This window comes from Apodemus sylvaticus, chromosome 1, assembly GCF_947179515.1.
Source record: "Apodemus sylvaticus chromosome 1, mApoSyl1.1, whole genome shotgun sequence".
Classification (NCBI taxonomy): Eukaryota; Metazoa; Chordata; class Mammalia; order Rodentia; family Muridae; genus Apodemus; species Apodemus sylvaticus.
Window position 1 is genome coordinate 121374544 of NC_067472.1, and position 72089 is coordinate 121446632.

At 36.1% G+C, this 72089-nt stretch overlaps 1 protein-coding gene across 1 annotated transcript; it reads right to left on the reverse strand.

Annotated features, from left to right (window-relative positions):
• Window positions 1–9920: 9920 nt before the first annotated feature.
• On the reverse strand, window positions 9921–36908 carry LOC127681510 (vomeronasal type-2 receptor 116-like). Its single transcript, XM_052177838.1, has 6 exons — window positions 36703–36908; window positions 31529–31808; window positions 30342–31145; window positions 25534–25761; window positions 24975–25098; window positions 9921–10840 (listed from the first exon to the last, which is right to left on the reverse strand). The coding sequence occupies exons 1-6, from the start codon at window positions 36906–36908 to the stop codon at window positions 9921–9923; spliced, it is 2562 nt and encodes an 853-aa protein (XP_052033798.1).
• Between the last annotated feature and the right edge of the window lie 35181 nt (window positions 36909–72089).

Sequence of the window (72089 nt, forward strand, 5' to 3'; positions counted from 1 at the left end):
ACAAACAACAATTGAAAGATACAATTACCAAGTCACCCACATAGCTTTCTACTAAAAATTCATCCTGTGGGTAAGAAACACAGAAATTAGGGATGGCCTGAGAGTATGGCCAAATAACTGGCCCAACTTGAGATCCATATCGTGGGAAAGTACCAGTCTCTGACACTACTAATCATACTCTGATATTCTTACAGACAGGAGTCTAACATAGTTCCCCTCAAAGAGGCTCTGCCTAGTTAGTAACTCAGATACATGCAGACACCCATAGCTAAACAGTGAATGGAGCTTAGAAGTATTGGGGAAGAATAGTAGGAATTATTGCAGGCCTCGTTGTGGATAGGTGGAAAAGAATTTTTGTATAAATGGAATATTACTAAAAACCTAATGTTTCATAGGTTTGGTAAAATATTGACGAGACAAATACAGTAATATTTCCAAATACTTTGTAACAGTATGGGTGCTTTGATAATAAGAAATAATATAAAATATAAATAAACACACTACGTATTCTCGGTGGTGGCATATGACAATTTTAAAAACCAAAACTTGATAGAATAAACTGATTAGTGCTAGGAGTTTATTACCTACCTGCAACTTGTTGATTATGGGAAAACATAAAACAATACAAAATACAAAAGCTATTACAGCTGGTGTTCCTTTTATGCCAGAAATAGATGGCAAAACCATTGTCAGGAATTATCATAGGAAAAACTAATAACAGGTGATCATCCTAGATGGTCTCCCTCACAGATAATCATACAAGACATATTTGTTGCTAGACAAAAGGCCCAGTTAAAAAATCATTTTAGTAAAGACTACAACTATTAATATTCTTTTCTTTATTATTATTAAACATGCATGACAATCACAAGGTATTTGCCCAATCTTTCGAGCAGGCCTCTGCAGAATTTTGAAGATGTACTTTCTTTAAGTGATGCTATATGTATAGATGTTGTCTCAATTCTTTGTGATGATCTTATAAAAATTCCTAAAATTATGTTAGTATTTATTAAGTTCTTTTACTCTTTGACTGATACTAAATTCTTTTCTGATAGTCAAAACTGCAATGAGAACTCTGCCAGTCTCCCAAGTACCACAAGTTAATTGCTTTTACATATCAACCAGACTTTCTCCTACTCAGATCACATTTCACAAGGTTTTAAAACAATTAAAGAAAGGTCATAAAAGGTAACTAGGATTAATTATAGGTGCTATGACAGAAGATAAAATATTGACTGGGCTTATCTACACAAAACTTCACTTATAACTTAGGTATGGTTTTAAACTTTCAATGAACTTGTGAAATCAAGTGATAGATGTTTAGCTAATTACTCCTAACGGATATGCATGTAAACATTCTCTGTTGTAAACTTGTATTTCAATTTATGGTTTGATTTTTGTGGGAACTTGTGATGAAATTTGTAACATGACCATGCATTCTGAAATATGTATAAGTACTGAGGAAAATGTGATGATTGATGAGGAGGATTAGAATAGAAATTTTTCCCTTCCCCAGTTAGAGTAGAATTTTTGCTTTTCCCCTCTTGGAAGAATTTTTCCCTTTCTCCACTTAGGATCTTTTTGCCTTTTCCCTTTAGATAGCTTTCATAGTAAAATTTCTACATCTTAGTATTAAACTCATTGACTACTCCTCTAAGTGTCCCATTTTTTTTTTCTCCCTGAGACTTCTGACTAGCTGAAATTTAGAGCCCAGCAGTTCCTCAGGAGACAGCACAAAGGCCATTTACCTAATCTTTAGCAAAGGAAGAACATGGCTTTGTGGAAGAGGTGCTAAATGCCAGAAACTGCAGTTTCTGGCCTCAGAGGATTATAGAAGACAGGTCAGCTACAGTGTCATAGTAACCTAGATTTAGATAAGTAATCTTTTTTATTATACAACAATCTTAAGTTTTCCATAAAACACAGTCTTACCTCTGCCTATGCTCTTCCCCTCTCTGCTGCCTCAAGAATAAACAAGAAGAAGACCTTGCAACTGGGGCTGTTCCAGGAAAGTATATCTAGGCAAAACTTCACAAATTAAATAGTTATGGTTTTTAACATTTGATGAGCCCGTGGAGCTGTGACAATTTAATGTTTAGCCAGATAAATACATTTAATAGCTACGCATGTAAATTTTTTTTCTGTTGTAAAATGTCTATTTAAATTTATGATTTTATTTTACTTAGAAACTTGTGATGACCCTTTTACCATGTGATAATAAATTCTGAAAGAGGTATAAGTGATGAAGACAAGGAGATGTGTCAAAACTGAGCTGAGGAGAACTTTTTGGATAGAACACTTTTTAGTCAGATCTGAACAGAATGTTTTTATTCTTTTTTTTTTTTTTTGAGACAGTTTTTCTCTGTGTAGCCCTTGTTGTCCTGGAACTCACTTTGTAGACCAAGCTGGCCTTGAACTCAGAAATCCTCCTGCCTCTGCCTCCCAAGTGCTGGGATTAAAGGTGTGTGCTACAACAGCCCAGCCAGAATGTTCTTATAACAGAACCAAGTATATATATATTAGTCAGGACACAAGAGAACAAGAGAACATTTTGCCACAGAACCGAACTCAAGACAAATGTAGAAATACAGGCATAGCATTGGGGGAAAAGGGCATTGTAAATAAGAGCTATATTGTGATATCAAACCATGAGGAGAAAGCAAGATCACAAGGAGAATGAAGAGTGGAATAAATGAGATACAATATGGTAACCTAAAAAGTAATAGAGCAATATGCAAATGTAGAGAAAATTGGAAGACAATAGAAGCTTCAGAGGGGGAAGAAAGGTCAGGCAAGCTTCTCCTTATCATGGGACAGAACAATTTTATTATTTTTTTGTTTTTGTTTTTGTCTTTTTAATAACAAGGCAAGCTTAGCCTTATTAAATGGAGCAAAACTTTCTTATTATGAACGACAGTATAACTCATTTAGAATTACAAGAGTAATTTTAATTTAGATAAGTAAACCTTTTTATTTTACTGCAACCTTAAGTTTTCCATAAGATAGAGTCTTACCTCTGCCTAAGCTCTTCCCCACTCTGCTGCCTCATGAAGAAACTTCTTTCTCTATGCAATGAAGACTGAAGTTCATTTTTAAGCAGAAAGAGTGAATTCTGCACACTTGTTTGATCTTAAGCCCCAAATGCATGTGTAAGTATTGATATGTGCAAATATGTTATTGTAAGATTGTATGCAAAGTCGACTGAAGTGGTTTGAATGAAATGCATATGTATGTATGAATCTGTATATGCATTTATGTAAAATTATACATATTGGCATATATAAAATTTTTTGCTCTGTCAGGGTTATTATCTTTTCCTGGTTCAATAGTAGTTTAATGTGGATGCCAACAAGTGCTTGCTGACAGGAGACTGATATAGCTGTCTCCTGATAGGCTCTGCCGATACCTGACAATACTGACATATGTGCTATTATCTCAGCATAGTACTGAGCACAAGGTCCTCAAATGAGGAGCTAGAGAAAGGACCTAAGGCGCTGAAGGAGCTTGCAGTTCCATAGGAGGAAAAACAATATAAACCAATCAATACCCCCAGAGCTCTCAGGGACTAAACTACCAATCATAAAGTACACATGGAGCAACCAATGGCTCCAGCTGCATATGTAGAAGAGGAAAGCTTTCTTGTACATCAGAGAGAGGATGGGCCCTTGGTCCTAAGACGGCTTGATGCCCCAGTATAGGAGAATGCCAGGACAGGGAAGCAGGAGTGGGTGGGTTGGAGAGCAGGATGAGGGGAGATGGGTTAGGGGGCTTTCCAAGCGAAACCAGGAAAGGGGGATAACATACGAAGTTTAAATTAAGAAAATATTTAATAAGAAAATATTGCTTTAAACGTCCTCCTAGCTTAACAAGCATGAATCATCTGGACAAAAGCTGAATGGCTTTAGCAATTAAAACTTTAATTATTCCTGCTGTTTTATAATGAGATGCTAAATATGAGAGACTAAAATATGTCCTCAAAGGAAATTAGAAAGCAGGTCAGCCACAGTAGCAAAGTACTTAGATAAGTGAACCTTCAATTATTGTTCAGCAACCCTAAATATTTACTAAGACAAAAGTCTTACCCTCTGCCTATGCTCTTTTCCATCTAATGCTTGAAGGAGAACCTCTAAGAAATAAGCTCTGACACCCATGGGCTGTTTCCCAGCAATTACACAGTTGGACTGTAAGACATTAATAACTTAATGGTGACTAGACTGAAAAAGATCATGCTGGATTGCTTTGACATTAGGAGAGGAGCACAAATGCTGATGGTGAACTCTCTCCAACATTCTTGCTTAAATAAGCCACTAAACTAAACTGCAATTATATGGCTTAGCATGGTTATGTACATGCTTATGCTTATTTGCCTGCTTGTGCAATAATTGGCCAGTTCATATGGATAAGCACAAAACTCTTCCAATAGAATTCAAGGCACATTGAGAATAAGGGAGATTTACTGTAAACAAGAGCAAAGGTCTGTGGCTATGGAAGCTATTTATGTTGTTTTTCTAGTTTTTATGTGATATCCCTATGAAACTGCTTTCACATATACTTGAGTGTCAGTGATTTTTAGTCTCAATTTATTACCATTGGTGTAGACCCTGAAACCAAGTGTTTGTTACTGGGTCATGGCAGTCTGTTTTTTAATGATTTATGGATATCTAAAATTATTCCATCCATGACTCAGGGAATATTGAAGAAGAGGGGGAATATGAAATGTGAGAGACATAGGAAGAGGTGGAATATTGTATAAGAGTTTAATTTGAGATTAAAATGAACCTACACACCAACGGTCACTTGATCTTCGACAAAGGAGCCAAAAACATCCAGTGGAAAAAAAGATAGCATTTTCAATAAATGGTGCTAGTTCAATTGGAGGTCAGCATGCAGAAGAATATGAATTGATCCATCCTTATCTCCATGTACTAAACTTCAATCCAAGTGGTTCAAGGACCTCCATGTAAAACCAGACACACTGAAACTAATAGAAAAGAAACTGGGGAAGACCCTAGAGAACATGGGCACAGGGGAAAAGTTCCTGAACAGATCACCAATAGCTTATGCTCTAAGATCAAGAATTGACAAATGGGACCTCATAAAATTACAAAGTTTCTGTAAGGCAAAGGACACTGTTAAAAGGAAAAAACAGCAACCATCAAATTGGGAAAGGATATTTACCAACCCTACATCTGATAGAGGGCTAATATCCAATATATACAAAGAACTCAAGAAGTTAGACCCCAGGGAACCAAATAACCCTATTAAAAAATGAGGTACAGATCTAAACAAAGAATTTTCACCTGAAGAAATTCGGATGGCTGAGAGGCCCTTTAAGAAGTGCTCAACATCATTAGTCATTAGGGAAATGCAAATCAAAACAACCCTGAGATTTCACCTTACACCAGTCAGAATGGCTAAGGTCAAAAACTCAGGAGACAGCAGGTGTTGGCAAGGATGTAGAGAAAGAGGAACACTCCTCCACTGCTGGTGAGGCTGTAAGATGGTACAACCACTTTGGAAATCACTCTGGCAGTTCCTCAGAAAACTGGACATGACACTTCCAGAGGACCCTGCTATACCTCTCCTGGGCATATACCCAAACAATTCCCCGTCATGCAATAAAGACACATGCTCTCTTATGTTCATAGCAGCCTTATTTATAATAGCCAGAAGCTGGAAAGAACCCAGATGCCCCTCAAAGGAGGAATGGATACAGAAAATGTGGTATATTTACACAATGGAATACTACTCAGCAATTAGAAACAATGAATTCACAAAATTTTTAGGCAAATGGTTTGATCTGGAAAATATCATCCTAAGTGATGTAACCCAGTCACAAAAGAATACACATGGAATGCAATATCTGATAAGTGGATATTAATTAGCCCAGAAGCCCTGAATACCCAAGGCACAAATCACATAACAAATGACTCCCATGAAGAATTATGAGAAGGTCCTGATCCTGGAAAGGATTGATCTAGCATTGGAGGGGAATATAAAGACAGAGGAAAAAAAGGAGGGAGGTCATTGGAGAATGGATGGAGACAAGAAAGTTTATGGGACATATGGGGAGGGGGGATCCGGGAAAGGGGAAATCATTTGGAATGTAAACAAAGAATATAGAAAATAAAAATATTAAAAAAAATCCTTCCACTCAGACAAAAGAATAACAAGTCAAAAAAGTCTTAGATGCAAGACACTTCTCAGTGAAGAAGAGGTGCAATGAAGACTAGGAAACCATGCCACATTCCAGGGAGGTGAAACATACAAAGCTGCCTAGAAAGTCTTTACATCAGAGGGTTTTTTGAATGAACACTTCATCTCTAACCTTGTCAAAATCCTGACACTTGTGCAGTAAGTATACTCCAGATCCCCAGCTTTGTGTTGTTTCACCCATTAAGGTCAGGGCTTAAGTGAATTATGTCTGTCCCTGTAAATATCTTCTCAACCATATTCTGGTAAATGACAAACAAACAAACAAACAAACAAAAACAAAACAAGAGAGCTGATAGTTTCACCAAATTACACTTAGATGATACCTGTACTTATTAATTTTTTGTGGGTTCCCTATCTCTGTATAATATACATTTATGTTGAATTTCCCTAAGGAAATTTTTGCAATTCAACAGAACTGAAGAGAATATGGAAGCAATTGAAAGGCCAAATCGGTATTCTTTACTTTATTCAATCTGTACTGCAATGTATGAGTCCTAAACATTTAGGCCTTTCTTATTATGTGTAATGAAGTCATACCTTGCACAAAAAGTTTTCTTAAACAATTATTATCTCCAACATGATATCATTATATCTGCAATTTCACAAATAATTATTTCCATCACAACTTACTTAAAGAAAACCCATTAGTTCCTTTAAAGGGATTTGTTCCTTTAAATTTTTAATTAAGAAAAGATTTGCCAGCTCTTCATAAATTGTAGATTATTCACCACTACATCCTTGCAATAATCCATGACCAACCCATATCTTGTCCAGTATAATGTCATAATAAGCTTATAGAATATTGGAGGTCTAGATATTTGTTAATGATATTATGGTTCCAGTCCACACCATAGTTTTAAACATCACAACTTCTTTTACAATATGACCAAATGTTATAGTGAGTTTAAAAAGTGACCTTTAGTTATCATTCCTTTTATTCTAACACTATTCTCAACTTCTGTGAACATCCATGTAGCAGAATCTCTTTCTCATCATAATTGAAAATATAGAATGTGGGAATTAAAGAATTCCTATTATATGCCCCATCATTTTAGCACAAAATGTCATAAAGCCACAGACCCTTAAAATTAATACTGAAAATAATCAACTTCAAAACATTGATGACAGAGCAATAACAGCTAGACAATATTTTAAACTACTATCTTTTTTATTGTTTCAACTATTATGAGTATAACACTATCATATAACCTATTCCTAGTTTGCACATTAAACGTGCTGGATTTCATGTCACCCTTTTCCAAACTTCGTGGCATTGGTCTTTGGAAACTCAGTATGTTCAGTTAGTACTACCAAATTTTGAATAGGTTTAGGAAAATTTACTAGAAAGGAGGATCTAACCCAAAACAAACAAACAAACAAACAAACAAAAAAAAAACGGCTGAAATATAATGAATTTTCCTCCCATGGGAAATTTATACTGCCTGTATCTTATAGTATGCTTGGGGGTCCCAAACAAGGACACCTGAGTGTATGCTAGGATTAGCATGTTTCAGTCTTTTATAGAGTTTGTTTCATTATCAGAACTTCAAGTTCATGCAGTATCATATTATAATGATAAGATTTCACAGTTCTCCTTGGTCACTGGCTATTAATTTCTTCTGCCTCCTATTCAAAGTATTTACCTAAGTCTTGATTGTAAGGGGATTTTTTAGCTATTCTATTTAAGTTGGATCATCTAGTCTGTTAAACTGAGTACAATAAGCCAATTTGCTTTCTCAATTGACTTTTCGTGCATCATATTAATGAGTTTTCACTAAGTGTAATAGATACCAAAGTCTCATACATAAGCTTAATTACATCGAAAGCATTATAGTACTACTAGCACATACCAAAAATTAAAAAAAAGACTGCTATATTACAAGCTCATTTGCATCTTCAGTAATGAGGTTTTAAAAAGCATGTCAATATAAGTCATAGAATTTCTTCAAGTAAGGAAGTCTTCATATTTAAACAGGAAAGAGTAATAATGACACAACATTAATCCTTTTCTCAAGAACATTCAAGTAAGTGATTTAGTGTATTATTATTACATAATGAGATTTAAAAAACACATAAAAACACTGTGATATGATATCTCGTTTTAAATGCAGGAATGTCTTTATTGGGTTTTCCTTCTTTGCATCAATTAAAATTTTCACAATGTTGACTTCCTGGGAATAAAAGTTCAAACAAATCATTCATTTTTCCATTAATAAAATCATTAAATTTATATCCTGTCCACAGCCTCCCCTCTGAATTCTCACCTCACTTGACTCCTCCCAATATGTACCTTCCCCTTCATTTCTGAGATGGTGAGAATACCCCCTGCACTGCCCCCCACACATACCCAGGGTACCAACTCACATTGAGATATCAAGTCACCGCAGGACTATGCACAACTTCTTCCAGTGAGGATAGAGAAGGTGACCAGTCAAGGAAGCAGGTTGCACAGGCAAGGAGCAGAGTCAGGAACAGCCCCTGCTCCAGGTGCTTCACACCCGAACAAGCAACATTTCTGCTACATTTGTGCAGGTATGTTAGGGCCAGCCCATGTATGATCAATAGTTGTGAGTTCATCTCTGGGAGCTTCCAAGGGTCCAGGCGATTAGTTGTTTTTTTGACTTCTGGAGGCCATGAATCATTTGGGTCTCACAATTCTTCCCACAATTCTTATAGAGGACATCCTGAGATGTGTCCAATGTTTAGCTGTTTCAGTCAGTTGCTGAGTGGAGAATCTCAGGGGATAATTATGCTAGGTTTCTGACTGCAAGCATAATATAGTACCTTATGCCATTTCAGGAACTGGTTCTTGCCCATGGGATGACTCTTAAAGGCACCCAGTCATTGGTTATCTATTTAATCAATCTCTACTCCATTATTGTTCTTGCACTTCAATGTGTTCTTCAACAAAATTTATAAGTTGAAGGATTTTTTAGTGGATGTCCACTTGGAGGCCTGCTTTAATAAAGGAAGATACCATTCCCAGCTTTTAACTACACACTGTCAGGATCTCAGCTATAATCCTTGTACTATACTCCTTGGAGACTTCCCCCAATCCCAGACCTCTGACACATCATTAACATGCATCCTCTGACCCCTACTGCCAGGTTTTGTTTACTGACCTGCCTCTCTCTCCCTATCTGTCTCTATATCTGAACTGTATAATTCCTACCCCATTCACTTTCCCAGCCAATTTACTCCTCCATCTACATCCAATGATTGTTCTGATTCTTAGTCTGAGTGAGATTCAAGCATCGTCCTTTGATCCTTCCTTATTATTCTTATCATTCCAATTCCAAGGATACCACCACACAAAGAACATTATTTAATTATGATGTATATATTTTCTTGCAATTCTAGATCAATATATAGGTTTGTCTCATTAAACATTATCTGTATATACAATCCACATTTTAATAATTTTTCTAGGAATCTAATGATAACACACAATTGCTACTGGACAATAAGTATCAAATGAAATAGCATGTACACACAAGTAACAATTTTCAGATTTAAGACTATTCAATGAAAAAAGCCTGATTATTTGGTATGAACCAATAGTCTGCTGTCCAAATCATATGTAACATCTTCCTTATACCATGTGTGTTCTACATTTTAATGGGAGAAATCCACATAATTATATAATACATAGTATGCAGTGGGGTGATAATTGAGATACATTTGGTGTACTAAAAAAATTGTATTCAATTAACATTTATCTCTTTAGCATGTATTTTCCTAAACTCATTAAAAGAATTTATTTGTGGTTGCAACAATATAATGTAGAACTTTGGCAAAAATATGCAAAGAAGCATCCCTGCACTGGAGGATAAGATACAGAAGACTTCCACAGCAACCATAGCCTTGCCCTTAAAGCTGTGGTAGACAGGGAGGAAGGTGATCCAGACACTGCAGAACACCAGCATGCTGAATGTCAGGAGCTTGGCTTCATTGAATGTGTCAGGTAGATTCCTGGCCAGAAAAGCTACAAAGAAACTTGCTAGTGCAAGAGAGCCCATGTATCCCAGGACACAGTAGAATGCAATCACTGAACCTTTGTTGCAAAAAATGATGATGTGTCCATGTTCCACGTGTAGATCAGCATCAACAAATGGAGGAGAAGTTCCCAGCCAGATTCCACAGAGAATCATTTGGATTAGGGTGCATATGGGAATGATGTAATTAGGTGCTCCTGAAAGCAGCAGCCACCTCAGTCTTCTGCCTGGAACAGTAATCTTAAATGCTAGTACTACAGTAATTGTCTTGGCTAAGACAGTTGAGGCAGCCACAGTGAACACAATGGCAAATGTGATCTGCTGCAGGATGCAGGTAGCCATACTCAGATGACCAATATAGAACAAGGAACAGATAAAACAAAATATGAGAGAGACGAGTAAGACATAGCTGAGAGTTTCATTATTGGCCTTGACTATGGGAGTGTCTCGGTGTTTCAAGAAGACACAGAGTACAACAGCAGTAAGAGCAGAGAAGCATAGAGCCAAGCCAGCCAGAGCAATTCCTAAAGGTTCTTCATAATCCAGAAATGTCACAAGTTTCTTGAGGCATTTGGTTTGATCTGTGTTGGCATACTCATCCTCTGGACACTTCACACATTGATCCATGTCTAGTATAGGAAGGGAAAGATTATTTTTTCTAGGATAATCACAAGATAAACTAACCCTAATTAAGCTTACATCTTGTGTAAGATTCAAACTAAAATATGGATGCATTATAAGATGTTATCTTAATTTCCAATTTTATCTGTCCACAGTCCTATGCCTTAAGTTGATCATTCAAAGAATCACACAATTTCCACCTATAATTGTGTATATTATACAAAAGAAGAACTTAGACAGAGATGTGTCTGAAAAAAGGGTGGTCATACACATAGTCTCAAGCACACATTTTAACATATATACTCTACCACACCATGTCTTAGAAAAGAACTCACAGCCAACATTTTACTAAACCATTATAATCCCAAACTCTTTTCTACAAATTTGTTCTTTCACATGCAAGTATTCAGTCTTTCACAATCATTATGGAAAATTACCTTTGAATCACACATCATTTGAGAAATTAATATTCAATAATCATTTAGAATTTGGTAGTTAAGTCCAATGAATACGACACAAACATATATACCTAGAATGCTTGATGTGTGACAAAGAAGCCAAAATATACAGTGGAAAAAATAAATCATCTTTAATAAGTGGTACTGGGCTAATTGCTGGTCTCTATATAAGGAATTAAAATCAAACTTTATTCATCATCTTGCCCATAGTTCAATCCCAAGTAAAACAAGTACCACAAACTAACACCAGACAAACTGAATTTAATAGAATAGAAAGTGGGAAATTGCCTTAAACACATTGGCCCAGGGAGAATTTCCTGAACCGAGTACATCAATGGCTCAGACCCTAATGCTAAGAATTGATAAATGGGATCTTATAAAGTTGTAAAGCTTTTGTAAAGCAAAGGATACAAGCAATAGGAAAAAACAGACAGGCTACTGATTGTGAAAATGTCTTTATTAACCCTACGACTGACAGAGGGCTAATGTCCCAAATATATAAAGAAATCAAGAAGCTAAACTCCAAAGAACCAAATAACCAAATTTTAAAACGGGGTCCAGAGCAGAGCAAACATTTCCCAACACAATAATCTTGAATGGTTTAAAAGCACTAACAGAAATGTTCAAAGTCCTTAGTCATCAGGGAAATGGAAATAAAAATGACCCTGAGATTCTACCTCACACTAATCAGAATGGTTAACATCAAAACCTCAAATGACAACAAATGCTGCCAAGAATGTGGAGAAAGAAACACACCTTGATTGCTGGTGAGATTGCAAACTGGTGCAACCACTGTGGAAATCTATCTGATGATTCCTCAGAAAATTAGAAAAAAATTCTACCTGAAGATCAAACTAAACCACTCTTGGACATTTACACAAAATATACCACACGCATTCTGCAGGGACATGTGCTCTGCAATGTTCAGAGCAGCCTTATTTGTAATAACCAGAAGCTGGAAACAACCCAGATGTCCCTCATAGAATGAATACAGAAAATGTGGTTAATTTAAACAAACAAATGCTATTTGTCTCTTAAGAAAGAGGACACCATGAATTTTGCCGACACATGGATCAAACTAGAACATATCATCCTGAGTAGGTAGGTCAGACTCAAAAGAGTATGCCTGATATGTACCTCAATGATAAGTGGATATTATACAAAATATAAAGACTACCTAGAAAACAACCTACAGGCCTTAAGAAGTTCAACAAGCAGAAAAGACCAAGTAAAGATATATCAATTAAACTTAGAAGGTAGAACAAAATAATCACAGCAGGTAGAGGGAAGGCATAGTGGTATAGAAGAGGGAGATCAAAAGGGGGAAACAGGAATAGATATAGGGGTTCAGTAGAGAAACACACATGACCAATAGAATGAACAGAAAATAGCAGTTTGGGAGTGTGAAAGGTAGATAATCCTCTAGAAAGTACTAAAGACCTGAAATGTTAGAAGACTCATGGGTGGTAACCTTACTAAAAATGCCCAACATTCGGGAGAGGGAACTCAAAGAGCATACCTTCAGTAGATAGGCAGGGCCTCAAATATAGGGACATGGTTACTGACCCACAGTCAAAATTTGTGAACTAATTTTTTTTGCTGTATAAAAGAACTGGAAGGACATTAATTGAGAAGAGACTGAAGGACAGCCAAACTTGGGAGTCATTTTATGGGAGAAGGGGTCACCATGGGCTGACAACATTATTGATGATGTAATGTACTTATAGACTGGAACCTGGATTGTCTGTCCTCTTAGAGGACTTATTATCAGCTGACAGAGCCAAAGACAGTTATATTCACAAGACTGTTGGACTGAAGTCAGGAACACCTATATTTGAATTAGGGGAAGGACTGAAGAAGCTGAAAGGGAGTATGACCCCATAGGAAGAAAAACAGGATAAATTTTCCGAGATTCCAAGAAGCTACCAGAGACCAAGCTACCAACCAGCAGCATACACAGTCTTGTTTGAGGCCTTGATCAAAAGGGGAATTATCTAGCAGGCATGGTGGAAAAGGAATGGAGTGAGGATCATGAACAATGGAACTGGGGAAACAATAACAACAACAAAATAATCAAGTATTATAAAAAATGTATTTTCAACATTGTATTGAATTCCTTGGAAAACAAAAACATACCCACAGCCTTTATACATTTAATACGCCATAACCAGCATAAGACCTGGGTAGCTGCCTCCACTTCCTGGTGTTAGAATCAATTTTCATGTCTAAAACCCTGAAATATTACACATCACTAACTACATTTCGTCCATGCTGCTCAGTAGACATGGGAGTAAGTCAAAGAATCAATCTGGAAAGAGTCTAGATGTACCTCAACGAGGAATGGATACAGAAAATGTGGTATATTTACTATATGGAATACTATTTCATTTGCTTTATTAATATTTTTAATTAGACAACTTTAATAAGACAGACACATTCACACAACTGTTGGATTGAAGTCCGGAACACCTATGTTTGAATTAGGGGAAGGACTGAAGATGCTTAAAGGGAATGTGACCCCTTAAATTAAAATTTCATTAGCTGAATATTCTTTTTTTTTATTTTTGAGACAGGGTTTCTCTGTGTAGCCCTGGCTGTCCTAGAACTCACTCTGTAGACCAGATTGGCCTCAAACTCAGAAATGTGCCTGCCTCTGCCTCCCAAGTGTGGTGATTAAAGGTGTTCACCACCACCACCTAGTTAGACCCCAGAAAAGCAAATAACCATGTTAAAAATGGGGTACAGAGCTAATCAAAAAATTTTACCTGAAGAACTTCAGATTGCTGAGAAACATCTTAAAAAATGTTCAACATCCTTAGTCATCAAGAGAATGCAAATCAAAACAACCCTGAGATTTCACCTCACACCAGTCAGAATAGCTAAAATCAAAAACTCAGGAGACAGCAGGTGTTGTCCAGAATGTGGAGAAAGAGGAATAATCCTCTACTGCTGGTGGAGTAGCAAGCTGGTACAACTACTCTGGAAATCAGTCTGGCGATTCCTCAGAAAACTTGGTAGATCACTTCTGGAGGACCCTGCTATACCACTCCTGGGCATATACCCAGAGGATTCCCCAGCATGTAATAAGGATGCATGCTCCACTATGTTCATAGCAGCCCTATTTATAAAAGCCAGAAGCTGGAAAACACCCAGATGTCCCTCAACAAATGAGTGGATACAAAATATTGTGGTATATATACACAATGGGGTACTATTCAGGCATTAGAAACAAAGAATTCATGAAATTCTTAGATAAATGGATGGAGCTGGAGAATATCATCCTAAGTGAGGTAACCCATGGTATGCACTCAGTGATAAGTGGATATTAACCTAGCACCTTGGAATACTCAAGACATAATCCACATATAAAATGATGTCCAAGAAGAATAGAGGAGTGGCCCCTGGTTCTGGAAAGGCTCAATTCAGCAGTGTAGGGCAATACTAGAACAGGGAAGTGGGAAGGGGTGTGTGGAGGAAACAGGGGAAGGGAAGAGGGCATATGGGACTTTCAGGGAGTGGGGAGTCATGAAAGGGAAAATCATTTGAAATGTAAATAAAAATATATCAAATAAAAAAATTTAATTAGCTGTCGGTCCAGTTATTAAAAACAATGAATTCATGAAATTCGTAGGCAAATGGGTGGAACTGGAAAATATCATCCTAAGTGAGGTAACCCAATCTTTAAACAACACACATGGTATGCATAAGTGAATATTAGCCCAGAAGCTTGGAATACCCAAGACACAATTCACATATCAAATAATGCCTAAAAAGAAGAAAGAACAAAGTGTGGATACTCTGGTCCTTCTTAGAATGGGGAACAAAATATTTCCAGAAAGAGATACAGAGAAAATGTGTGCAGCAAAGTCTGAGGGAAAGGCCATCCACCTAGTGATCCATCCCCTATACACTTCTAAAACCCAGACACTATTATCAATGCCCACAAGTACTTGCTGACTGTAGCAGGATATAGCTGTCACCTGGGAGGCTCTGCTAGTGCATGTCAAATACAGAGTGGGCACTCTCAGCCAGCCATTCAACTGAGCACAGGGTTTCCAATGGGTAAGCTAGAGAAAGGACCTTAGAAATTGAGGGGGTTTGCAGTGCCATAGGACAAACAAAGATATGAGCCACCCAGTACTCCTAGTGCTCGCAGGGACAAAAACAACAACCAGATAGTACACATGCTGTTACCCATGTCTCCAGGAACATAGGCAGCAGAGAATGACCCTGTTGGACATCAAAGAAAGATCAGGCCCTGGTCCTGGAAAGGCTCAGTACAGCACGGTAGGGGAATACAAGGACAGGGAAGCAGGCGAGGTTTCGTTGGGGAACAGGGGTAGAAGGGATAGCTTATGGGACTTCCCTGGGGGTGGTGGGGAACCAGGACAGGGAAAACAATTTGGTAATTTGAAATGTAAATAAAGAATATATCAAATAAAAAATAAAAAATATTAATAAAGGAATAACAATCACAAAAAAGCCTGAATTCCATGAAATTCTATAATCTATCTGTAATTGGTGACTTTTGAAATAGATACATGTTACTAATGTTAAATGAAGACGAGTGAAGGGTTTAAATACTCCTACAATTCCTAACTTAATAGAAGTTGTCAGTAAATGCTTCCCAAGAATATAAAGCCCAGTCTCAGATGGTTTTAGCACAGAAATCTACCAGATTTCATTGTATAGTAAATACCAATGTTCGTTGATGTATTCCATAAAGTTGAAATAAAAGAAATACTGCCACAGGGGAATATTTCCTGAACAGAGCATCAATGGCTTATGTGTTAAAATCAAGAATCCACAAATGGTACCTCATAAAATTGCAGAGACTCTGTAAGTGAAGAACACTGTCAAATCAAAAACCAACATTTTGGGGAAAGAATTTTACCAATCCTATATCCAATAGAGGGATAATATTTAATATATACAAAGAACTCAAAACTTTCTCTTCAGACAAACAAAAACCCTATTTTAGAAATGGAGAACAGAGCTAAACAGAGAATTCCCAACTGAGGAAACTGGAATGGCTAAGAAGCGCCTAAATATATGTTTAACATTTTAAGTCATTACATCAAAATGCAAATCCAAACAACTCTGAAATTACACATCACACCAGTCAGAATGGCTAAGATCAAATCCTCAGGTGGCACCAGATGCTTGTAAGAATGTGGAGAAAAAGGAATTGATGGTGGTATTTCAAGCTGCTACAACCACTTTGAAAATCAGTCTGATGTTTCCTCAAAATTGCACTACCTGAAGACCCAGCTATACTACTCCTTGGTATATACCCCGAAGATTCACCAACATGTGATAAGGACACAATCTTCACTATATTCATAGCAGCATTATTTGTAATATCCAGAAGCTTTCTTAAATGTCCCTCATCAGAGGAGTGGATACAGAAAATGTGGTTAATTTATGAATTGGAATACTATTCAGATATTAAAAACAATGACTTCATGAAATTTGCAGGAAAACAGATTTAACTTTAACTCACTCCCTGAGTGAGGCAACTCAGTTACAAAAGAAAACAATGAGAGTAACTCAGTGATAAGTGGATATTAGACTAAAATCTCAAGAATAGCCATGATAAAATTCATAGATCATGTAAAGCTCAATAAGTAGGAAGACCAATGTGTGGGTGCTTCAGTGCTTCACTGCTTCATAGATGGGGGACCAAAATATTCGCAGGAGGAATTGTAGAGGTAAAGTATGGAGCAGAAACAAGAGGAAAGGCCATCCAAAGACAGCACCACATAGGGATACATTCCACATACAGATGCCAAACTTGGATGCTATTGAAGATATCAGGAATTGCTTGCTGACAGGATACTGAGAGACTATGCCAGAGCCTGGCATATACAAAGGCATAAGCTAACAGCTAACCATTGCTGGGAGTGTGGGGTGCCTGATGAAGGAGAAAGAAATGGGACTGAATTAGCTGAGAGGGTTTGCAGCTCCATAGGGGGAACAACAGTATCAATTAGCCATAATCCATGGAGCTTCTTGGGACTAGACCACCAACCAAAGAACACACATGGAGGGACCCATGTTTCTTGCCAAATATAGAGAAAAAAGTGGCCTTTTTGGGCATAAGTAGGAGGAGCAGCCCTTTGGCCTTAGAGGGCTCAACGTCCCAGTATAAGGGAACTCAAGGGCAGGAAGGCAGGAGTGGTTTGTTGCTTGGGGCTGCACTCTCATAGAGGCAAGGGCAATGGGATAGGTTAGATGTTCCATGAGGAGATGCCTAGAAAGTGGATAACATTTGAAATGTAAATAAAGAAAAAGAAAAAAAAAGAAAATACCCAATAAAAAAGCAAAGAAAAAAATTAAACTGCCTAATTATTTTTATGAGGTCATAATAACCTGTTTAACTAAACTACATAAAAACTCATCAAGCAAAAAGAAATTCAGACCAATTTCTTATATGATCATTGATGAAAAAATTCTAAAGACCCTGATGAGAGAACTGTCCTGCATGTCTCCCTGTCTTAGCAACTTGGTACTTGAATTTTTAGCTAGATCAATATGACTATAGAAGATGAAGATGATACAAATTCGAATGGAGTCAGTTATAGTATGTCTATTCACAAATGATATGATAGTATATATTAGTGACTCCAGAAATTCCAATGTAGATGTAGTGCAGCTGAAAAACACCTTCAACAAAGTAGCTAGATAAAAAAAAAAAAACCTCAAAATATCATAGTAGTCCCATTTTAAATAAACCTTAAATAGGGTGAGAAAGAAATTATGGAAACAATGCAATCTATGATACCAACACAATGACTTTAGTTATTGAACAAGGAATGGTATAGCTGGTATGTGCTAGTATCCTTATTCTACAAGCTATGAAAACATAAACTTAGACATTAAACTATCCATTAATTCCTTCACCTAAAATCTGTCCAAGTTGTAAGATGTTCTGGTGCAACAGTAGCTTATAACTTGTTGAAGGACCAAGCAATGGCTGATTTAAGTTGACATCCACTCCACAAGAAGGATTTGATGCCCAACTCTACTTGGATGGTCATAACTTGAAGAATGAATATTCATGAGAACTAGCAAAGCCCAAAAAGTACTTAATATTTCTTTTTAAAAGTTAAGGAATGGCCGATGCTCTGCTCTACTAGATGTCAGCAGACAGTGAGCCCAAATGTGAATTGTTTGAGATCACAGACTTCACCACAACCTCATAGTGGGAAAGGTTTATATCAAAACTTTTAGAAGTCTTAAATGACTGGAAACTGGTTGGACATTCTCTGGGAAAACCACTGGACAGGGATGCTGGTTTCTTTCTTCACCTGGAGCTAAACCTGTGCCACAGTGATCCTTAACCAAATAGTGCCAGGTGAAAGCTGGTCATCCCTGTGTGCAGACACACATACGAGCACAGGTAAGGCCACCACTTTTGGTCAGAAGCACCTGCCCAGAACCTTCAAGACACAGAAACTCAGGAGCAGAGTAGGACTGTATCCTTCCATATTCTGTCTGTACCTGAAGTTGATCCTCTACAGAAGCACTCTGTACCTAAATACCATCTGGAGAGAACTGATTTTCTAGGAGTGTTGACTCATCTGTGAACTCATGTATAACCACTATTTCTGTTCAAATTCTGTGCCCATGAGGGACATACCCTGAGACATTAGAACAAATGAACCAAGAAACAGCCATGGGACAGGATTCTTCTGGTTTCTATCTATACCCCAGAGCTGACCCTGTACTATAGCTCCCCATACTAAATTCCTCCCAGATCAAACTGGTCTCCCAGGAGTTCTGACACACAGGCTTGCAGGAAGAACAAGCCACTGTCAGAGACAGGAAGACCAGCTAATACCAGAGATATCCAGATTGTGAGGGGCAAAGAAAAGAGCATAAGCAACAGCAACCAAGGCTACGTGGCATCATCAGAATCTAATTCTCCCACCACAGTGAACCCTGGATACCTCAACACACCAGAAAAGCAAGACTCTGATTTAAAATCACATCTCATAATGATCACAAAGGACTTTAAGAAAAACGTAAGTAATTCCCTTAAAGAAATAAAGGAGACCACAGGTAAACTGCTTGAAGCCATTAAAGAGGAAAGCCAATAACCCCCTAAAGAATTACAGGAAAGCACAACCAAGAGGTGAAGGAATTGAATAAAACCATCTAGGATCTAAAAATAGAGAAAGAAAAAACAAAAAACCACAAAGAGAGACAACCATGGAGAGAGAAAATCTAGGAAAGAGATTAGGAGTTATAGATACAAAACCCACAAACAGAATAGAAGAGATGGAAGAGAGAAACTCTGATGCAGAAGATACCATAGAAACCATTAATACAACAATCAAAGAAATTACAAAATACAAAATGTCCCTACCCCAATACATCCAGGAAATCCAGTATAAAATGAGAAGTCCAAACCCAAGGATAATAGGTATAGAAGAGAGTAAAGATTCCCAACTAAAAAAGGCAGTCAATATCTTAAACAAAATTACAAAAGAAATCTTGTCTAACCCAAGGAAAGAGATGACTATAAACACACAAGAGGCCTACAGAACTTCAAATGGATGGGACCAGAAAATAAATTCCCCCTTTCACATAGTAGTCAAAAAATCAAATGAACAAATCAAAGAAAGAATATTAAAAGCAGTAGGGAAAAATTCCAAGTAAGAGGAATCCCATCAAAATTACACCATCCTTCTCACCAGAGTCTATGAAAGCCAGATAAACCTGGGAAGATATCATATACACCCTAAGAGATCAAAATTGCCAGCACAGTCTACTATACCTTGAAAAAGCCTCAATTATAATAGATAGAAAAACTAAGATATATGATGACCAAAACTAATTTATGTCTTTCCATAAATCCAAGGCTACAAATGATAATAGATGGGAAAACTCCAACACCAGGAGGGAAGCTATTCCCTAGAAAAAGCAAGAAAGTAATCTTTCAACAAACCCAAAAGAAGATACTCAAAGAAACATAAAAATGACAGTAAAAATAACAGTAAACAACAATCACCACTCCTTAATATCTTTTAGCATCAATGGAATCAATTCCCCAGTTAAAAGAGATAGGATAACAGACTGGATACATAAACAAGACCCATTTTTTTTCTGCATACAGAAAATGCATCTCAATGTCAAAGAAAGTAACTTCAACAGAGTAAAGTGCAGGAGAACAACTTTTCAATCAAATGGTACCAAGAAACAAGCTGGAGTAGCCATTCTAATATTGAATAAAAGCAACTTTCAAGCAAAAGTTATCAAATAGGATAAGGAAGAACATTTCATAATCATCAAAGGAAAAATCTACTAAGATGAACTCTCAGTTCTGGACATCTATGCTCCAAATGCCAGGGCACCCACATTCATAAATAAACTTTACTAAAGCTCACACAATAATATTGGGAGACTTCAACAACCCACTCCCATCAAAGGACTGATCATTGAAACAGAAACTAAAGAGAAAAACAGTGAAACTAATAGAAGCTAAAGACCAAATGGGTATGTATAGAATATTTCATCCTAAAACAGAAGAATATGCCTTCTCATCACCTCATGGTACCTTTTCCAAAATTCACCATATAATACATCACAAACAGGCCTCAACAGATACAAGAAAATTGCAATGATACCATGCATCCTATCAGATCACCATGTACTAGGGTTGATCTTCAATAGCAACTAAAACAACAGAAAGCCCACATATACATGAAAGCTGAACAATGCCATAATCAATGATAACTTGGTTGAGGAAGAAATGAAGAAATTAAAGACTTTTTACAATTTAATGAAAATGAAGGCACAACATACCCAAACTTGTAGGACAGAATGAAAACAGTGCTTAGTGGAAAAATCAGTTTTGAGTGCCTCCAAAAAGAAATTAGAAAGTACATACACTATTACCTCAAGGACACATGTGAAAGCTCTAGAACAAAAAGAAGCATATACATCCAAGAGGAGTAGATAACAGGATATTATCAACCTCAGTGATGAAATCAACATAAAAATCTATACAACAATTCAACCAAAACCCAGACATGGTATTTGAGAATATCAACAAGATAGATATAGCTTTAGCCAGACTAAGCAGAGGGCACAGAGACAATATCCAAATTAACAAAATCATAAATGAAAAGGGAGATGTAACAAGAGAAGGAGGAAATTCAAAAAATCATCAAATACTACTACAAAAGCCTATGTTCAGCAAAACTGAAAATTCTGAATGAGATGGACAATTTCCTAAACCGATACCAAACACCACAGTTAAATATGGATCAAATAAACGATCTAAGCATTCCCATAACCCTTAAAGATATAGAAGCAGTTATTAAAAGTCTCACAAGCACAAAAAAACAGGACCCGATGGTTTTAGTGCAGAACTCTATGAGACCTCACAGAAGACCTAATACCAATGCTATTCAAATTATTTCACAAAATATAAACAGAAGGACCTCTATCCCATTTGTTCTGTGAAGCCACATTTATGAGTATTCTCTCTTAGAGATGGAATGCATTATATCTAATTAGGAACTTGTTACAATTTCCTTTTGTAGCGAATATCATTAGATATTTTTTACATCTTTCTTTTTCTTTATTAGATATACTCTTTATTTACATTTCAAATTATTTCCCCTTTCCTGGATACTCTCCTCTCCAAAAGTCTCATAAGTCCTCTTTTCTCTTCCTGTTCCCCAAAAATCCCCTCCTGCTTCCCTGTCCTGTATTCCCCTACACAGCTGCATTGAGCCTTTCCTGGCCCAGGGGCCTCTACTTTCTTCTGGAAGTAGTGTCTGGGTTATATCATGAAATTTGGTTAATATTTTAGTGTAATATTTTAAATATGTACCTCATCTTCATAATCCTCACATGTAAACCATTTGCATACATATAAAAGCTGGCCTGCTTCTTAAACTTTCTGTTATTTGCTTGGCTATTTTTAAGCCTTGCAACTGAAATTAATTTTATTTTTTATCTTCTTACTGCACTCCTCCTTAGAAAATTATTTTCAAAGCTTTTATTAAAGTTTTTAAATACTGCTAAATGTTAATACTGGTACCTATTTAATTATGATATCTCTGTGCAAACAATATATGAATCTTAATACAAAAGATATTATCCAGAGTTCTATTTATTGGTCTCCAAACTCACATGTGCAAAGACAGCTATTGAAAATCCAAACTTATAAATATACTATTGATCCACTATAGAAAAATTCAAAAACACATACTTCTAAAACATGATATAACAACAAGTAGACTTCTGAGCACAGAGGTGAGACCTCCACCTCTCTCTCTGGAGGGGACCAGCTAGGAGCACACAGGGCCTAAGATCAATGGAGCAGCTTTGATGGAAGTCTTCTGCACCAGGAAGCCGGGAGACTCCACAACTTTCTGTGCATAGCCCACCAAGAATGAGTGATCTCTCAGCAGTGCTTTCACTTAAAAAGGAAATAAAAAAATCCCTTAAAGAAATACAGGAGATCATGGGTTAATAGGCAGAAGCCCTTAAAAAAGAAACACAAAAATCCCTTAAAGAATTACAAAAAAACACAAACAATCAAGTGAAGGAATTGAACAAAACTATCCAGGATCTAAAAGTGGGAGTAGAAACAATAAAGAAATCACAAAGTGAGACATCTCTAGAGATAGAATACCTTGGAAAGAATTCAGGAGTCATAGATGCAAGCATCAACAACAGAATACAAGAGATAGAAGAAAGAACCTTAGGTGCAGAAGATACCATAGAAAACATTGACTCAATCAAAGAAAATGCAAAATGCATAAAGTTGATAACACAGAACGTCCAGGAACTCCAGGACATAAAGAGAAGACCAAACCTAAGGATTATAGGTATAGACAATAAAGTCCCAGTAAATGTCTTCAACAAAATTGTAGAAGAAAAATTCTCTAACCTACCGAAAGAGATATCAATGAACATATAAGAAGCCTTTAGAACTCATAACAGACTGTACCAGAATAGAAACTCCTCCCGGCACATAATAATCAAAGCAGAAAAAATCCACTGAACAAAGAAAGAATATTAAAAGCAGTAAGGTAAAAAGGGCAAGAAACTTATAAAGGTATACCTATCAAAATCACACCAGACTTTTCACTAGAGGCAATGAAAGCTAGAAGATCCTGGGTAGACATCATACAGACCCTAAGAAAACACAAATGCCAATCCAGTCCACTATACTCAGCAAAACTCTCAATCATCATAGATGGAGAAAGATATTCCATGATAAAACCAAATTTACACATCTGTCCACAAATCCAGCCCTATAAAGGATAATTGATGGAAAATGCCAACACAGGAGGGAACCTATACGATAGAAAAAGCAAGAAAGTAATCTTCCAACAAACCCAAAAGAATATACTTACGCAAACATAAATATAACATCAAAAATAACAGGAAGCAACAATTACTATTCCCTAATAACTCTTAAGAACAATGGACTCATCTCCCCAATAAAAAGACATAGACTAACAAATTATTTCTCTTGTAAATCTTCAATTTTATCAGAAAATGTTTGTAATTCCCCTTTTAATTAATTAAGTAATTTTTATGTCTACCATTTTATCTGCATTATTTTTCATGATAATCTTCAATTTTAATATCTTTCTGTATACTTTATCAGAAATATTTTCAATGTAATTATTTGATTTTATCACAAATGTTTCTAATTCGACCTTCAATTAATTTAGAAAGAGTTTTTATATGTCCCATTTTTTATGTAAAATTTTCCATGAAATAGTCAATTTTAATGTGTTTATCTATTTAATTCTTGAACTTTACCAGAAATATTTTCCATGTAAATCTTCAATGTTATCTGAAAATGTTTATAATTGTGCCTTTAATCAATTTCGAATTACCTTTATGCCTATCATTTTATCTGTTTAATTACCATAATAATCTTTAATTTTAACATGTTTTTCTATATATTTCTTCAATTTTATCAGAAATATTTTCTATGTAAGTCTTCAAGTTTATCATGTGTGTATCAAATGTGTGTAATTCCACTTTCAATCAACTTAGGAATACTTTTATACCTACCATTATTATATCTATTCAAAATGTTCCATGATAAGCTTCAATTCTAACATGTTTTTCTACATTTTTCTACAATTTTATCAGAAATATTTTCCACAAAAATCTTCAATTCTATCATGTTTTTATCCAATATTTCAATTAATTTAGGAATGTTTTACAGCTCTACCACTTTACTCTTTAATTTTCCATGAATATTGTCAATTATAAAGTGTTTATCTGAAATATTTTCCATGTAAATCTTTAATTTTATCATAAAATGTTTTTACTTCATTTATTTCCCTTTTCAATAAACAAAAAAAGTTTTAAAATTCAACATGTAACATCTAGTGACTGTTCTAAAACTCAGTGAATTCTGAAAAACAAAAGTGCATAGCATCAATGACTTTAATATATTTGAAATATATAATTATAAAAATGCATTAATATTTAGTATTCTGAATAAATAGTTATTATTGTTTTTGGAATTATGAGAGAAAACTGAAGTCCAATAAGTAAGTAATTATTTCAAATCACAGAGCCACTCATGTTAATTTTTGAATTTTATTTGTCATTTACTTTCCATAATGACTTTCGAGAACTAGGTGCATATGTGAGATAAAATCAATTTTATTACTTTGAGAAAATATACCCTTACCTGTCATGTTAGAAATTTCATTTTCTGGGCAGGTGTAACAATCAAAACAACAGATAGCTTTTCCTTCATTAAAATATTTTCTGAGTCCTGGACTGCAAGGCATATTACATACAGAGGGTAGCATCTGAAAAAAATAAGATACATGATATAAAAGACAGTTTGACATATGTGTTAAAAGCTGCAGTGATTCACAAAAGAAAGCCACTGAAAAATATCTTACTCACATGTATCATATTTTAAAGAAAAATCATATTCTTTTGGTTTTTATAGATAAAACTTTTAGGAAGATATGATGATTTTTATATTGTGAAACATTCATGACAGAATAAGAGAGATAGAAATGGACAGAAATAGAAGAGATAGAGATGGAGAGAGAGACAGACAGACAGAGAGAGAGAGAGAGAGAGAGAGAGAGAGAGAGAGAGAGAGAGAATGAATAAATAGTGGATTTCAATATGTAAAGAAATGTTAATTTTTTTATTTTATGACAAAACAAAAGAAGACAAGATTATAGGTAATTTTTCAGTATTTAAAGCACTAAAAATTACAACCAAATTACCTCCTTGAGGTTTGTAGCCCACTCAATCATTTCATTAGACATAAAAAGTTGCTGTCCATTTGGAAAGTGACCAGAAAACCTTCCTATTTTTATTTTAAGACTATATTGTTTTAGAATATCCATGATATAGAAAATGTCATACTCTGTATCCAATTTTCTATTCTGATGCATGTTTACCAGGTCTCCAGCAGGATTTACAAATTGTATGGTCTTCAGAAAAGAGAACACCTAAAACACATTTGACATTTTACTTTCAACTATACAGACACATTACAACAGAAATTATAAAGTTTGGAATATCATTCATATCCATTGAATACTCATTAAATAGTGGTTTATCAGAAGTATCCAGTAGCAAAAAAAAGAAGATTTATTGTTATACATGTAAAGTTTTTTCCCTGTTCTGCACAAATACTGTTTTCTCACTGGATTTGATGCTGTAACATATGTCCACATGAAATTTATTATTTGAGAGTAGTAATAAATTATCCATTTTTTCTGTCAGCTGTCTTATTTGCTCATAAGAATGCTAAATATGCAACAGTTCGAAATACTGTGAAAGTGCTTGAAACTATTTCAGATTTATTCTTTACATTACTTGGAAAATTTTGATCATAAACCCAGTAGCCAGCAAGGAGGTGGCAGAATGCACAGGTGAGACCAGTCCTACAGATTGGAGGATACTGTCAGGAAGCCTCTGGAAAGAGCCTTCAGGTTTCAGCCTCTGAGTCAGGAACACCCCCGGCCACTGTGCACCATCTCCAAGCAGTGCAGGAAGCCAGCTATACACCTAGCAGCCAGCACAGAGGAGAGAGCCAGCAAAGCCTGCATCCAGAGTTGATCGAGGCCACAGAGCTACATACCCAAATACAACTGCAAGAAAGTGGATCTCTGCCACCATCTTTGCTCCTACGAATGTGTAACAGATTGGTAGGCAGGGTTCACCAGAGTAGAGGCTTGCTTGGGACACACCCCAGCAGTTCTCCATTTGCATCCAGCAACTTGGCAGCACCATAGCAATCTGTGCCAGGGGAAAGCAGATCACCCAGGGTTGCTGAGATAGGCCTTCAGGCACACAGGAGGGGGAAGCTCCAGCCAATGACAGCAGGCCCAATTAAAACCAGAGATAACAAGATGGTAAAAGGCAAACAGAGGAACGTTGCTAATGGAAATCAAGGCAATATGGCACCATCCTAACCCAATTTTTCCACAACAGCAAGTCCTGGCTACCTCAGCAGACCAGAAAAACAAGATTTGGATTTAAAATCAGAGGTCATGATGCTAATGGAGGGCATCATGATGATCTTCAAGAAGGACATAAATAACTCCCTTAAAGAAATACAGAAGAACACAAGTAAACAGGGAGAAGCCCTTAAAGAACTAATGGAAAACACAACAAAATAGATGAAGGAATTAAACAAAACCATCCAGGATCTAAAGATGGAGATAAAAACAATAATGAAATCACAAAGCAAGACAACTCAAGACATAGAAAACCTAGGAAAGAAGTCAGGAGTCATGGATCCAAGCATCAACAACAGAATTCAAGATATAGAATGGAGAATCTCAGATGCAGAAGATACCATAGAAAGCACTGATACAATAGTCAAAGAAAATGAAAAATGCAAAAATCTCCTCACCCAAAATATCCAGGAAATCCAAGACAAAATGAGAAGACCAATCCTAAGGACTATAGGTATAGAAGAGAGGGAAGATTTCCAACTTAAAGGGCCAGTAAATGTTTTCATCAAAATTATAGAAGAAAACTTTCCTAACCTAAAGAAAGAGATGCCCATAAACATTCAAGAAGCCTACAGAACACGAAATAGATTTGACCAGAATAGAAATTCATCCTGTCACATAAAAATTAAAACACCAAAATGTATTAAACAAAGAAAGAATATTAAAAGAATTAAGGGGAAAAGGTCAAGTAACATCTAAAGTCAGACCTGTCAGAAATATCTCGGTTCCTCACCAGAGACTATGAAAGCCAGTAGAACCTGGGCAGATGTCATGTAAACCCTAAGGGAACAGAAATGCCAACCAAAACTGCTATATTCAGCAAATCTCTCAATTACCATAAACGGAGAAACCAAGCTTTTTCATGTCAAAAACAAATTTACACAGTATCTTTCCACAAATCCAGCACTTCAAAGGAATTAAGGAAAACACTAACAAAAGGAGGGAAACTACACACAAGAAAAAGCAAGAAAGTAATCTCCTTTCAACAAACCCAAAAGAAGATAAACACACAAACATAAAAATTACAGGAATTCAAGGCCCATACCTAAACATAGTAAAAGAAATAAAGAGCAAACCAGTAGCCAACATCAAACTAAATGGAGAGAATCTTGAAGCAGTCCCACTAAATTCAGGGACTAGACAAGGCTGCCTCCTCTCTCCATATTTATTCAATATAGTACTTGAAGTTCTAGCCAGAGCAATTAGACAACAAAAGGAAGTAAAAGGATGCAAATTGGAAAGGAAGAATTCAAATTATCACCATTTGCAGATGATGTGACAGTATACTTAAGCAACCCAAAAACTTCACCAGAGTAAACCTACAGCTGATAAACAATTTCAGCAAAGTGGCTGGATATAAAATTAACTCAAGCAAATCAGTAGCCTTCCTATACTCAAAGGATAAACAGGCTGAGAAAGAAATTAGGGAAATGACACCCCTCACAATAGCCACAGACAAAATAAAGTATCTTGGTGTGACTCTAACCAAACAAGTGAAAGACCTGTATGACAGGAACTACAAGTGTTTGAAGAAAGGAATCGAAAAAGACCTCAGAATGTGGAAATATCTTCCATGCTCTTGGATTGGCAGCATTAATAGAGTAAAAATGGCCATCTTGCCAAAAGCAATCTACAGATTCAATGCAATCACCATCAAAATCCCGACTCAATTCTTCATAGAATTGGAAAGAACATTCTCAAATTCATCTGGAATAACAATAACCCAAGATAGCTATTCTTAACAGCAAAAGACCTTCAGGGGGAATTAGTATCCCAGACCGCAAGCAGTACTACAGAGCAATAGTGTTAAAAAACAGCATGGTATTGGTACAATGACATGAAGGTAGATCAATGGAATAGGAATGAAGACCCAGAAATGAACCCACACACCTATGGTCACTTGATCTTTGACAAAGGAGCTGAAACCATCTAGTGGAAAAAAAGATAGCCTTTTCAACAAATGGTGCTGGCTCAACTGGAGGTCAGCATGCAGAAGAAAGCGAATTGATCCATTCTTATCTCATTATACTAAGCTCAACTCCAAGTGGATCAAGGACCTCCACATAAAAGCAGACACACTGACACTAATAGAAAAGATACATGGGCAGAACCTTGAGGACATGGACACAGGAGAAAAGTTCTTAAACCTAACACCAATAGCTTATGCTCTAAGATCGAGAATTGACAAATGGGACCTCATATTTACAAAGTTTCTGTAAGGCAAGAGACATTGTCAAAAGGACAAAATGGCAACCAACAAACTGGGAAAAGATCTTTACCAAGGCTACATTTGACAAAGGGCTTATATCCAATATATCCAAAGAACTCAAGAAGGTAGACTCCAGAAAGCCAAATAACCCCTCCCCCAAATGAGGTACATAGCTAAATAAAGAAATTTCACCTGAGGAATATCAAATGATTGAGACGCACCTAAAGAAATGTTCAACATTCTTAGTTGAACATCAGATAAATGCAAATCAAAACAACCCTGAGATTTCACCTTCACACCAGTCAGAATGGCTGAGATAAAAAACTCAGGAGAAAACAGGCACTGGCAAGGAAGTGGAGAAAGAAACACTCCTCCACTGCTGGTGGGGATGCAAGCTACCATTTGTTACTACCACTCTGGAAATCATTGTAGATGTTCCTCAGAAAATTGGGAATGATGCTTCCAGAGGAGCCTGCTATAGCACTCCTGGGCATATACCCAGAGGATTCCCCAGCATGTAATAAGGATACAAGCTCCACTATGTTCATAGCAGCCCTATTTATAATAGCCAGAAGCTGGAAAGAGCCCAAATGTCCCTCAACAGCAGAATGGATACAAAAATACTGTATATATACACAATGGAATACTATTCAGTCTTTAGAAACAATGAATTCATGAAATTCTTAGACAAATGGATGGAACTGTTGACTATTATCCTAAGTGAGGTAACACAGTCTCAAAAGAGCAGTCATAGTATGCATTCACTGATAAGCGGATATTTGCCTAGAAGCTTGGAATACCCAAGACACAATTCACATATCAAATGATGCCCAATAAGGAAGGAGGGGCTCCTCATCACAGAAAGGCTCAGTGCAGCAGTGTAGGAGATACCAAGACAGGGAAGTGATAAGAGTGGATTGGGGAACAAGGAGAGGAAGAGGGCTTATGGTACTTTCTGGGAGGGGGGATCCAGGAAAGGGTAAATAATTTGAATTGTAAATAATGAATATATCAGATTTATAAAAAAGAAAATTTTGATAAAGTAAAAGACAAGTTATTTTCTTAATTTCATTTATTAATTTCATGTGAAAATTCAAATGATAAAGTAATGAGGTGTATGTATGATTGAAATATTGCGCAAAATATCATGAGAAAACTTATGAAATGCTGATTTCAGGTCCAATGCTAGTTTTCTCATTAATTATGAAAGTAACATGATTTGCCTCTTATGCAGTGACAGATTACAGAAAGACATGCATTTAGGATAAATTTTACTTATTTACATGGATTTTGAATTAAAGATTTCATCTATGAATGCTATCACTATATTTATGCCCTATAGTCTAAGATTCATTACCTTCCATGAGATATAATCCAGAACCTTCCCATCATTCTCTGAGTATGTGTCTACATGTTGAAGAACAATCTCATGAAGTGAGTGGGCCACAGCATACACAGAATTGTATAAGTTGTAACATGTCTCACTCATAGACATACCAAGTGATGGCACAGAAAACCATTTAAATAGGGTTTTGATTGGACAATTCTTCAGAGTTGTACAATTAGGGGGTGGCAAAGAACACTTAAAGTAAGTCCACCACAGTTTGGCAAAAGAAATGTCATTACTGTAGTTAGATGGGTGCACTGTCTGCATAAATTGTTTAAAGCCAAACATCTCAGACTGCTGATGTGAAAAAATAAGAGTCCCATGCAAGGAATTAAGCATGAAATCTCCTATCATTGTGATCATATCAAATTGTGACACACTGACCCAGAGTCTCTGAAGGTTTTCAAATTTCCATAGCATGAAACTCAATTGTATAGGAGATTCCTTATCCCCATAGACGATCACAGCTTGTGCTGATGACATTATAATTTGGTGATAATATTTGGAAGCCATTTTAATGTATAATGTGTTATCATATGTGATAATAGTGACGAAGGATAAGCAGACAGTGTTTTTTTCCATTATTGCTCTTAATTCAGAAAGGAATTGAATTCCATGATCATCATCTGTAATGATAACTCCTATCCAGTTCCATCTGAAATGAACTGCTAGGGACACCATGGCTAGTGATAGAGATGTGTCCTTGGGAGTCATCTGGTAGAGATGAGGAAACTGTTCCTGATCACTTAGGAAATGAAAATAACCACAATAAATCTGAAAGATATTGACCATAAGTATCACTATGAAGTAGATGAAATGCATAGTGTTCATTTTAACATCTACATGTGGTAGAGCTCATGCTAAAAGTATGGGAATATGTGGATACTTCATTTTTTTATTAAAATAGTATCCAAATTCTTTTGAATTGCTATACAAGTAGCGATAAAGTAAGTCATCTAGTAAATCATTTCAAACTATTATGTCTCTCCCACCAGTTTGCCATAAAATTGTGTTTGCTAAAGGAAGTATCTAACTTTCATCTTTGATTGATCAGAATAGATAGAAATGAATTCTCTGCCTTTTAGTTAATCTTGACACTCAGAAACTCAGACTGTGGAAAGATAATATTTCATTAAATATAACCCTTGGTGACTTACCTCTGGAGTTCTGGAGAAGTACAGGATTGGTCCAAATTTGTAAGATGTAATCCATAGTGGTCCCGTAAGTACAATTAAATATCTTCTCTGATTTTTACAGTAATAATTAGGAACAATTTCCTTTCTTTTCAAAGATAAACCTCCTTTCACATGATCCAGCATTAAGTTACATTCAATCTTAACTTGTAGGGAAATGTTGGGTAATATATGAATGTTCCTATTGATTTCTTCAATGGCAAAATAAACAGAGGAAATTAAGAGGATGGTCTTAGGTGTCACCCTGAAAACAGAGCAGTTTTGAAACCAGTCATGGTGGATATGGGTTCTAATTATGGTAATCTTAAATACAGCTTATTGTGGCTTAAGCATAGAATACTTGGATATTTGTGACCCATTGATAAAGCTATCCAGTATATATATATATATATTTCAAAATTCTTTCAAATTTCCATAGCATGAAACTCAATTGTATATATTATTATATATATATGTAATAGGATGTATGACCTCTAAAATAATTTAACAGTTTTAAAGTTGTATTTTTAAGTAGATGAATTGAGGTTTACTACTTCTTTTGAACTCTTCTTTTTAATCCATCTTGCCAAAAGCTACAGATTCAACGCAATCCCCATCAAAATACCAACCCAGTTTTTCATAGAGTTAGAAAGATCAATTCTCAAATTCATCTGGAATAACAAAAACCCAGGATAGCTAAAACTGTTCTCAACAGCAAAAGAACTTTTGGGGGAATCAGTATCCCAGACCACAGACATTACTACAGAGCAATAGTGTTAAAAATTGCATGATATTGGTACAATGACAGGCAAGTGTACCAATGGAATAGGATTCAAGACCAGGAATGAACACACACACCAATGGTCATTTGATCTTTGACAAAGGAGCTGAAAACATCCAGTGGAGAAAAGATAGCCTTTTCAACAAATGGTGCAAGTTCAGTTGGATGTCGGCATGCAGAAGAATGTGAATTGATCCATTCTTATCTCCTTGTACTGAGCTCAACTCCAAGTGGATAAAGGACCTCCATATAAAATCTGACATACTGAAATTAATAGAAATGCAACTGGGGAAGACCCTTGAGGACACAGGGGAAAATGTTCCTGAACAGAACACCAATAGCTTATGTATGCTCTAAGATCTAGAATTGACAAATGGGACCTCATAAAATTACAAAGTAAGGCAAAGGACACTGTCAAAAGGACAAAACAGCAACCAACAAATTAGGAAAGGATCTTCACCAACCCTAAAGCTGACAGAAGGCTAATATCCAATATATACAAAAATTCAAGAAGTTACACCCCAGAGAAGCAAATAACCCTATTAAAAAATGGGGTACATAGCTAAACAAAGAATTTTTACCTGAAGAACTTTGGATGGCTGAGAAGCACCCTAAGAAATGTTGAACATCATTGGTCATTAGGAAAATGGAAATCCAAAGAACCCTGGGATTTCACCTCACATCAGTCAGAATGGCTAAGGTTAAAAACTCAGGATGCAGCAGGTGTTGGCAAGGATGTGGAGAAAGAGGAACAATCATCCACTGCTGGTGGGGCTGTAAGATGGTACAACCACTTTGGAAATCAGCCTGGTGGTTCCTCAGAAACCTGGACATGACACTTCCATAGGACCCTGCTATACATCTCCTGGGCATATACCTAGAGGATTCCCTGGTATGCAATAAGGACACATGCTCCAGTATGATCATAGCAGCCTTATTTATAATAGCCAGAATGTGGAAAGAACCCAGATGTCCCTCAATAGAGGAATGGATACATAAAATGTGGTATATTTACACAGTTGAATACTAGTCAGCAATTAAAAACAATGGAGCAGACCTAATTCTTATTAATACTATAGGAGGAATAATTTTAAAGGCAGAGTCCACCTCCAGTAAAAAGACAAGGAATCATGTGGAGGGCAGGGGTTGCTATATCACAGTAAAAAAACTCTGAACTAACATTTTTCCTGTCTAAAAACACTCCTGGGATAGAAATGGAGAAGTACTTAGGGAAAGGAGGTCCAGTGACCAGCATAACTTGGGATTCATGTTAAGAGTTTTAAGGTCTGACCCTATTACTAATGCTATGTTATGGTTATAGACAAGAGCCTAGCATGACCCCTCTCCATGAGGCCCAACAATCAGCTGACTGAGACAGATGCAGATACTTACACCCAACCAATAGACCGAAGTCTGGGACCACTGTGGATGTGCTAGAGAATGGCTGGTAGAAACTAAGAATGAGGGTAACCCCTTAGAAAGACAAGCAGTCTCAACTAACGTAGACCCCTTAGATTTCTCAGACACTGAACCAAGAAGGAGGCAGCATGCACTATCAGTTCCAAGTCCCCTGACACATATTCAGCACAGGATTGCCTGGTCTTGCCTAAGTGAGAGAAGCTGCACCTATCCCTGGAAAGATCTGAGGCTCAGAGAATGGAAAATCCTGCCAGGATGTGACGGAATAGGGGATGGTGACATCTTCTTGAAGAAGAGGGAGGTGAAATGGGATGAGGAATTATCTTATGACTGACCAAGAGAAAGATAAAAACTGAAATGTAAAAAAAATATTAAAAAGAATTTTTAAAAGAAGAAAATAATAGAACACATGAAAAAAAAGAAACCATATCTTTGTAATTTAAAAGAAATACATTAAAAGTAAAAAGAAAAAAAGGACTCCTTAAAACAGTTCAAGGACAAGTCCAATGAAACACTAGCATCAAAGAGGAATTCAACAGAAAATTCCACACTTAGGGGCAAGTTTGAACTGAGAGTAAAGATATGTATAGTTTTGTCTAAGAGTTTATATTAGAAAATGCCTTGTGGAAAATCTCACATCTCAAAATTCATGGATAACATTGATTAGTCTTGAAAGGTTGAAAGTAAAATAAAAAAAAACTTGGGTGCATAGGCAAGGGACTTTGTATAAAGAATTAATTGAGAAAAAAGATCAAAATAATCAAAGTATAATGGATAATTCTCAGAAAATTAATAAAAATATGCTCCTATTAATCAGATTCAAAGTGGAAAGGTTTTGGATATAAATGTAAACTGAAGGAATATTTGGTATCTTTGTTTCCAGATCAGTTGACATCCATAGCTTGATGAAACAGTTAAAAACAAATAGGGAAAGGCAGGATTCCAATCCCAGTGATGCACAAAACAATAACTTGATCTTCCTCTTGAAGGCAGTATGTCAAACACTGTCAAGATTAAAACCAATAATGTACTGTATAAGGACATTTGAATATCCTTTATATGTAATGTACAACAAAGTTTAAAAATTAGGGAAAGTAAATAAATACAGTGATGGCTTTTTCTTTTTTATTTTCTACCAAAAAAACCTCCAAGTTAGGGACAAAAACAGAAACTACATGATAAATACAATTGCTTAGCAACAGAGAAATTCAGAACATGTCTGTCACTTAGACATCAAGTATTTGTAATTTAGATTTGAAAATGACTAATTTCAATAATATTTGCACTTTCAATACTGTAATATTTTGGACCTCGACATAAAACCAGATAAATTAAATCTAATAGAAGAGAAAGTGGGAAAGAGCCTCAAATACATCTTCACAGGGGTCAATTTCCTGAACGGAAGAACAATTGTTCAGGCACTAAGATCAACTATTGACAAAGGACATAGTCAATAGGATGAAATAGTAAACTACAGATGGTGAAAAGATCTTTACCAACCTTACGTCTGAAAGAGAGCTAATATCTAGTATATACAAAGAACTCAACAAGTTAGAATCCAAACAACAAAAAATATCCTATACAGAGCTAAACAAAAAATTCTCAACTGAGGAATCTCAAATGGCCAAGAAGACCTAAAGAATTGTTCAACATCCTCAGTCATCAGAGAAATGCAAATCAAAATGACCCTGAGATTCTGCCTCATACCAGTAACCATGTAGGTAGATTAATTATTGAATATTTTGCTTCTAAAAATTCTCTTGCTTTATCAACTGAGAAAAATATACTGTTTTAGAAACAAGTTTGTTACATAATTTATAAACCTTTATAGAAACTTAGATACAACAATACTATTTGAAAAGAACATTCATGAATGTGATGAAAATAAAAATTATAATGACTACATAATAACATTTTACAACTCAGTATGTATTCATGAGTCAGTGTCTACATTAACAATTTACTTTTGTTAAAAATTGAAATATAGGATTCTATATAGGAAATATATATCTTTCAATTTTCTCTATTACTCATAACTAAGGATAAATTTAAACATTCTTTATATTTTTTATTCTGTAACATTCTACAACACATAAATATGAAAACACATATATTGCAATTTTCATGAAATCTAATTTTCAGAATGTTGGACATAATATGAATAATAATGAATTAAAAGCACCTTCTCTTTGCCATCTAAACCTAGGCTTGCCTGCAATGAATGAATCTAGGTTATGGGAGCAATAACATATTTATTTTTGAAGAATTTCTTTTTCAAAACACTCAACTTCTGAATTCTTTCTCATCTATATCAGTTTATTGGGACTACTGGATCATCTTCTCAATGCTACATTTTACCACAAGTAGATAATTTTTACTAAGAAATAATCAGTTTCCATATATCAACCTATAGTTCTACTGTAATGTCCCATTTCATCTGAGGTTTCTGTGACTTCAGCTGCCTTTCAAATTATGACATTCATATTATATATATCTTTTCATTATATTTAACAAAATGTCAGGCCAGCTATATTGATGTTTGATGTCCAGGCATTAGGTACCCAGGCCGATGGAAGAAACATTAGCTAACCAATAAAAGATCGCTTTCTGGTAGGCTTTACGAAATAAACCAAAATCAGTGTTTTTATTACTTTTCTCAAGAGCATCACATGTAATATCAAGATGGAAATTGTCATATTAATGTCATAGTAATGTCATAGTAAGGTCAATAGTGGGATTCATTCAGTCAGCATCAAACTGGATTGTGATTCAAAAATAACAATAGGCAAACTATACCATAAAGCCACCATGATTAGGAAAATGACCAGCCATAAGCATAAAATAAATTTTAGTTGTATCCTAGAGCAATACAGCCAAAAGGCACATAGGATCCTATCTATCACTCAGCATCTCTGCAATGCTTTATGTGTATTTATGCATAAGTGAAAGATGCACTTACTGCTTGTCAAGATTATCACTGTAGTAATCATTCTTCACATAACCATGCTTTGTATAAATGGAAAATAAACAATCAGCCTCTTTATCTCCAAGATAATTTTCTTTGTCTTTTATTCTCCAAAAGAATGTGGGGTCACTCAAACGGCAAAAAGCAAAGGAAAGTTTGAGAACCAGGAAGACAACAATCAAAGAGAACATTTTTACCATGTCATCAGTATAGGTGCCTAAGTAAAATGCAACATGAGGTGTCAGGAAGGCAGAATTTCATATTTCTAATTTCCATGAACACATCCAGTTGTCACTTTTTATTGATGTAGCTACTGTTAAAGTACATATATAATTCTCACAGCATTTTATTTTCAGTTTACTCTTTGTCTCTGGAGGTTTCTGAAGCACTCTCTGGCCTGGGGCTCTGCATCTGAGATCCTATGCCCAGATGAAAAATAGGCAAATTTTGGTCATGATTATCTTTCTCTGTATCCCTTATGATTGTATTTATATAAGCAGACATAAACATTCAGGACACAATTCCTTTTGGGAATATTTTCTTACAAGTCTAGGTCATCAATCCAGCTTTCTGAAATCATTTTCAGTAGTTGATTTTGATTACACCAGTTATTCCAATGAGTTTTACAAGGAATTATGTCAATGAACACAACTGAAGCCAATTGACCTTAGTACTATAAAGATTAATAAAACTAAGCAGTATCTTTATGTTTCTTCAACATTTGTAGACATAAATTCTATATACTTGCTTTCTGTCTGCTACTTGTATCCTGCATTTATAACTATGAATTGAATGATATTAGGTCAGGGTGGTGGAAGGCTACATAATTTGAAACTAATTTTATTCATAAGCAGTTAACAAAGCTGATTACATGGAAAATCCAAAGCAAGCATTTTTTTTTCACTCCATAGTTCAATAAAGGGTATGTTAAAGGACAAGCTGAGTACACAGAATATAATCTATGCATTGTTGTAAGTGACCTCAAGGTGTAGCAACATTAGACTTGACGATGAATAAGAAATCCTGACTATTAATAGGCTATAATGACTTCCATAATAATGCATCATTATGGAAATACACAGAGGATCCTCTACTCCTTGGCACTCTAAGATGTTCACTATAATAGGATCGATCAGAGGTGAGGAGAATTTCTATCAGTTGCATCACCACTGGTAGTAACTGTGACCAGTGGGAACCAGGGACACAGGAACCCACCCAACCAGTGCCACTGGTTCCTTCCAGCCTAAGCTGGTTTACCTTGAGAGCTAATACTCCAGTCAGCCTGTCAACACCTAGAGAAACCTCCACACCCAGGTGCTCTAACTTGCTCAGGATCATAGGAGCAGAGGTGAGGAGGACCTACCATCTGTCTCATCTATCCCTGTGGTACAGGTCTCAATCAGTTTACCTTAGGAAGTAACAACCCAGCCAGCATTGCAACACTCAGAGGAAGCTCAGCTCAGAGGATGCCAGGATCCCAGGAGATTGTTCACATCAAGGTCCCAGCGTTCCAGGGGCAGCATGACTCCTGGTAGTTCTGATACACCCAGGATCTCAGAATCATAGAATCCCAGAATGACAGAACCAGAGAAACAATGGCCTCTGAGGAGTTCTGACACAACTAGGATCATAGGAAGAACAGGCTAGAGTCACATATAGTGATGGCAGGTAGCATTAGAGATAACCAGATGGTGGGAGGCAGACATAAGAACATAAGCAACAGAAGCCAAGGGAACAAGGCATCATCAGAACCCAATTCTCCCACCATAGCAAAACCTCGATACACCATCACACTGGAAAAGTGAGACTCAGATCTAAAATCACTTCACATGATGATGATAGAGGACTTTAAGAAGGACATAAATAACTCTCTTACAGAAATACAGGAAAACACAGGTAAACAAGTAGAAGCCCTTAAAGAGGAAACACAGAAATCCCTTAAAGAATTACAGGAAAGAACAATCAAACAGGGAAAGGAAATGATAAAAACCTTTCAAGATTTGAAAATGGAAATAGAAACCATAAAGAAATCACAAAGGGAGACAACCATTGAGCTAGAAAACTTAGGAAAAGGATCAGGAGCCATAGATACAAGTATAACCAACAGAATATAAGAGATAGAAGAAAGAAGCTCAGGTGCTGAAAATGCTGTTGAAAATATTAATACAACATTCAAAGAAAATATAAAATGTAAAAATCTCCTAACATAAAACATCCAGGAAATCCATAACCCATTGAGAATACAAAACCTAATGATAATAAGTATAGAAGAGAGCTAAGATTCCCAGCTTGAAGGGCCAGTAAATATCTTCAATAAAATTGTAGAAGAAAACGTCCCTAACCTAAAGAAATAAATGACCATGAACATACAAGAATCCTACAGAACTACAAATAGACTTGACCAGAACAGAAATTCCTCCTGTCACATAATAGTCAAAACAGCAAATGCACAAAACAAAGAAAGATTATTAAAAGCAGTACTGCTAAAAGGTCGAGTAACATAAAGCAGACCTATCAGAATTATACAAGATTTCCCACCAGAGACTATGAGAGTTAGAAGATCCTGGGCAGATGACATACAGTCCCTAAGAAAATACAAATGCTAGCTCAGGCTACTATACCAAGGAAAATTCTCAATTACCATAGCCAGAGGAAACAAGTTTTTCCATGGCAAAAGAAAATTTACAGAATATTTTTCCACAAATCCAGCTCAACAAAGGATATTAGATGGAAAACTCAAACACAAGGCTGGGAACTACACCTAGAAAAAGCAAGAAGGTAACTTTCAACAAACCCAAAAGAAGATAGTCACACAAATATAATTCAACCTTCTACAACAAAAATACCAGAAAGATACAATCATTTTTGCATAATGTATTGATCAATATCAATGGACTCAATTTCCCCAATAAAAAGACACAGATTAATAGGCTGGATGATAAAACAGGACTCAGCAGTTTGCTTCATACAGTAAACATACTTCAGTGATAAACACAGACACTACCTCAGAGTAAACGTTTGCAAATCAGTTTTCCAAGCAAACGGTCCCAAGAAACAAGTTGGAGTAGCTGTTCTAATACTGAATAACATCAACTTTTATCCAAAATTTGTCAAAAACAAACAAACAAAAAAAAAATAAGGAAGGACATTTCATTTTTGTAAAACAAAAAATCCACCAAGATGAAGTCTCAATTCTTAATAACTATACTTCAAATGTAGGGGCACCTGTGTTTATACAAGAAACTTTCCTAAATATTAAAACACACAATACACCCCACACAATAACAGTGGTAGACTTCAATACCAATGCTCAGCAATGGTCAGATCATGGAAAAAGAAACTAAACAGAGATACAGTAAAACTAAAAGAAGTTTTGAACCAAATGAATCTAACAGATATTTATAGAACATTTCATCCTGAAACAAAAGAATATATCTTCTTCTCAGCACCTCATGGTGCCTTCTCCAAAGTTGACAATATAATTGGTCACATAATATCACTTAACAGGTATAAGAAAAGGGAAATATTCCCATGCATCCTATCAGATCACCACGGTCTAAGGTTGGTATTAAATTCCGAGAAAAAACAACAGAAAACATGTAAACATGTGGAAGCTGAAAAACACTCTAATCAAGGATAACTTGGTCAAGGAAGAGATAAAGAAAGAAACTGAAGACCTTAAAATTTAATGAAAATGAAGATACATCATACCAAAACTTATGGGATACAATGAAAGCAGTGGTAAGAGGAGAATTCATAGCTCAAAGTACCTCAAAAAAGAAACTGGAGAGGGCTTACACAAGCATCTTGACAGCACCCCTCAAAGCTCTTGAACAAGAAGAAGCAAATACATCCAAGAGGAAATGAAGGTCGGAAATAATGAAACAATCAAATAAAAACAAAAAGAACTATAAAAAGAATCAACAAAACCAGGATCTGTTTTTTTTTTTTGAGAAAATCAACAAGGTAGATAAACCCTTAACCAGACTAACCAGAAGGCACAGAGACAGTTTGAAAATTAATAAATTCAGAAATGAAAAGGGAGACATAACAATGGAAAGTATGGAAATTCAAAAAATCATTAGATCTTACTATAAAAGATTTTACTCAACAAAATTGGAAAATGTGGATGAAATAGATAATTTTCAAGACATATATCAGATGCCAAAGTTCAAAAAGTATCAGATAAGCCATATAAACAGTACCATAACCCCTGAAGAAATGGAAGCAGTCATTTATAATCTCCCAATATAAAAAACCCAGTACCAGATGAGTTTAGTGAGGAATTCTATCAGACCATCAAAGAAGACATAATATCAATACTCTTCAAACTATTCCACAAAATAGAAACAAAGGAATACTAAACAATTCAGTCTATGAATTCACAAGTACACCTATACCTAAACCTAACAAGACCAAACAAAGAAAGAGAACTTCAGACCAATTTCTTTTGTTGATATTGATGCAAAAGTGCTCAATAAAATTCTTGCCAACTGAATCCAAGAACATTTCAAAATGATCATTCACTGTGATCGAGTAGGCTTCATTCCAGTGATGCAGGGATGGTTCAATATATGGATATCAATCAATGTAATTCACGACATAAGCAAACTAATATAAAAACCATCTCATTATATGTTGAAAAAGCACTTCACAATATTAAATATCCCTTCATATTTAAAGTCTTATAAAGATCAGGAACTCAAGACCCATACCTGAACAGAGTAAAAGCCATATATACCAAACCAGTAGCCAACATCAAACTAAATGGAGAAAAACTTGAAGCAGTCCCACTAAAATCAGGATCTAGACAATGTTACCCACTCTCTCCCTATCTATTCAACATAGTTCTTGAATTTCTAGCTATAGCAATTAGACAATAGAAGGATGTCAAATACATAAAAGTTGGAAAGGAAGAGGTCAAAATATCACTATTTGCAGATGATATGATCTTATACTTAAGTGACACCAAAATTCCACCAGAGAATTTCTAAATATGATAAATAACTTCAGCAAACTGGCTGGATATAAAACTAATGTAAACAAATCAGTAACCTTTCTCTATTCAAAGGATAAACAGGTTGAGAAAGAAATTTGGGAAATGACACTCTTCACAAAATTTACAAATATTATCACATTCCTTGGTGTAACTCTAACCAATCAAGTAAAATATCTCTATGACAAAAACTTTAAGTTGTTGAAGAAAAAAATCAAAGAGAATCTCAGAAGATGGAATGATCTCCCATACTCACTGATAGAAGGACTGATATAGTAAAACTGGCCATCTTGTGGAAAGCAATCTACAGATTCAATGCAACCCCCATCAAAGTTAGAAGATAGAAGGAACAATTTTCAAATTCATTTGGAATAACAAAAACCCAGGATAGAAAAAAAAAACTATTCTCAACAATACAAGAACTTGGGGAATCACCATCCCTGAACTCAAGGTGTATTACAGAGTAATAGTGATAAAAACTGTATGGTATTGATACAGTGACAGGCAGGAAGATAAATGGTATAGAATTGAAGACCCTGAAATGAACCCAAACCCCTATGGTCACTTGGTATATGACAAAGGAGCTAAAACCATTAAGCAGAAAAAAGACAACTTTTTTTTTTTTTTTTTTTTTTTTTTTTTTTTTTTTTTTTTACGAAAAAGCACCTCTCTTTTATTTTTTATTTGATATATTTTTTATTTACATTTCAAATGATTTCCCCTTTTCTGGCCCCCACGCCCCCAAAGTCACATAAGGCCCCTTCACTCCCCCTGTTCTCCCATCCACCCCTTTCTACTTCCCTGTTCTGGTTTTGCCCTATACTGCTACACTGAGAAAAGACATCTTTTAACAAATGCTGCTGGTTCAACTGGAGGTCAGCATGTAGAAAAATGCAAATGACCCATTCTTATTTCCGTGTACAAAGCTCAAGTCCAAGCGGTTCAAGGAACTCCACATAAAACCAGACTCTAAAACTTATAGAGGAGAAACTTGGGGGAAAGCCTCGAACACATGAGAACAGGGGAAATTTCCTGAATAGAGTACCAGTGGCTTTATGGTCTAAGATCAAGAATCGACAAATGGGACCTCATAAAACTGCAAACCTTCTGTGAGGCAATCGACACTGTCAATAGGACAAAATAGCAAGCAACAGATTGGGAAAAGATCTTTACAAATCCTTGGATAGAGGGCTTATATCCAGTATGTACAAAGAACTCAACAAGTTGGACTCTGGAGAATTAAATAACCCTATTAAAACATGGGGTACAATGCTAAACAAAAAAAAATTTAACAGGGTTATATAATGACAGAGAAGCACCTAAAGAAATGGTCAAAATTCTTAGTAATCAGGGAAATGCAAATCAAAACAACCCTGATATTTCACACCACAACAGTCAGAATGGCTAAAATCAAAAACACATATGACAGCAGATACTGGCATGGATGTAGAGAAAGAGGAACTCTCCTCCATTGCTGTTGGGATTGCAAGCTGGTACAACCACTCTGAAAATGAGTTTGGTGGTTCCTCAGAAAATTAGACATATCACTTACTGAGGACCCAGCCATATCACTCCTGGGTATATACTCATATGATGCTCCAACATGTAATAAGGACACATACTCCAATATGTTCATAGCAGACTGATTTATAATAGCCAAAAGCTGGAAAGAAAGCAGATGTTCTGCAACAGAGGAATGAATATATAAAATCTGATATATTTATACAATGGAGTGCTATTCAACTTTTAAGAAGGATGAATTCATGAAATTCTTAGGCAAATGAATGGCACTAGAAAATATCATCCTGAGTGAGGTAACCCAATCACAGAAGAACACACATGGTATGCACTCACTCATAAGTGGTTATTACTCCAAAAGCTCTGAATATTGAAGATAAAATCCACAGACCACATGAAGCTCAAGAAGAATGAAGACCAAAGTGTTGGTGATTTGATTCTTCTGTAAGGGGAACAAACCACACACATGAGAAAATATGTGGAAAAAGTGTAGAGAAGAAACATAAGAAAAGTGCATCCAGAGACTATACCACTTGGGGATTCATCCCATATATAGTCATCAAACCCTGACACCATCTTGGATGCCAAGCAATGCTTCCTGAAAGGAAACTGATATGGCTGTCTCCTGATATGCCTTGCCAAAGTCTTACAAATACAGAGGCAGGTGATCACTGGCAACCATGAACTGAGCAGAGAATCCCCAGTTGAGGAGTTACACAAATAACTAACAGATCTGGAGGGGTTACAACCTCACATGAAGAACAATAATATCAGGCAACCAGACCCCCCACCACAGAGCTCCCAGGGACTCAGGCATCAACCAAGGGATACGTATGGCCCTAGCTACATATATAGCAAAGGATTATCTTGTCGGGCATGAAAGGGAAGAGAGGTCCTTGGTCCTATGAAGACTTCATAGAGGTCCCAGTATATGGGAACTGAGGATGTGGAACTGGGAAGTGTGTGTGAAGAAACATCCTTATAGAAGTAGGAGGAGGGAGGACGGGATAGGGGATATTTGAAATATAAATAAAGAATATATCCAATAAAAAATTAAAATATATAGTACTTGAAGTGCTAGTTAGAGCAATTAGATAACAAAAGGAAGTCAAAGGGATACAACTAGGAAAGGGAGAAGTCAAATTATCACTATTTGCAGATTATATGATAGTATACTGAAGCATCCCAAAAACTCTACCAGAAAACTCCTACAACTGATAAACAACTTCAGCAAAGTGGCTGGATATAAAATTAACTCAAGCAAATCAGTAGCTTTCCAATGCTCAAAGGATAAACAGGCTGAGAAAGAAAGTAGGGAAATGACACTATTCACAATAGCCACAAACAATATAAAGTATCTTATTATGACTCTAACCAAACAAGTGAAAGATCTGTATGACAGGAACTTCAAGTCTTTAAAGAAAGAAATAGAAGAAGACCTCAGAATATGCAAAAAGCTTACATGTTCTTTGATTGGCAGGATTAATATATAAAATGGCCATCTTGCCAAAAGCCATCTATAGATTCAATTCAATCCCCCTCAAAACCCAACTCAATTCTTCATAGAGTTAGAAAGAGCAATTCTCAAATTCATGTGGAATAACAAAAATCTTCGGGCAGCTAAAACTAGCCTCAACACTAAAAGAACTTCTGGGGGAGTCATTGCTTCCAACCTCAAGTAGCACTACAGAGAAATAGTGTTAAAAACTGCATGGTATTGGTTCAGTGACAGGCAGGTAGATCAATGGAATAGGACTGAAGACTCATAAATGAACCCATACAATTAGGGTCACTTGATCTTTGTCAAAGTAGCTACAACCATCCAATGGAAAAAATATAGCCTTTTTAACATATGGTGCTGGTTCAACTGGAGGTCAGAATGCAGAAGAATGCAAATAGTTCCATTCTTATTTCCTTGTACTAACTCAAGTCCAAGTGGATCAAGGACCTCCACATAAAACCAGACACACGGAAACTGATAGAAAAGAAACTGGGGAAGATCCTTGAGCACATGGGCACAGGGGAAATATTCCTGAACAGAACACCAATAGATTATGCTCTAAGATCAAGAATTGACAAATGGGACCTCATAGAATTACAAAGTTTCTGTAAGGGCAAGAACACTGTCAACAGGACAAAATGACAACCAACAAATGTTTACCAACCCTGCATCCAACAGAGGGCCAGTATCCAATTTATGCAAAGAACTCAAGAAGTTAGACTCCAGAGAGCCCCTTAAAAACGGGGTACAGAGCTAAACAAAGAATTTTCACTTGAGGAATATTGAATGGCTGAGAAGCACCTAAAGAGATGTTCAATATCCTTAGTTGAACGTCAGGGAAATGCAAATATCAACAACCCTGAAATTTCACCTCACACAGGTCACAAAGGCTAAGATCAAAAACTCAGGAGGAAACAGGTGCTGGCAAGGATGTGGAGAAGGAGGAACACTTCTCCACTGCTGGTGGGATTGCAAGCTGGTACAACCACTCTGGAAATCATTCTGGTGGTTCCTCAGAATACTGGGCATGATACTACTGGAGGAGCCTGCTATACAACTCTTCGGCATATACCCAGAAGACTCCCCAGCATGTAATAAGGACATGTGTTTCACTATGTTCATAGCAGCCCTATTTATTATAGCCAGAAGCTGGAAAGAACCCAAATGTCCCTTAACAGAGGAATGGATACAGAAAATGTATTTACACTATGGAATACTACTCAGCTATTAAAAACAATGAATTCATGAAAGTCTTAGGCAAGTGGGTGGAACTGGAGAATGTCATCCTGAGTGAGGTGACCCAATCACAAAAGAACACACATGGTATGCACTCACAGATAAGTGGACATTATCCCAGAAGATTGGAATACCCACAAAACAATTTACATACCAAATGATGCTGAAGAAGAAGGAAGGCCAGGCCCCTGGTCCTGGAAAGTCTCAGTGCATCAGTATAGTTTGGTCCCAAGCATGTGTTAATTATCATATAAAAAATCAAATAACATTTACAAAATTTTTCCAGATATCTGTTGATTGCTCTTTTGCATGATGAATATAGTCTAAGAAATTTGAATATGTTTACACGTATATTGACTTTGTAGCATAATAGCTTTTGTATTTTCTTCTACTGCCCAGCCCTTTTCTAGCCTAGACCTTACTTGAATGAAGAATGAAGCTCAAATATTCTTTATACATATGTATGCTCAATAATGCTACATATTACCTGTATTTGTATTCATTATATACAAAACATTGTAACTGTCTATATTGTGTGTTCATATATATTAGCATGTGAATACTGAAATCATTCATTCATATATTTTGTTTGCTTCAATTACAATCAACTTTCTATTCACTGAACCTGAATTCTACATGTGAAGTCCTCAATCTTGAAAGATAAACATCTCAATGACTGAATCATTTTCTGAGGCCATAACACTTTCTTTCTTTTTTTTTTTTTAAATAAGTGAGCTTTAATAGCTGAGGTAATAGTCATCCAAGTAGTGAGGGAAGATTTCTATGTATGTAGATGAACTGAGGTATCTTAAATTTAAAACAAGGATTTAAGCATGCTGTGCTCAGAGAATGGGTACAATTATCAATTAAGTGGGTCTGAAATAAACTTAATAAGCTCTTGGTGTCACCTATTTAAGTATATTAAACCATTAATTTAGAGAGTTCTACACAATTTTCTGGAGCCTTGTCCCAACTATAGTATGAATGCCTATGTGCCTTATGTAGGTTTAAAATCCAAAGAAAAATGCTAGTTTAAAATTATTTCTTTTTAAAAATAATTGTTTATTTTACATATCCAGCTGAAGCTTTGTGTCCCCCAGTGTGTACTTTTCCACTGGTGGCTTAAACCTGGAAGCTTTGGGTCATCAGGTTGGTTAATATTGGGAAGTACACACCATACTGTGCAAAGAAAAAATCTGGCAAGAGAAACTCTCAATTATGAACAACTGTGCCTCAATTACAAGGACACCCACATTTATAAAAGAAATATTACTGAATCCAAAATCACACATTGAACTTCACATGATAATAGTAGGAGACTTCAACACCCCACTCTCATCAATAGAAATAAAATATTAACAAAGACACAGTGATACAAATAGAAGTTATGAACTAAATGCATTTAACAGATATCTACAGAACATTTCACTCTAAAATGAAAGAATGTACATTCTTCTCAGAACCACACAGTACTTACTCCAAAACTGACCATATATTCAGAAAGAAATCAATTCTCAACTAATAAAAGAGGACTGAAATAATCCCATTCATCCTATCAGACCACCATGGACTAATTCAGGCCTTCAACAACAACAACAACAACACAAAGCCACAAAACCCACATACACATGGAAGCTGAACAACTATCTCCTCAATGATAATGTGGGTAGGAAAGAAATAAATAACAAAATTAAAGACTTTATAGAATTTAATGAAATTGAAGGTACAACATACCCTAACATATAGAACACAATGAAAGCAATTGTAAAAGGAAACTCATAGCTCTGAGAATCTCCATAAAGAAATTGGTGAGAGCATACACTAGTACCTTAACAGAAAATCTGAAAGATTGAGAACAAAAAGAACCAAATACACCCAAGAGGAATAGACTGCAGGAAATAATCAAACTCATGGCTTAAGTCAACCAAGTAGAAACAAAGAGAACTATACAAAAAAAAAAAAAAATCAACAAAACAAGGAGATGGCTCTTTGAGAAAAGCAACAAGATAGATAAGACAGTTAGCCAAGCCAACCAGAGTACAAAGAGACAGTATCCAAATTAACAAAATCAAAAATGAAAATGGAGACATAACATAAACTGAAAAAAATAAAAAAAAAATGATCATATTCTACTACAAAAGCCTACACTCATCAAAACTGTAAAATCTCGATGTAATGGATGATTTTCCTTTTTTCATCTTAATTTTTTTATTTTTCTATATTATTTGTTTACATTCCAAATGATTTCCCCCTTCCCAGATCCCCCCTTCCCATATGTCCCATAAACCTTCTTCTCTTCATCAATTCTCCAATCACCTCCCTCCTTTTTCTCTGTCCTTATATTCCCCTCCAACACTAGATCAATCCTTTCCATGATCAGGACCCTCTCCATACTTCTTCATGGGAGTCATTTGTTATGCGATTTGTGCCTTCGGTATTCAGAGCTTCTGAGCTAATTAATATCCACTTATCAGAGATGTTTCTTCACCATCCGAAGTTCTTCAGGTGAGAATTCTTTGCTTAACTCTGTAACCCATTTTTAATAGGGTTATTTGGTTTTCTGGGGTCTAACTTCTTGAGTTCTTTGTATATATTGGATATTAGCCCTCTATCTGATGTAGGGTTGGTGAAGATCTTTTCCCAATTTGTTGGTTGCCGATTTGTCCTTTTGATGGTGTCCTTTGCTTTACATAAACTTGGTAATTTTATGAGGTCCCATTTGTAAATTCTTGATCTTAGAACATAAGCTATTGGTGTTCTGTTCAGGAACTGTCCTCCTGTACCCTCAAGGGTCTTCTCCAGTTTCTTTTCTGATAGCTTCAGAGTGTCTGGCTTTATGTGGAGGTCCTTGATCCATTTGGAGTTGAGCTTAGTACAAGGAGACAAGGATGGATCAATTCGAATTCTTCTGCATGCTGACCTCCAGTTAAACCAGCACCATTTGTTGAAAAGGCTATCTTTTTTCCATTGGATGCTTTCAGCCCCTTTGTCGAGGATCAAGTGTTCATAGGTGTGTGGGTTCATTTCTGGATCTTCAATCCTGTTCCATTGATCTGCCTGCCTGTCACTGTACCAATAGCAAGCAGTTTTTAACACTATTGTTCGTTAGTATTGCTTGAGGTCAGGGATACTGATTCCCCAGAATTTCTTTTGTTGTTGAGAATAGTTTTAGCTATCCTGGGTTTTTTGTTATTCCAGATGAATTTGAGAATTGCTCTTTTTAACTCTATGAAGAATTGAGTTGGAATCTTCATGGGTATTGCATTGAATTTGTATATTGCTTTTGGCAAAATGGCCATTTTAACTATTTTAATCCTGAAGATCCATGAGCATGGGAGGTTTTTCCATTTTTTGAGTTCTTCTACTATTTCCTTCTTCAGAGTCTTGAAGTTATTGTCATCCAGATCTATCTCATGTTTGGTAAGAGTCACCCCAAGGTACTTTATACTGTTTGTGGCTATGGTGAAGAGTGTCATTTCCCTAATTTCTTTCTCAGCCTGCTTATCCTTTGAGTAACTTTTCTTTGCTCTGTATATTATGTTTTTTTTTTTTTAATAAATGGTGGAAGTATTTTATTTTCTGGTCCAGTCTAATTTTTGTTTTATAGCTTCTTGCATGTTTATAAGCATATCTTTCTTTAAGTTAGAAAAGCCTATTACCAGGATTACACTAAAAGTATTTTCTACTACTTCTAGATGGGGCATTCATATTCTTCTATTCCTACTCTTCATATGTTAGTTCTTTTCATGCTATCTCATATTACCTGGATTTTTTTCTTAGATTTAAGATTTTTTTAAGTAATATGTCAATTTCTTCTCTTATACATTCTATGCTTGAGATACTCCTGTCAATTTCCTGTATTATGTTAGTAATGATTTCATCTGCTGTTCTTCTTCTTTTCCCTAGGTTTCCCATCTCCATCCTTTCCTCAGACTGTGTTTTCTTTTATTCTTCTATTTTCATTTTCAGGTTTCATGGTTATATTCATTTACTCCACCTCTTTAATTGTATTTTCCTGCATATCTTTAAAGATATGCATTGTTCTGTTTCTTTCCTTCATCCTTTTATTTATTTTTTCCTGCATATCATATATTCATTACTCTTTAAAGGATCCTATCATATTTATAGCATTGGAGTTAACATCTTTTTCTTGTACTTGGTTGTGTTAGGATATCCAGGACTTGGTGTTAAAGGATAGCTGTGCTCTAAATGTGTTCTATGGCCTTTGCATTAGTTCACTGTGCTTTCTTGAAATCTTTTAGTTATCTTGATATCTTTAGTCCATGAATGTTTCTGTTTTAGTCGGTATTGTAATAGAAGTTAGCATCAATTGTCCTGGTTTAGCAGATCTATGATCAATATCCATGGGCTGTATGGTCCCAGAACAGCAGGTCTAAATGGTTCAGGATTCATAGATATGATTCTGAATCTCCATGTCTGATGAAATTTGGTCGAGATGTGCCAGAAGAATAGAGGTCTGTACAAAGAGTCTAGTCAGAGCTGCTTGGCAGAGGACTCACGAAACAGGGAAGATCTGATGGGGAAGGGAATTTAACCTTGCTCAGGATCCTCAGAATTTGTGAAGGTCATCAGAGAAGTGGGGGAGGGTGAGTTGGAGCTTGAGCTGGTATGGCAGACTGCTCAGGAACAAAGATTTCCATTCATCATGTACCTAATTGGATGTATGAGATTTAAAGGTGTTTTAATTTTTTTTATTAATTTCTGGTGAGTTTAACATGATATACCCCAATCACACTCATTCTCCATTTCCCACTTTTCTGTTCTTTACAATTGCAAATTCCCTCCAAACAAATAAACAAAGAGCTTCAACAACAGTAACACCAATAAAAGCATAAGAAACATCTTATTATTAAACCTGTAGTATATCTCAGTGTGCCCCAAAGGATATCCTTCTGTATACACATCTTCTCTTGCAAATGATTACTACAATAAGTCACCAGTCAGGCCCTAGATTTTTGTCTTTTGCTACACCATCAAAATGTATTCTCACCAGGGATCCTTCATGTTATTGAGACCCTGGGGCACTGGATCAGCAAGACTCTGGCAGATCTGGGGCTCCTGTGGGTCTTAATGTCCGTGTCATCTCTGGATTCTGTAGTAGTAGTATGATATTTGCAGTTCCAAGTACTAGCATAGTCTCTGATAGAACATGGGGCTTCCACTGGATTTTGGGGTAATCATGTGAAAATAAGTGGAGAAAATACTGCTGGAAAAAATCTAGGTGGGTTGAGAATAATATGTATTCTATGGATAGGTTCTTGCATGGAGTTCAAGAATCTAGTGTGACCTCTGGTAGTGTAGAATATTTTAACCAGAATCCAGAGACATGTGGATATGAAGCTGAGGGTAGAGGGTGTTGCTAAGAGAAACATGGCAAATTTTGACTAGTGTTGGTAAGTTCTTATCGGGGTTTGAGTATAGCCATTGCCTCTGGTAAAGCAGAGGATATTTACTAGATTTGTGTGCTGAGATATGAAGATGAGGGTAATATACACTGATAATAGAAGGTGGGTATGCTCTAAGCCTAATATTTTTGTAATATTTTATACTAGTGTCAGAAAATGCAATTAGTATCACACTTAATTTAAAATGTTTCCATCATTTGTTGTGCAGTGCAACTTGTAACTTTAAGTATTTACAATGAACTTAACTTATGTTTGGTATGAATGTGTCCATGCATCATATTTTAGAATCTAAGAGCACAAGAGTTAGCTCAGAGGAATTTCAACTTGGGACAAAAATGTGCTTAGTTATTAATATCATATCCATGAATGAAATTTATAGCAGAACTGAACATATGTGAGTGAGTGTAGATAATAAAAAAAATCTCAGAAAATAAAAACAAAAAAATTTGATATTATTTGTTTTTTGATTTTTGTCTATCAAATATATCTTTTGAGATAATAAAAAGAGAAGATAACAATCATATCATTATATTTGTTAAATTCATAAAACAATATTCCATGTGAAATTGTTTAATAAGAGAATGATATACAAACCTTAAAGACCAGCCATAATAAGTCTCATCTAAGGTAGAAGGAAACAGAATTTGAACATAAAATCTTCACGAAGACTGAAGCTTCCCCAAACCCTGTCTTTTAAGGACCTTTGTCACTCTTTATGGTATATAGCATCTTGTTCAATCTGAAATTAAAATGAGGTTATTTGTTTCTATTTCTTTTATGAAAAAAATCAATACTTACTACTTGATGAAACACAATGTATCAGTGTATCAAACTATTTTGATAAGAATACTGGAAATTTTTATATTTATAATAGACAATGTTAAATTTTCCCATCCCTTCTAGATCTGGAGTTATAAAATTACATAGCTAAAGGTGATAGAGGTCTAGAAAAATATTTTAGTTTTTCTTAAGTAATTACAGAATAAAAGGACATGAAAAAGCCAATAATTTGTAGATAGTTAAAATTTTTATGCCAATGTAAATACACACATATGTATGTATATTAAGAAAATTCTTATATAAGCATATAATACATAGGATATTATATTATATATATAAGAGTTTTGATAACTTAAGGCTAATTTTTACACTATGACTACCTTTCTCCAAAGAGATTTAAATGCCATGAGGCTTGCACTGATCAACTGCAGCCTCTACGTACCAAAAGATGCCAGCCCATATTATTATATCCAGGAAAAGTTCAATTACTCTGGTCACAGGCATATCTGTCTGAAATGATGAGAGTCATGAAGCCAATACTATTGCTTAACATAATTCCTTCATATCTGAGAAGATTGCCATAATAGCTTTATTTCTATCTCTTACTCTTTATCTCTATCTATAGTCATTTGGTCTTTTCCGATTGTATTCTTTGGGCCATTCTGCATTATAATTCCTCTCCTGTATTTTCCTGAGGGTTTGTATTATGTGTCTAAATCCTTTTAGGAAAATCTTAAAGTGATCTTTAGCTTGCCACTATTTGGACATCTTCCATATATCTTGAAGAATTTTAAGCACAGGTAAGCACATAGGCAGATAAAGGCATTACTACCAGAATCTTAGTGAAGTATTTGTTAAGAGCAAACTCTAAGATCAGAATTGGTGTATGGTCAACAGAGGCAAGTGGAAAACCTCTGACTAGGAGAAAAGTTTACAGATTTAAGGTTTCTTTTTGCTATAGATCAGAGTGTTATGAAAATGTAGGTAAAATTTAGGGTGTCATACTGGGTACATCACTGGAGGAAGGAAATTCATTAAATAACACCAATAGAGTAAAATACACATTTCTGATTTATAGCATAAATGATGAACCATATAGTAACTTAGGCACTACTATTTGCTACTGATAAAAAGACTTGTTTGGAAATATTTTCTGTTTGGCAAGAGCACTTTAAAACTGAAAATATTGCCAGCATAAAAATAAGCTGTCAGTTATTGAATGTGTTTGCTTTGGAGACAATACTGTTTAGACTACTTAAATTGGAAGTATAGGAATAAAAATGAGAATATGATCTGTTTTGTTTGTATGTTCTCATTGTAATTGAACCTGTAACCCTGACAGTATAATGAATAATCTAACACATAACCTCTCTCATATGTATAACCATTAGTCTTTCTTTCTTCTGTGACTATTCTATAATAATGAAGTCCTGTTTGCTAGTTAGTTAGGGTGACACAAGTTGCCTAATGGCTAGTGACTCAGATTTGCTAAATTCACTTAGCCATTACCTGACTCATTGTTTCCCATTTTTGAATCCATTTCCCTATAAATCCATGCTGGCAGACACAAACCTAAGAACCTCTGCTAATAAAGTCTCCCAGAGGAAGATTCCCTAAACATACTGGGCTAAAAAAAATTAAAATGTTCCACAATAAATTAAAGTTTCAAAAATATCAACTAGTAATTCACTTCCACTTAAGATGCCAGGAAAAAAAAGCCATAATAAGGGCATTAACTACATTCATCAAAAATTACCCAAAACATAATCCACACATCAAATGAGGTACAAGAAGAAAGCAGGAGTAGCCCCTTGTTTTGGAAAGACTCAGTGAAGCAGTGTTTGGCAAAACCAGAATGGGGAAGTGGGAAGGGGTGGGTGGGAGGACAGGGGGAGAGAAGAGGGCTTACGGGACTTTCGGGGAGTGGGGCGCTAGAAAAGGGGAAATCATTTGAAATGTAAATAAAAATTATATCGAATAAAAAAAATTACAGCCAATAAATTACCTCACACAAGCAAAACAAAAATTACACACACACACACACACACACAGAGACCACAGCATTGCCACCATGAACAATAACAAGTAAATAACATAATTAACAATCAGTGGGCACTGGGCATTGATATCTTTCAATAACAAAGACCTCTAGTGTACTATCTAAAGAAACAGATTAATGGCTTGGATGTGAAACCAGAATCCATTCTCTGCAGCATACAACAAATGTACTTCAATATCAAGAAGAGATGCTATCTCAGAGTAAAGGTTTCATAAAAAATATATTTCATGACATTGGTCCTATGAATCACTTGCTCTCTAACAACATAGACTTACGATAAAAATAAGTCAAAATACATGGGCAAGGACACTACACAATGATGAGAGGAAAAATTCACAGGAATGAAAAAGCTGAAAGTTCAGTTTTTAACATCTGTTCATTAAATACAAGAACACAAATTTTTGAATAGAAACACTACTTCAGCTTAAATAGTGTACTAAAACTGACACAATGATAATGTGGTGCTTATATAATCCACTCTTCTAATGCAGAGAATTTAAACTGAGTAATGCTAGAGCTAATTGACATTAAAAACAAAATAATCCTAACAAGTGTTTATAGATCATTACCTTCAAACACAAAAGTTTTATCATCTCCTTAGATGCTGAAAAAGCATTTAACAAAATACAATATGCTTTCATATTAAAAGGAATGGAGATATAAGGAACTCAAGACCCCTCTCTAAACATAATAAAAGAAATAATCAGGCTCTCTGAATGAAATGCTCAACAGTGGGTACAGGGAACTTTTAGAGTCCACCTGCATTAGAAACACATTCCATCAAATAGAGGGATGTTGTTGCCATTCCACAGTCAAAAGTTCTGATCTAGAAAAGTTCCTGTCTAATATAACTGCATAGACACAAAGGGAGAAAAGCATTAGGGACAGTTGATCCATTTCAATGTCCAAATTAGAATCCATGTCAGGGGGAGGATCCAAAGTCTGACAATACTGCTGTTGCTACTGTGTATTTACAGACAGGAGCCTATAATGGCTGTCCCATGAGAGGCCCAAATGATATAATACCAAGGAGTGGTGTTTAGGAGGTTTTGGAGGAAGAATGGGGAAATGGAAAATGATGGTATTATATAATTATTTCAAAAATAAAAGAAGAAAAAAAGCATTAATAATGCAAATGAATGTAGGGATAACATATAAAATACCACCAAAGTTATATAAATGTTGAAAATGTCATTTTCAATATTTTAATTCAATATATGAATTTTTAGGGCCCATTTCTGCCAGTTTTCCTAATTACTATAAGATACTATTACCTAAGTTTCACAATGTGGTAGTATTCATTGAGAAACATATAGCTCAAAATAGTGTTTCTTATCTCTATTATAGAAAATTCATATTTCATTATATTTATTGACATGCCAAATGTTGCCCTTTCCTATTGAACCCTCCAAGAGATCATCACCTCATCCCAAAATATTTCACCTCCGAGAAGGTGCTCCCAACTTCCATGTCCCCACTTCTTCAGACATCAATTCTCTACAGGATGTGAAACATCGTCTCCCACTGATGCCAGAAATTGCACTCCTCTCCTACATATGTGCCTGGGGCCTCAAACCTGTAGGACAGACCCATGTGACTGTTAGTCATGTAGGGCAATGCTTGCCCTAAGCCCCTGGTACTCCACCCAAACAGTTACCTGTCTACAGCCAGGGATGCTCCACCCAACAGTTACCTAGCAACCACCAGGCAGCCTTGGCCCCTCCTCCATCTCTTTCCCTCTTACTTCTCCCTCGCCCTCTCTTACCTTTCTCTTTCCCTAATCCTTTCCACATCTTTCCTAGTGGGCATGGCCTGATTCTACCTCTCTCTCAATCAACGCTTCTACAATGAAGCTGATTAAAGGTGGACTGTCTCCTTCCATCTAAACCCACCATGTTAGAGCAATAGAACAGGCCTCTTAGCTTTTCTAGTCACCAAACTAGTCCAAGGAATCTCACCCTGTCACCCGCTACCACATCTGGGGCTCCTCCACAGGTACCCAGGTCCACATCTGGTCCAGAAATTGGGGCATGATCCCACTACCCTAAGATTAAAAGGTCCATGTTCTACTGACTGAGCAGGCCATTAACCAACCCATGTATACTCTTTGGGCCATGGCTTAGACTCTAGGAGCTCCCCAGAGACCATGGTAGGTGACACTGGTGGTCTTCCTATGGGGTTGCCATGACCTTCAGATCCTTTAATCTTTCTCCTTACTCTTCTATTTGGGGCCTGACCTCAGTCCTCTAATTGGATGTAAATATCTGCAATAGATTTGGTCCACTATGATAGAGCTTCTCAGGGGACAGCTAAATTAAGATTCTGTCTGAAAGCACACAACATAGTGTCTGTAATAGTGTTAGCTATTGGTACCAGCTGACGGGAATGATCTCAAATTGGGCAGGTCACTAATGGGCCTTTCCTTCAGTGGCTGCTACAATTTTGTCCCTACATGTATTTTAGACAGGAACATTTCAGAGACAAAAATTATGCATATAGATTGGAGTCTCCATCATTCAAGTAGGGACCCTGTTTAACTACTCGTGGTATTCTCATTAGCTTCTCTCTCCCCACATTGGAAATTTCAACTTAGTCACCTTCTCTGATTCCTGGGAGTCCCTTACCTAGCAGGTATCTGGGACTTTCCAAAGTCTACACCCAACCACCTGCAGTGGCAGGTTTCCATTGGTGCTCTAGGTTTCTCTTCTATCTCCTCCATACCTGATCCTGCCAAACTTTTCCTCTCCCACTCTCCTCTACCTCTTAGTTTGCTCCTTTTCTCTGCCTCTTATAATTATATTGTCCCAAGATCTAAGTGCATTTGAAACATCATCAATTGGGCCTTCTATCTTGAATAACATCTTAGGGTATGTGTGGTGTATTATGGGTATTCTGTATTCCATGGAGTAAATGAGCCATATTTTCTGCATCCATTATTCAGTTGAGGGGCATCTGCATTGTTTCCAGTTTCTGGCTATTACAAATAAGGTACCTAGGGACATTGTGGAGCATGTGTTCTTGTGATATGATGTAGCATCTTTGGTTATATGCCCAGGAATGGTATATATGGATCTTCAGGTAGATCTATTTCCAATTTTCTGAGGAATCTCCTGATTGATTTCTAGTGTAGATTTACCAGTATGCAATCCCACAAGGAATGTAGGAGTGTTCCTCTTTCTCCAAATCCTCAGCAGCATCTGAAGTCAGCTGAGTTTTTTATATTAGCCATTCTGATTTATGCATGGTGGAATCTCAGTTTCATTTGGTATTGCATTTCCCTAAAGATTAATGCTGTTGAACATTTGTTGAAGTGCATAATAACCATCTTACCAAAAGCAATCTACAGATTCACTTTAATTCCCATCAAAATTTCTACTCAATCCATCACAGAGATGGTAAGATTAATTTTTAACTTCATAGGAAATAAAAACAACAACAACAAAAAAGAATAGCAAAAACAATTATCTACAAAAAAGAATTTCTGGAGGAATAAACATCATGACCTCAAGCTGTAAGACAGAACAATAAAGACTAAACTGCATGTTATTGATTAGTACAGAGAGAGAATGATTAATCAATGATATAGAATTGAAGACCCAGTAATCAACCCATAAAACAATGAATACTTGATCTTTTACAAACAAGACAAAACCATACAATGGAAAAAAGATTACATCTTCAATAAATTGTTCCAGTCTAGTTGGTGATCTGTATGTAAAAGAATGCAAATTGATCTATATTTATAACATTGTACAAACCTGAAATACAAGTGCTTCAAGGACTTCCACATAAAACCAGATATACTGACTCTAAATAAAAAGGTGAGAAAGAGCCTCCAACTTCCTGGCACAGAGAAAACTTTCCAGAAAATATCACTCATGCTCTATGATTAATAATTGACAAATGGGACTGAAAAAATTCTGTAAGGTAAAGACCACTCACAATAAGACAAAACAGCAACAAACAGATTGAGAAAACATTGTCGCTAACTCTACATCCAATAGAGAGCTAACATTCAAAATATACAAAGTACTCAAGAAGTTAGCCTTCAGAAAAACAAAATAACAAAATTTAACAAATTGGCTACAGAGATATACAGAGAAATCTCAAGTGAGGGATCTCCAAAGCCCAAAAATCACTTAAAGAAATGGATGAAACATTCTATAGATGTCTGTTAGGTTCATTTGACTCATATTATTTGTTAGTTTCATTATTCCTCTATTTTTTCCTGGATTACCTGTCAATTGGTTAGTGAGGTATGTTCAAGCCTCCCACTATTAATGTATGATGTTCCATGTGCAGTTTAATCTTTAGCATGCTTCTTTTGCACAAATGGAAGCCATCATATTTGGGACACACATGTTCAGATCTGAGAATCATCTTGGAAGATTTTCCTGGAAGGAGTATGAAATTCCTTTCTCTGTCTCTTTTGATTTATTTTGGTTGAAAATCCATTTTATTACCTATTAAAATCTTCTCTCCATCTGACTCTTCAGGGAAGAATGGGGGAAAGGAGAAAGAATTTGGATTGGGGTATTACATGAATAAATAAATTATTAAGAAAATACATGCTCTTTCATATGATCCTATGGCCTATGTACCAAATCCAAAAAATATATTAATATTACTTGACTTTTTAATTCCTTTAACATAATGATACCAAATTAAATGTAAACCTCTTTTGTTCCTATGTATACCATGACAAACACTAGGGATATATGAGTTCCCAGAACCCCATGCACATGACCTCAGAATAAATGCAAAATAATGAGGAGATGGAATTACCTCTAGTTGGGAGACATGTCCACCTGTTGAAAGATGGGGAAATCTTCGCATCTTCAAATTTTTTGAACAAAAGTTTTCTTGTCTAAAGTAAATGCAGGGACAAAAACGGAAGCAAAGACTGAAGGAAAGGCAATCTGGAGATAGTCCAAAATTGGGATACATTCCATGCTGATGGCATGTTGTGTTTGTATATAGGATATTATTTTTGCTGTCATTTGAGAAACTCTATGAACAATTGACTGAGACAGATGCAGATACATCTTACATCTTACCATTGGACTGAGCTCAGCAACCCCTATGGAAAAATATAAGGAATGTTTGAACAAGTTGAAGGGGATTGCAATCCCACAGGAAGAATAATAGTATCAACTAACCAGATCCCTCAAAGCTCCCAGAGAATAAATCACCAACCAAAGAGCATACATGAGCTGGTCTGTAGCCCATGATACATATATATCAGAGGATTGCCTTATCTGGCCACAGTGGAAAGGTTTGTGCTTTGTACTGTATAGGCTTGATTTCCCAGAGATGAGGGTAGCTAGAGGTGACAGTGAATGGGCTGGAGGGTGAGTACCCTCTTACAGGAAAATGGGATGGTGTATGTGATAAGGGTCTTGTGTAGGGAGATCTGGGAATGAGGACATTTGAAAGGTCGATGAATAAAATAATTAATAAAAAAGAATATTTTACCCAAACAAAAGAGAATATATCTTTTTGTCAGCACCTCAGTTATTCTTCTTCAATACTGAGTATACAGTCATTCTCAAATGAAGCCTCAACAGAAAAAAAAATTAAAATAATACCTTGTGTATTAAAAGACAACCATGTATTAAAGCTAGACTTTGATACAAAGAGAATCACAAGAATGCATATATGCCTATTTAAATTGATCAAATCTTTACTCAATAATAACTGGGACTGAGGAAAAAGTACAGCAAGAAATTACTAACTTTCTTACATTAAATGAAAATAAAGGCATAACACACTCAAATTCATGAAACACAATAAAAGTTATGCTAACAGGAACATTCATACCACTAAATGCCTCCAGAAGGAATTACAAGATCTCATGCATGTAATTTAACAGAATACCTGAAACCTCTGGAAGAAAAATAAGCAAATGTACCAAAAGGAGTAAAAGAAAGGAAATATTAAGAATTGGTTCAGAAATCAATGAGTTAGAAACAAGGAAACAATGCAAAGTATCAGTGAAACCAACTGTTGTTCCTTCGGAAAAATCAACAAGACAGACAAACCCTTAGACAAACTTAACAAAAGACAGAGATAAGCAAACCAATAAATACAATCAGAAATGAAAAGATACAGGACAACGAGGAAATGCAAAGAATCGTAAGTCCTTATTTCAAAACCTGTATTCCACAAAATTACTAATCTTAATGAAATACATGATTTTCTTGATAGATAGGACTTACCAAGTTAAATCAATTTCATGGAAAATATTTAAAATTCTCTGTAATTTCTAAGTTAATAGAAGCAGTCATTAAAATTTTCTAATGAAAGAAAACCCAGGGAGAGATGGTTTAAGAGTAGAATTTTACCAGCCTTTCAAAGAAGAACTAATATCAGTAATCCTCAAATTATTCCACAGAATAGAAGTAGAATGAACCATTTTCTGAGATCTTCGATTTTAAATTTTTGTCATATAGGTCTTTCTTTGTTTGGTTCGAGTCACACCAAGATACTTTATGCTGTTTGTGGCTATCAAGAAGGGTGTCATTTCCCTAATTTCTTTCTCAGTCTGCTTAACCTTTGAATATATAAAGGCTATTGATTTGCTTGAGTTGATTTTGTAGTCAGCCACTTTGCTGAAGTTGTTTATCAGCTGTAGGAGTTCTCTAGTAAAGTTTTTTGGGTCACTTGAGTATACTATCATATCATCTGCAAATAGTGAGACATACTCCACATATTAAATGATGTCCAAGAGGAACGGAGGAGTGGCCCCTGGTTCTGGAAAGACTCGGTAAGGCAATACCAGAACAGGGAAGTGGGAAGGAGTAGATGAGGGAACAGGGGGAGGGAAGAGGGCTTATGGGACTATCGGGGAGTGGGGAGATAGAAAAGGAGAAATCATTTGAAATGTAAATAAAGAATATACTGAATTTAAAAAAAAAGTAGAATGAACACTGCCACACAACGACTCAAAAAAGAAAGAGAACTTCAGCCCAATTTCTCTTTTGAACTCTGATGTAAAAACACTCAATAAAAGATTTGCAAACCAAATTCTGGAACATAGTAAAACATCATCCATTGACATGTTAAAAGTATTAGAGAGTACAGTGAAGCAAGGCATGTTATCTCAAAATAATAAAAGCAAATCACAACAAGCTAATAGCCAATATCAAATTAAATGGAGAAAAATATATTCCAATTCCACTAATACAAGAGACATGTTATGGCTGACCACTATCTTCCTATATATACAATAGAGATAATAAGACTCTAAGTAGTAAAAAGTCACAACAAAAGTAGATCAAGTAGATACAAATTGGAAAGGAAGAAGTCAAAGTATCTGTATTTGGGGATGATATATTATACATAAACTAACTCAACAGTTCTCCCAGAAAATTCCTATATCTTAAGAACACCTTCATCAGAGTGGCTAGATACAAAATAATCTCAAAGAAATATGTAGCTCATTAAAACAAGCAATAAACAGGCCAAGTAAGAAATTACAGAAAGAATTGCCTTAACAATTGCTGGTAATACTATAAAGCATCTTGCTATAACTCTATCAAAACAAGTGAAAGATCTGCTTAACAAGAAATTAAAGTCATCAAACAAAGAAATTGAAGAAGATATAAAAAGATGGAAAATCACTCATGTTCATATATAGATAGGATTAACATAGTGAAAATAGCCATCTTACCAAAATCAATCAATAGATTCAATGCAGTCTCCACCAAATTACAACACAAATGATTGTAGACCTTGCAAAAAGAATTGTATAGGAAAAGAAAAACAAAACAAAACATAAAAAGCAAAGGATAGCTTAAACAATCTTGGGCAATAAAAGGTCATAGGGTGGAAATACCATCCCTGACCTCAAGCTGTACTACAGAGAAGTCGTTTTAAAAACTTCATAGTATTGGCACAGAAACTGACATGTTGATTAATGGAATTGAACGGAATATTCAAAACGAAACCCGCACACCTATGAACACTTGATTTTGTGGTAAATTAGCCACTCAATGCAAAAACAAAGCATCTTCAACAAATGTTGCAGATGTAACTTGATGTTTACATGTAACTCAGTAAAAATTGATCCTTTGCATATAGTCCTGTATAAAACTCAAGTCCAAGTAGAACAAATACCATGACGTAAAAAAGGATGCACTAAATCACATAGAAAAGAAAATGGGAAAAACCATGTAATGTATTGTGACAGGAGACAATTCCCAAAATCAACAATTGATAAATGGGACCTCAAAAGAAACTCAAAAGTTTCTTTAAGGCATTTGATACTGCCAGCAGGACCAAATGGCAGCCTACAGACTGGGAAAGAATCTTCACGAGTCTTATATCTGACAAGAAGCTTCTATCCAAAATATATAAAGAAATCAAGAAATCAGGCACTAAAACCTTCCCAAAATAAAAAAAAATGGGGTTAAGAGCTAAACACAAAATTATAAACATAGCAGTCTACAATGGCCAAGAAGCACTTAAAGAAATATTCAAAGTCCTTATGCACCAGGGAAATGGAAATCAAAACAATCAGATGTTCTCTCACAACAGTCAGTATAGCTAAGAACAAAACCTCAAGAGCTATCACATACCTGTGAGGATGTACAAAAGAGGAATACTCCTCTATTGCTGGTGAGAGTGCAAACGTGTAAAACCACTTGAGAAATCATTTTGGTGGTCTCTCCAAAAAGCTGGCAATAGCTCTACCTCAAGACACATCCACACTGCAACACATAGAGAAACCTCTGCACCCAGGCACTCTAACAAGTCCAGAATCATAGGAGCATAGGTGAGACCAATTTAACATCTGTCCCACCACTGGAAGTAACTGTGACCAGTGGGACAGAGGGACACAGGAATCCTGCCAGACCAGTTTGACAAGGTCCTTCCAATCTAGGCTGGTTAACCTTGGGAGAAAAATCCCTAGCCAGCCCAGCAACAACCAGAAGGACTTCCTTTCCCAGATGCTCTAAAAAGCCCAGGATCATATGAGCAGACGTAAGAAGGACTTGACACCTGTCCCAGCACCAGTGGGAGTAACTGTGAGCAGCAGGACACAGGGACACAGGAACCCTGCCTAACAAGGGACACTGGTTCCTTCTGGTCTGGGCTATTTTAACTTGGGCCTGAACTCCCCAGCCCCTCAAAACCCAGAGGGCCTTCCACTCCTAAGTGCTTTAACATGATTTATTATATTTGCTAGTGTAGAAGAAAAATATTGAATGAGTTCATCTATGGAAATTTTCAGTAATAACAAAGTTACTGTTTTATACTAGATGAACCTGTGGAGCTGTGACTGGTCATAAATATTTAGTCAGATAAATACTTCTAATAGATATCCATGCAAACACTTTCTGTTGTAAACTTCTACTTCAATATATTTCTTCTATTTCTACTTAAACTTCTATTTCAAATTTTTTGTCACAGAGCCTAACTCAAGAATTTGGAAGTAAAATCATATTATATGTAAAAAAGTTATTGAGAGTAAGAACATTATTGTGACATCAGAGCAGAAGGATAGAGAGGAGGATCCTACCATAAGGAACATATTCCAAAAAGAAGGAGTTTACCTTCCATAGGCTTTCTCTACTGCATATAGCTTATAGTATACTTTGGGGAGGGGGACATCCTAAAGCTCTCCTGAGTGTATGCTAGGATTTTCATTTTTGATCTTGTGTAATTTTGCTTAGTAATCAGAACTTTAATTGTGACATCATTTTTTTTGAAAATAGCATTTCACAGCTATCCTTTGTCACTTAGTCACTTAATTTCTTATGATTCCTATGCCATGAGTTTTCCTAAGCCTTGACAATGAGGGGATTTTTGTTAGCTATTCAGTGTAACTTAGATCACCTAGTCTGTTATTCTCAGTAAATAAAATATTTTGCATTTCTCAATTGATTTCTGTGTATCACATAAATAAGTTTTATAGAAACCTATGTCTTAGATATAAACATTATTATTTAGAAAAGTATACTATACTATGACCACTTAGTAAAATAACAACACTCTGTTACATTATAGGCCACTTTTACATTCTCAGTCATGAGGTTTTCTAGAGCATTACATTACAATTCATAAAATACCTTCATGCTAAGTATTCTTCACATTAAAAATAGAAACTGTAATGTTATAACATTTTTATTTTTCAGAAATTTCAAGTATGTGATATATTAGATTATTATTACATTAGGAGGCTTGAATGAACATAAGCATACAATGTTATGATATCTGTTATTAAGTGCAGGAATATTCTTTATAGGTTTTTCTTTTTTGCGGGCATTTTGGTTTTCAGGTTTTCTTCTTAGGAATAAAAGTTCAAGTGAGTCATTCACTTTTCCATTACTGTAATTATTCAGTTGACATCCTGCTCACAGTCTCCTCTCTGATTACTCACCTCACATGGCTCCTCAAAATTTTCTCCTTTCCTTTTCTTTCTGAGAAGGGGAGAACTCCTCTGTGCCATAGGTTCCACCCCACAGTAAGACATTAAATAACTGTAGGACTTAGCAAATCTTCTCCCATTGAGACCAGGCAAGGCACCCAGTCATTGGAACTGAACACACAGGAAGGTAACAGATTCCAGTAAAGCTCCTGCTCCAGGTAATTGCAGACCTAAGTGAATTCCAAGCTGCATTTCTGCTATGTTTTTACACCAAGCTTAGGTCCACTCCATGTATGATGATTAGTTGATAGTTCATCTCTGAGAGCTCCCAAGGCTCCAGACTTATTGTGTTTGTTGAACTTCTTCTGTAGGCCATGATCCATTTGGTTCTAGTAATCCTTCCCACAATCCTGTTGGAGGACTCTCTGAGCTGTGTAAAATTCTGTTCTTAACCATTCTGATTAGTTGAGGTAGAATCTCAGGATCATTTTGACTACCATTTTCCTTATGACTGTTTTTCTCAGTCACTGGGAAGAGCTCTCAAAAGATAATTATGCTAGGTTCTTGACTGCAAGGATAATAGAGTACTAAAATAGTTCCTGAGATTGGTTCTTGTCTGTGGGATGAGTCTTAACTGGGTCCAGTCATTGGTTAGCTATTATCTCAGTCTCTGCTTAATAATTGTCCCTTTACTTGAATGTGGTCTGTTACACAAATTATTGTTTGAGGGTTGTTTAGTTGGTGTCCCCTGAGAGTCCTGCTTGTCTACAGAAGGTGGCCATTTTATGCTCTGAATACCCAACTGTCAGAAGTGTCACCTAGAATCCCATTCCTAGTCTCCATGGTCAAAACCCCATACTAGATTTTGACAAATCATTGAGATGTGTCCTTGTAATTCTATGGTCAAGGCCAATATTATTTAGTGGCTAATTCCTCTTTCTCTATATGTTCATACACCTGATCCTCCTGATACCAACTTCATTCCCTCTCCCAACAAATTCTCTCCTCCATTTACATCTAATGATTATTCTATTTCTTAGTCTGAGTAATATTCAAGATTCTCCATGTGAGGCTTCCTTTTTTCTTATCATCTCACCACTTCACATAGAAAAACTTGAAACTTTGTTTTGTAGATTTCCTTTCAGTTCTAGACCAAATATAAGCTTTCCGTATTAAATGGATATGATAATAGACACATTGTAGATAAACAATCTATGTGGCAAAATTTCCTTCTGGAATCTAAAAATAACATACAGTCTGTACTAGAAAATAGGTGTCAAATTGGGAAAAGATCTTCACTAACCCTACATCAGATAGAGGGCTAATATCCAATATATACAAACAACTCAAGAAGTCAGACCCCAGAAAACAAAATAACCCTATTAAAAAACGGGGTACAAACTTAAACAAAGAATTCTCACCTGGAGAACATCGGATGATGGAGAAACATCTTAAAAAATGCTCAACTTCATTAGTCATCAGGGAAATGCAAATCAAAACCACCCTGAGATTTCACCTTACACCAGTCAGAATGGCTAAGATTAAAAACTCAGGAGACAGCAGGTGTTGGCAAGGAATACTCCTCCACTGCTGGTGGGGTTGCAAATTGGTACAACCACTCTGGAAATCAGTCTGGCTGTTTCTCAGAAAACTGGCCATGTCACTTCCGAAAGATCCTGCTATACCACTCCTGGGCATATACCCAGAGGATTCCCCAGCATGTAATAAGGATATATGTTCCACTATGTTTATAGCACCCCTATTTATAATAGGCAGAAGCTGGAAAGAACCCAGGTATCCCTCAACAGAATAATGGATGCAAAAAATGTGGTATATCTACATAATGGAGTACTATTCAGCCATTAGAAACAATGAATTCATGAAATTCTTAGGCAAATGGATGGAGCTGGACAACATCATACTAAGTGAGGTAACCCAGTCTCAAAAGATCAATCACAGTATGCACTCACTAATAAGTGGATATTAGCCTGGAAAACTGGAATATCCAATACATATTCCACACATCAAATGAGGTACAAGAAGAACGGAGGAGTGGCCCCTGGTTCTGGAAAGACTCAGTGTAGCAGTATAAGGCAAAACCAGAATAGGGAAGTGGGAAGGGGTGGGTGGGAGAACAGGGGGAGGGAAGGGGGCTTATGTGACTTTCGGGGAGTGAGGGACCAGAAAGGGGGAAATCATTTGAAATGGAAATAAAAAAGATAATGAATAAAAAAGAAAATAGGTATCAAATGAAATAATGTCTACAGACAAGTAATAATTTTCAGATATTACATTTTCCAATGATAAAAACATGCCATCATTAAAAGTGTAAAAGTATCAGATAGCATATTTTGATCCATTGGACTGATGTCCTTATGTTTGATCTTTATTATCCAGCTTCCTTTCTAACATTTTAATGGTAGAAAACCACATAATATTATAATGGAAAGAAGCAATATGGAGATCAGGTGGATATGTTTGATTTTTCTATCAGCAGTCAAATTCAATTGATATTTTTAGCTTTAGCATGTATTTTCTTAAACCCATTAAAAGAACTTATTTGTGGCCTCAACAAAATAATGTAGAATTTGGGGACAAATATACAAAGAAGCATCTCTGCACTGGAGGCAAAGATAGAGAAGAACTACACAGCAACCATAGACTTTCCCTTAGTACTGTGGTAGACAGAGAAGAAGGTGACACCACAGAACACCGACATGCTGAATGTCAGGAGCTGGGCTTCATTGAAAGTGACAGACAGACTCCTGGCCAGGAAATCTACAGTGGAACTTGCTAGAGCAAGGAGCCCATGTATTCCAGGGAAGAGTAGAAGGAAATAAATGAACCTTTGTTGCAAACAATGATGATGTGTCTATGAACCATGTGCAGATTAGCATCAACAAATGGAAGAGAAGTTTCGAGCCAGATTCCACAGAGCAGCACTTGGATCAGGGTGCATATTGGAATGATGCAATTAGGTAACCCTGAAAGCAGCAGCCACCTCAGTCTTCTTTCTGGAACAGTGATCTTAATTGCTAGTACTACAGTAATTGTCTTGGCTTAGATAGTAGAAGCAGTCACAGTGAACACAATGGCAAATGTGATCTGCTGCAGGATCCATCCTACCATACCTGGATAATCAATGCAGTGCAAAAAACACATAAAACGAATATGATGGAGATGAGTAGGATATAACTGAGAGTTTCATCACTGGCCTTGACAATGGGAGTGTTTTGGTGTTTCTTTTTTTTTTCATTTTTTTTATTTGATATATTTTTTATTTACATATCAAATGATTTCCCCTTTTCTAGCCCCCCACTCCCCGATGTCCCGTAAGCCCCCTTCTCTTCCCCTGTCCTCCCACCCACCCCTTCCCACTTCCCCATTCTGGTTTTGCCGAATACTGCTTCACTGATTCTTTCCAGAACAAGGGGCCACTCCTCCTTTCTTCTTGTACCTCATTTGATGTGTGGATTATGTTTTGGGTATTCCAGTTTTCTAGGTTAATATCCACTTATTAGTGAGTGCATACCATGATTCACCTTTTGAGTCTGGGTTACCTCAATTAGTATGATGTTCTCTGGCTCCATCCATTTGCCTAAGAATTTCATGAATTCATTGTTTCTAATGGCTGAATAGTACTCCACTGTGTAGATATACCACATTTTTTGCATCCACTCTTCTGTGGAGGGATACCTGGGTTCTTTCCAGCATCTGGCAATTATAAATAGGGCTGCTATGAACATAGTAGAGCATGTATCCTTATTACATGCTGGGGAATCCTCTGGGTATATGCCCAGGAGTGGTATAGCAGGATCTTCTGGAAGTGAGGTGTCCAGTTTTTGGAAGAACCGCCAGACTGATTTCCATAGTGGTTGTGCCAATTTGCAAACCCACCAGCAGTAGACGAGTGTTCCTCTTTCTCCACACCCTCTCCAACACCTGCTGTCTCCTGAATTTATAATCTTAGCCATTCTGACTGGTGTAAGGTGAAATCTCAGGGTTGTTTTGGTTTGCAGTTCCCTAATGACTAATGAAGTTGAGCATTTTTTTAAGATGCTTCTCCGCCATCCGAAGTTCTTCAGGTGAGAATTCTTTGTTTAAGTCTGTACCCCATTTTTAATAGGGTTGTTTGGTTTTCTGGAGTCTAACTCCTTGAGTTCTTTATATATATTGGATATTAGCCCTCTATCTGATGTAGGATTGGTGAAGATCTTTTCCCAATTTGTTGGTTGCCGAATTGTCCTCTTGATGGTGTCCTTTGCCTTACAGAAACTTCGTAATTTTATGAGGTCCCATTTTTCAATTCTTGATTTTAGAGCATACACTATTGGTGTTCTGTTCAGAAACTTTCTCCCTGTACTGATGTCCTCAAGGGTCTTCCCCAGTTTCTTTTCTGTTAGCTTCAGAGTCTCTGGTTTTATTTGGAGGTCCTTGATCCATTTGGATTTGAGCTTAGTACAAAGAGACAAGGATGGATCAATTTGCATTCTTCTGCATGCTGACCTCCAGTTGAAGCAGCACCATTTGTTGAAAAGGCTATCTTTTTTCAATTGGATGTTTTCAGCCCCTTTGTCGAGGATCAAGTGGCCATAGGTGTGTGGGTTCATTTCTGGATCTTCAATCCTGCTCCATTGATCCTCCTGCCTGTCACTGTACCAATACCATGCAGTTTTTAATACTATTGCTCTGTAGTATTGCTTGAGGTCAGGGATACTGATTTCCAAAGACTTTCTTTTGTTGCTGAGAATAGTTTTAGCTATCCTGGGTTTTTTGTTATTCCAGATGAATTTGATAATTGCTCTTTCTAACTCTGTGAAGAATTGAGTTGGGGTTTTGATGGGTATTGCATTGAATCTGTATGTTGCTTTTGGCAAAATGGCCACTTTAACTATATTGATTCTACTGATGCATGAGCATGGGAGGTTTTTGCATTTTTTGAGGTCGTCTTCCATTTCCTTCTTCAGAGTCTTGAAGTTCTTGTCATACAGATCTTTCACATGTTTGGTAAGAGTCACGCCAAGATACTTTATACTGTTTGTGGCTATTGTGAAGGGGGTCATTTCCCTAATTTCTTTCTCAGCCTGCTTATCCTTTGAGTATAGGAAGGCCACTGATTTGCTTGAGTTGATTTTATAACCTGCCACTTTGCTGAAGTTGTTTATCAGCTGTAGGAGTTCTCTAGTGGAATTTTTTTGGGTCACTTAGTTAGACTATCATGTCATCTGCAAATAATCATACTTTGACTTCTTCCTTTCCAATTTGTATCCCTTTGACCTCCTTATGTTGTCGAATTGCCCGAGCTAGTATGTCAAGTACAATATTGAAAAGATAAGGAGAAAGGGGGCAGCCCTGTCTAGTCCCTGATTTTAGTGTGATTGCTTCAAGCTTCTCTCCATTTAGTTTGATGCTGGCTACCGATTTGCTGTATATTGCTTTTACTATGTTTAGGTATGGGCATTGAATTTCTGTTCTTTCCAAGACTTTCAGCATGAAAGGATGTTGAATTTTATCAAATGCTTTTTCAGCATCCAATGAAATGACCATGTGGTTTTTTTTCTTAGAGTTTGTTTAAGTAGTGGATTGCATTTATGGATTTCCGTATATTGAACCAACCCTGCATTCCCGGGATAAAGCCTACTTGATCATGGTGGATGATCGTTTTGATGTGTTCTTGGATTCGGTTGGCAAGAATTTTATTGAGTATTTTTGCATCGATGTTCATAAGGGAAGGTCTGAAGTTCTCTTTCTTTGTTGGATCTTTGTGTGGTTTTGATATCAGCGTAATTGTGGCTTCGTAGAAGGAATTGGGTAGTGTTCCTTCTGTTTCTATCTTGTGGAATAGTTTGAAGAGTATTGGTGTTAACTTTTCTTTGAAGGTCTGATAGAATTCTGCACTGAAACCATCTGGTCCTGTGCTTTTTTTGGTTGGATGACTTTCTATAACTCCTTCTATTTCTTTAGGCGTTATGGGACTCTTTAGATGATCTATTTATTCTTGATTTAATTTTGGTATTTGGTATCTGTCAAGGAAATTGTCCATTTCCTCCAGATTCTCCAGTTGTGTTGAGTACAGGTTCTTGTAGTAGGATCTGATGATTTTTTGGATTTCCTCACTTTCCGTTGTTATATCTCCCTTTTCATTTCTAAGTTTGTTAATTTAGATACTTTCTCTGTGCCCTTTGGTCAGTCTGGCTAAGGGTTTATCTATCTTGTTGATGTTCTCCAAGAACCAGCTCCTGGTTTTGTTGATTCTTTTTATGGTTTTTTTGTTTCTACTTGATTGATTTCGGCGCTGAGTTTGATGATTTCCTGCCTTCTACTCCTCCTGGGTGAAATAGCTTCTTTTTGTTCCAGGGCTTTCAGGTTTGTCATTAAGCTGGTAATGTATGCTCTCTCCATTTTCTTTTTGGAGGCACTCAGGGCTATGAGTTTTCCTCTTAGCACAGCTTTCATTGTGTCCCGTAGATTTGGGTATGTTGTGTCTTCATTTTCTTTGTGTTCTAAAAAGTCTTAATTTCTTTCTTTAGTTCTTCTTTGACCAAGGTATCATTGAGTAGAATATTGTTCAGTTTCCACGTGTATGTGGGTTTTCTGTTGTTTTTGTTGCTATTGAAGACCACTTTTACTCCATAGTGATCTGATAGGAGGCATGGGATTGTTCGATCTTCCTATATTTGTTGAGGTCTGTCTTGTGACCAATTATATGGTCGATTTTGGAGCAGGTACCATGAAGTGCTGAGAAAAAGGTATATTCTTTTGCTTTAGGATAGAATGTTATATATATATATATATATATATATATATATATATATATATATATATATATATATCTGTTAAATCTAATTGGTCCAATGCTTCAATTAGTTCCATGGTGTCCCTGTTTAGTTTCTGTTTTCCTGATCGGTCCAATGAGGAAAGGGCAGTGTTGAAGTCACCCACAATTATTGTGTTAGGTGCTATGTGAGCTTTGAGCTTTAATAAAGTTTCTTTTACAAAAGAGGGTGCCCTTGCATTTGGAGCATAGATGTTCAGGATTGAGAGTTCTTCTTGTTGTATTTTTCCTTTAATCAACAAGAAGTGTCCCTCAGAGTCTCTTTTGATGATTTGGGGTTGAAAGTCAATTTTATCTGATATTAAAATGGCTACTCCAGCTTGTTTCCTGAGACCATTTGCTTGTAAAATTGTCTTCCAGCCTTTTACTCTAAGGTAGTGTTTGTCTTTGACCCTAAGGTGTGTTTCCTGTAAGCAGCAAAATGTAGGGTCCTGTTTACATATCCAGTCAGTTAGTTTATGTCTTTTTATTGGGGCAATGAGTCCATTGATGTTAAGAGATATTAAGTAATAGTGATTATTACTTCCTGTCATTTTTGACGTTATTTTTTAAATTTGATTGGTTAACTTCTTTTGGGTTTGATGAAAGGTTTCTATCTTGCCTTTTCCAGGGTGAAGTTTCCCTCCTTGTATTGGTGTTTTCCTCCTATTATCCTTTG

Bases quoted from the DNA above. Each gene is read 5' to 3' on its own strand.
- LOC127681510 (XM_052177838.1), bottom strand. From the start codon at position 36,908: ATGGTAAAAATGTTCTCTTTGATTGTTGTCTTCCTGGTTCTCAAACTT. The intron at 25,762-30,341 runs GTAATGAATCTT...AATGTGTTTTAG, and splicing joins TGGATTATATCTCATGGAAG to GTGTTCTCTTTTCTGAAGAC. The intron at 10,841-24,974 runs GTAAGGGTATAT...TTCCTATACTAG, and splicing joins TGAAATTTCTAACATGACAG to ACATGGATCAATGTGTGAAG.